At 35.2% G+C, this 72,089-nt stretch overlaps 10 protein-coding genes and 1 pseudogene across 11 annotated transcripts in view; 5 read left to right on the top strand and 6 right to left on the bottom strand.

Moving 5' to 3' along the window:
- Nucleotides 1-752: 752 nt before the first annotated feature.
- On the top strand, nt 753-1,559 carry LOC309401455 (olfactory receptor 5A2-like; the record flags this gene model as incomplete). Its single annotated transcript, XM_081970520.1, has 1 exon — nt 753-1,559. One exon carries the CDS (start codon nt 753-755, stop codon nt 1,557-1,559), a length of 807 nt encoding a protein of 268 aa, XP_081826646.1.
- A 6,693-nt stretch (nt 1,560-8,252) lies between these two features.
- Nucleotides 8,253-9,040, top strand: LOC309401454 (olfactory receptor 5AN1-like; annotated as a pseudogene). The gene has a single exon. The product of its transcript is annotated as an olfactory receptor 5AN1-like (transcript).
- A 7,373-nt stretch (nt 9,041-16,413) lies between these two features.
- On the top strand, nt 16,414-17,349 carry LOC309401453 (olfactory receptor 5V1-like; the record flags this gene model as incomplete). Its single annotated transcript, XM_081970519.1, has 1 exon — nt 16,414-17,349. One exon carries the CDS (start codon nt 16,414-16,416, stop codon nt 17,347-17,349), a length of 936 nt encoding a protein of 311 aa, XP_081826645.1.
- A 6,222-nt stretch (nt 17,350-23,571) lies between these two features.
- On the top strand, nt 23,572-24,510 carry LOC309401452 (olfactory receptor 5V1-like; the record flags this gene model as incomplete). The annotated part of the gene is made up of 1 exon (XM_081970518.1): nt 23,572-24,510. One exon carries the CDS (start codon nt 23,572-23,574, stop codon nt 24,508-24,510), a length of 939 nt encoding a protein of 312 aa, XP_081826644.1.
- A 6,827-nt stretch (nt 24,511-31,337) lies between these two features.
- Nucleotides 31,338-32,018, bottom strand: LOC309401450 (olfactory receptor 10A3-like; the record flags this gene model as incomplete). The annotated part of the gene is made up of 1 exon (XM_081970516.1): nt 31,338-32,018. One exon carries the CDS (start codon nt 32,016-32,018, stop codon nt 31,338-31,340), a length of 681 nt encoding a protein of 226 aa, XP_081826642.1.
- A 4,794-nt stretch (nt 32,019-36,812) lies between these two features.
- Nucleotides 36,813-37,736, bottom strand: LOC309401449 (olfactory receptor 5V1-like; the record flags this gene model as incomplete). The annotated part of the gene is made up of 1 exon (XM_081970515.1): nt 36,813-37,736. One exon carries the CDS (start codon nt 37,734-37,736, stop codon nt 36,813-36,815), a length of 924 nt encoding a protein of 307 aa, XP_081826641.1.
- Nucleotides 37,737-46,691: 8,955 nt separating this feature from the next.
- On the bottom strand, nt 46,692-47,372 carry LOC309401448 (olfactory receptor 10A3-like; the record flags this gene model as incomplete). The annotated part of the gene is made up of 1 exon (XM_081970514.1): nt 46,692-47,372. One exon carries the CDS (start codon nt 47,370-47,372, stop codon nt 46,692-46,694), a length of 681 nt encoding a protein of 226 aa, XP_081826640.1.
- Nucleotides 47,373-52,689: 5,317 nt separating this feature from the next.
- LOC309401447 (olfactory receptor 5V1-like) lies at nt 52,690-53,622 on the bottom strand (the record flags this gene model as incomplete). Its single annotated transcript, XM_081970513.1, has 1 exon — nt 52,690-53,622. One exon carries the CDS (start codon nt 53,620-53,622, stop codon nt 52,690-52,692), a length of 933 nt encoding a protein of 310 aa, XP_081826639.1.
- A 4,863-nt stretch (nt 53,623-58,485) lies between these two features.
- Nucleotides 58,486-59,412, bottom strand: LOC309401446 (olfactory receptor 5V1-like; the record flags this gene model as incomplete). The annotated part of the gene is made up of 1 exon (XM_081970512.1): nt 58,486-59,412. One exon carries the CDS (start codon nt 59,410-59,412, stop codon nt 58,486-58,488), a length of 927 nt encoding a protein of 308 aa, XP_081826638.1.
- Nucleotides 59,413-68,447: 9,035 nt separating this feature from the next.
- OR11L1 (olfactory receptor family 11 subfamily L member 1) lies at nt 68,448-69,386 on the top strand (the record flags this gene model as incomplete). Its single annotated transcript, XM_081970511.1, has 1 exon — nt 68,448-69,386. One exon carries the CDS (start codon nt 68,448-68,450, stop codon nt 69,384-69,386), a length of 939 nt encoding a protein of 312 aa, XP_081826637.1.
- Nucleotides 69,387-72,036: 2,650 nt separating this feature from the next.
- Nucleotides 72,037-72,089, bottom strand: part of LOC309401444 (olfactory receptor 6M1-like) — a gene marked incomplete at both ends in the record, with an annotated part of 765 nt that continues 712 nt past the window's right edge. Inside the window, one exon of the mRNA XM_081970510.1 lies at nt 72,037-72,089. This exon is cut by the window's right edge and continues 712 nt beyond it. Within this exon, the coding sequence (XP_081826636.1) occupies nt 72,037-72,089 (53 nt within the window).

Below are 72,089 nucleotides of genomic sequence, written 5' to 3'. Positions count from 1 at the left end.
AGAGAATTCTGTCCATGTGCAGTTTGTATTAGAGGCTATGTAATGTCAGGAGAAATTTTACAATGCATTAGAAAGTTTATTTTTCTTTCTCTAAAGTATTTGATTGATATGTGAAACATTCTCCAGAGTTTACAGGGTGGTTAGATAATTCTAGGTTTCAGATTCTAGAACAAAAATGTGCTAGAATACAACAAAATCATAGAGTCCTGCCTAGTACTAGTCCTGCCTAGTATATTTACATATTCCTGGGGAACATAATTATTTTCTGAATTTATTTATTTGTATTGAATCCTTACAGCTAACCTATCCATATGAAGAGAGATCAAATTAAGATTCACTAAAGGTCAACATGACTTGATGGTATATAATCCATCCATCTATCCATCAATACTGCACTCAAATCTGAATTCCTACATGTTTTGAAAACAATGTCAAACAAAGAAAACAATATTTTCAAAGATAAAATTCACTCATCAATTTCTTAATTTGAAAGTATAGAAGTTTTTTGCCATTTAATTCTCCATTCCATTTTTGTCTGTTCTATCCCTATTGTACATTGCATTGATGCAATTGACAGTTTATTCTCTCTCCTTTCATTGAAGTTTTCACATCATCTGAAAATGGAAACAGAAAATCGAAGTACCACAATAACTTCCTTTGTTCTTTGGGGATTCTCACATAATTTGCCAATTAATCTCTTCCTATTCTTTGTATTTCTATTTATTTATGTCCTAACTTTACTGGGAAATATAATGATTATCGTAGTTACAAGTCATCTCTCGAGCCCTGTGTACTTTTTCCTGACTCATTTGGCTTTTATGGATATTTGTTTGTCTTCTGTCACTGTGCCTAAGCTCTTAGGAATTTTGACTGAAAGGCAGACAATTTCATATCCTGCATGTTTGGCCCAAATGTTCTTTATTCTTCTAACTGGAAGCAATGAATGTTGCATTCTTGCAATAATGGCTTATGACCGATTTGCTGCCATTTGCAAACCCCTTCATTATGTACAAATTATGAAGAAAGCATGTTGTAGATGGCTGGTGGGTGGTTCCTGGACAATAACTTTTTCATATGCTTTTATAAATACATTTTCTGCTTTAAAGCTCAGTTTCTGCAAAGCAAATTTTATCAAGCATTTCAGTTGTGAATTGCCATCTCTATTTGCATTATCTTGCACAGACACACTTTCTAACTGGACACTCTTCTTCATAACTGGTAGTGTAATTGTCATATGTTCATTCAGTTTCATTTTATTTTCTTACATTCATATAATCTCCACTATACTGAAGTTGAACTCTGCAGAAGCAAAAAGGAAAACTTTCTCTACCTGTACCGCTCACCTTATTGTTTTGGTTTTGTATTATAGTACTGGATGTTTTAGGTATATGAGGCCCAGCTCAGCCTCCTCAATTATTGTGGATGAACTCATCAGTATACAATATAGCATTTCCACACCCCTACTGAATCCTCTCATCTACAGCCTGAAAAATAGGGAAGTGAAGGAAGCCATCAAAAAGCTATTGGGCTACAAACCCTTGATTTCTCATACTGTGTAAGGTGGCTTGATTTAAAACAACCTGATTAATATGCAGATGGGGAACTGAGAAATGAACATAATGTTTTGGAAAGTTATCCCTTAATTTGTTTCATATAGAAGAATAAAACAAATGGATTTCCCTGGTATAGAAATAGTTTAGTAGCCTACTTTATATGATGAATTGTCATTCAGATAATCTGTTGAAGCCAGATATTTTTTAGAACAATTGTCCAAATATCTTCTCTTGATGGATTTCAAATGATTGTTTTGTATAGTAAGGCCTCTCAAGTTTCTGGTTGTATGATATTCTAAATCAGTGACGTGCGGTGAGGTTTATGACTGGTGAGGCACTGATACAGTGCTGAGTTTCAAATATTTTTAGACTTGTGGACTTCAACTCCCAGAATTCCACAGCCAGGCATGCTCAGTTCCAATTTAAAGCGTCAGCATTTGTTTTTCTCCTTTGCTCCTTCTTTCTTTTTCTTCTCCTTCCCCTCCTTCCCCCCTCTCTCCCTTCCTCCCCCTCTCTCAAACACACACACACACACACACACACACACACACACACACACACAGAAGTTGGATTGGACTATCTCTTCCCTCTCTCACTCACTCTCAAACAACCCCCCCCCCACACACAAAAGTTGGATTGGATATCTTTTCCAGTGGCTTGAAAGCAGCTCCTCTGCCATCCCCCCCCCATTCCCCTGCTGCCTTTCCCAAACACCTCCACCATTGCAAATGCAGCCTGCTGTCTGGGTGGGAAATGCCTGGAACACAATAAAGCCCACCCACCACCTCCTGCTGGCAGGCTGGGGTGAGAGGAGAGGCAGAGAAGCCAGAGGGGAGCCAATCTGAGCCTTCCAAAAGAAAGAGGCTGGGGGGAAGTGTGTGTAGTACAGCATGGCTCTTTGCCTGGCTTCCTGCCTCCTCCTGTGGTCTCCTCAGTGCTCGCTTGTGCTCTCCCTCCCCAAGTGTAGTTTGATTGCAGGTGGAGCCATGGTGCCTTTTCAAACTTGTAATCAGTGAAGCTGGGCTAGATTTTTATATAGTTTTATCCAGCTGTGTGTGTGTGAGAGAGAAATGAATGGGGGCCTGGGGAGGAAGTCACTACACTTGGGGAGGGAGAGCACCAGTGAGGTTAAGCAGAGTCATCCACGGTGAGGCAGCAACTAGCTCAGCTTTTTCCTTTTACTTTTTTTTTTCATGATGAGAGTGGTGAGGCTGTGCCTCACTTGCCTCACCTGACTGCACATCACTGTTCTAAATAATAAATAAATTATGATATTGATGGTGATATTTATGATGACAGTCATAAGACTTGCTAGTAGAATGAAACCTTTCCCCCATTTTTAGAGCTTTGCATGTATTTTTAGAGAATTTTGTATGTATGTTCATAAAAATCAATATTTATTTATTAATATAATTTAATTATTATTATTTTAAATAAAACATAAATATAAAAATTAAGAAAAACAAATGATCAAAGATAGGAACATATTGAAAACAGACATAGAGATCATCAAATTCTTCTGTGAGGTCTTCTCAGTTTTGTATGGTTCTCTGCAAATATACTGAATTAATAAAAGTTATTTGTTTTGTGTCAGTGATTTTCAGGGGGAAATGAAAGATATGTTTCCTTGGACCAAGTAAACTTGTATATTACTATCAAAAATAATTTAATATGCACCCCTGCAAAATGGAAAAAAAATAGTCCCTAAGTTCCATCTTGTTTCTTTAGTTATATTATCATATGATGACTATTTCCATGGTCTACCCCCAAAATAGTAAGTGACAAATTGTGCAATAAATATATGAAAAGAAATGGTCACTTATACTGTAAATTGAGATGCTCACTTCTTTCGGTGTTAATTTGTTTGTTATATCAAAAAGTTTCTATACTCCCACTTTATGTTCTCTTTCTGCTAAGGTTGTAGAAAACTATTTCAGACTATTTAGAATCACCACTTCTAATTTGGTTCATCAAGACAACTTGATTAAGTTTTATTAAGAAAGTGTGAATGTAAAATTAAATGAAGTAGCTGAGTAGAAGACTCTGAAGAGGATTCTTTGTTGGTGTAAAATGTATTAGAGAAAACAATGCAATGCTAGGAAAAAATTGTAATACAACAGCAATGAAAAGCTCATTTTTCTTTTCTTCAGTATTTTATTGTTATGTGAATCATTCTGCAGTGTTTCTTTTTCTTAAGAATTATATAACGTTCAGATTCTAGTTCAAAAAGATACTTCAGAACAGACTCAGATGGTGCCCAACTGTTTTTTTTTTAAAAAAACAGCTATTTCCTGAATAGTGCAATTATATAACAGTAAGCTACATAAAGATGCCTCACCAAGATGGAAGCCATAGTGGTTAAATAATATTTTTTTCCAAAATATATTTATTTGAATTGAATGCTTACAGCTGAAGGATCAATTTGGAGACAGGCCATCGTGGAGAAAACCCATGATATCATTGAGATTCAACATAACCTGATGGCATATATCAATCCTTGATCCATCTGAACTCAAATCCAAAGTATTGCAGATACTTTTGAAAGCAGCCCCAAATTCAGAAAACAACAACATTCCTTCCCTGCATTCATTGAGTTGGAAGGACAGAATAAGCTGTTGCCTTGTAATTAGGAAAAAACAATATTCTCTATTCCAATATTTCTTCTACTATTCCACCCCAACCTTAATTATTCAATGTATTGAACTAACATAACATAACATATTTTGTCCCCACTACTATTAAGCTTTTTCTGGCCAAGTCGCTAGCACAGCTTCTATAGGACTTTGCTTGGAGTGTCAGGTTTGTGTTTTACACCATTAGAAATAGTTAAATCCAAATTCATCAGATCAATTCTCCTGATGTTGCTTTCAGTCTCAAATGCACTTCTGCACCTGGAGACAGGATTGACAAAAGTCAAAGCAAGAATCTGTATAGCATCCTTAAATCTCTGGCTAATGCTTAACTTCTTTCCACAAGTTCTTGCTATGTTAATCCTCCAAGACAAATTATCTTCATTATGGATCAAAGCTGTAAAGTCCAACCTTGCTAAACTAGGCTTCTCCCCAGCCTATTACTCCAGATGGACTATGATTGATTTGACAGGAAGTTCTCCAGCTGGACAGACGTGGGGTGTGTGGGCTCTTAAGAGTCCGACAAACCATCTCCGAGATCCTTTTGGATCAGAACCCCCACTGGAGGCGGGAGCGAAGAAGGGCAGCATCTCATGAGACCCAGAGGGAAGCAGCAAATCCCTCACAGGTCAGAGATTTGCCGACAGCCTTCAACATGGCTGCCAAGATGCTGGCTTTTTGTCAAAGCAAATGGAACAGGAGGGGAGTGGAAGAGATGAAAGACCAGGTAAGAAAATTTATCTAACCCAAAGTCATAAATTAAATCTGGAAAAGGCAAAGAAATCCTGAGAACATAAATAATATTGATGGTCAGATCAGGACTTTCTTTTTCGAAAAGAAAAGGAAGAAAGGAAGGTGGAGGATTGTAAGACACACACCCCGCCCCAGTAGCTCTTTGTTTGAAACGCTTTCAGATGGAAGGATAAAAAGCAGAGAAGTGACAAATCCACTCAATTATAAACTCTAAATTTGGTTTTGGATTTGAAATAGAAACCAATATTCCGAAGGGTTTACTTGTACTTTGTTTGAATTCTTTCCAGCTAATATAATTAAGAGAAAAGCATGTCTTTTCACTGAAAACGGATAACCTAACCTTGACTGTGTGGGAAGTTTTAACTAACCAACTGCCATAAATCGGAATTTGGAAAAGCAGGAGGCAAAGAGAAACATCTGGCGGATCACAAGCTTATTAAAAGTGATTTATCTTGAGCAGTTATTAAAGGAAATAATAAATATCGGACTCAAGACCTGGGAAATATGAAGGTTTTTTTTTCCTCCTATCTCTTCTTTTTTTTTTCTCTCTCTCTCTCTTCTGCAAAAGATTAAGATGGTGTCAGCTTCTCTTCTGGTATCAATGTAGTTGGATTAATTAAATTTAAGGTGGACCAGTATTTTGAAACAAGATTTGTATAACAAACTGCAATTTTGGAACTGGATATTAAGGAAGAACAAAAGACTAAGATGGTTCCCATTGCTTTTCCCCACAGCAATTGAAGTAGATAAATGTAAGATGGATTAGAACTCTGAAACCAAATTGTATAACTATAACTTTGGAATGGGACATCATGGAAAACTGGGAATTTGAAGAACTATGTGAAATTATATAAAAAATATGCGTAAATCATTAAAATCAAGCCTAAATAGAATTCTGAGCCCAGGGAAGCAGAGATCTAAAGAAGAATTCAAAGAAGAAGAAGGGGGGGCAAGACCACGAAGAGGATGAAATGGAGGGAAATAAAAAGCAGACAAAAAACTCTATCAGTCTTGGCAGTGGTATAGGAAAAACAGTAAAAAGAGGAGGTATCCCAACAAAAGGGAATAAAAAGCAGACAAAAGTGGTTTTGGAGGCTGTTAGTGGCATAAGGAAAATTGAAGTAGGAGACTATTCCCCAACAAAGAGAAATATAAAATACTCTAGTGAGGGTGATCTGGGGAAAATTAATGGGAGTGGAGGTGTTAAAATAAAGAAAAGGGAGAAGAGAGGAACAGAGAAGTGGGACAAAAGACTTACTAGGAAAAAAATTGGATATCTAGATATGGGAAAATATAAAGCAAGATAAGGTTTTATTCCTAAATATGACAATAAAATGGAGTTGTTAACTGGTTGAACACAATAATGAAAAAATAACTCAAAAAGCCCAAAATATATGAAATATGGATAAATATGAAGCTGATATGGGGAGGTTGTAAAGCAGAGGTTTGTGTGGCACTTTTATACATGATAATTAAACTAAGTTGCGAATTGATTGAAAATAACAACAGAAGGATAACTAAACATGGGTTAAAATATATGAAACGTGGATATATACAGAACTTTTAAGGTGATGAATAAAGTGAGGTGTTTACTGCTTGTTATTTTACATAATAGATTAAGGGAATTGTAATAAACATTGAACAGTGAGGTTTGTCATTTATAGACAATTTAAGGGTAATCTAATCTAAGATATGGAAAAATGGAGAGGGAACATGGAATATATCTACAATGGAAAACTATTGAGATTTAAAGACGCAATCACAAATTGGGGGCGCAAAAGGATGTATAATTATGTAAAAATAATGGTGAGAATAGCTCTGAATTGTAACCAGGTCTACATCTCGACCAAAATTAGGCTGGCGGTGGGTGGGTTTAAAAGAACAATGACTATATACTGTATGCATCCTTTTTGTTCTATTTTTTAAAAACAAAAGAGGAGAATATATGTTAAAATTAAAGATGTATATTGAAAAAGAACTATAAATATAAACATAAAAATGAGCTTGTTCAGAAGCTGGAATACACCAAGTAAATGAGATGAAGAGTGGGAAGAAAAGGAGAGAGGTAAGGGAAGAAGAGAGGAAGAGGAGAGAGGGTAAGGAAGGGAGAAGAGGATGAGAGAAATGAAGAATGGAAAGAGGAGAGGAGGAGAGAGGAAATTGAAGTAGAGTAGGAAAGGATGATAGAGGGAAGAAAGGAAGTAGAGAGGGGAGGAGAGAGAGGGAGAAGAAAGTGATGGATAAGGACAAATATGGTGTTTGGAGAGCAGAAGAGCTAATAATTGTGTTTTGGGAGTTGATTGTAAGATGAATTGATGTAAACATTTAATAATACAAAATGACACTGGCTATAGTATAAATCTGATTATATGTTATGAAAATGAAAAAAATAAAAAATAAATTACCAGAAAAAAAAAGATGGACTATGATCTAGCAGGACAAACCTTTCGAGAAAGGGTGGAGGACACTGAGAGGCAGGCAGACTTAGGGAAAGCTCCGCTGTTTCTGGCTTCAGGTGACATTAGATGTGTTGCAGCTCCTGCCAGCTATCTTAGTCAGTTGAAGTCAACAAACCAACAGAAAAGATTTTCACTCGCATGGTGCCATGCACTTCTATCGGCCATCCAGTATGGCAAGTATAAAAGGATACCATTCATGGAAGGACTCGGTTCCTACAGCTCAGGAGAGGTGGAGACTGTAGGTCACATGCTCCTTAGAGGTTCCTTTTACATGGAGATTAGGAAAAAAAATTCTGCCAATAATTGCTAGATATCCTGGCCGTTCTGACATTATCTATCTTCAGTGGCTGCTTAAGGATGAACAGTCCATAACTACAGTGCAGATCATTAGATTCTGCACAGCAGCACTGGAAATTCATTACAAACACGTGTCTTCTCCACCATAGTGAAGTTATATAACAAATGTGTCAAACCCTTTGCACTGCTTAGTCCTTTCCCTTTTAACATTGAACCTAGAACAGGCCACACAGTAGGTTTATTATAGATTGAAGTTGTTATTCCTTATTTTATACTATAATTTCTAATTGGATATATACAGTGTTTTTATTTGTTCTGGTCTAAGACTGTAATAAATTGAATTGAATTGCATAACAATGTATTGCCATACTAATGACAGTTCAATTTCCCTCCTTTTCTTGAAGTTTCTACATTAAACAAAAATGAAAACAGAAAATCTAAGTACCACAATCACTGCCTTTGTCCTTTGGGGATTCTCAAATAATTTCCCAGTGAATCTATTCCTTTTCTTTATATTCCTCTTTATTTATGTCCTAACTTTACTGGGAAATATATTGATAATGGTTGTTACAATTCATCTCTCAAGCCCTATGTACTTCTTCCTGGCTCAACTGGCTTTTCTTGATATCTGTTTTTCTTCTGTCACTGTGCCTAAAGTCTTAGAACTTTTGACTGAAAGGGAGACAATTTCATATTCTACATGTTTTGCTCAAATGTTCTTTATTCTTGTAACAGGAAGCAATGAACCTTGCATTCTTGCAGCAATGGCCTATGTCAGATATGCTGTCATTTGCAAACCACTCTATTATGTGCAGATTATGAATAAAGCATTTTGTAGATGGCTGGTGGGTTGTGCCTGGACAATGGCTTTATCATATGCCTTGATAAATACATTGCCTGCTTTGAATTTCTCTGTGGAGCAAATTTTATCAGGGATTTCAGTTGTGAATATCCATCTCTACTTGCCTTATCTTGCACAGATACATTCTCCTATTCAACATTATTGCTCATAACTAGTAGCACCATTGCCATATCTTTATTAACTGTGATTCTGTTTTCCTATATTTATATCATCTCAACTATCCTGAAGTCGAACTCCATTGAAGCAAAAAAGAAAACTTTCTCTACCTGTAGTGCTCATCTTATTGTTGTGGTTTTGTATTATAGCACTGGATGTTTTACGTATCTGAGACCCAACTCAGTCTCCTCAGTTATTGTAGATGGGATTTCCTCCATTCAGTATAGTATTTTTACACCCATGCTGAACTCTCTCATCTACAGCCTGAAAAACAAAAAAGTGAAGGAAGCCATCAAAAAACTACAAATTCTGATTTCTCCCATTATATAAAATGGTTTCATAATAAAGCAAACTGAATATTATGCAAAGAGTGAGCTATGAAATGAACACATTATCTTGGAAAGATAGTCCAAAGCCTTTTTTGTTTGTCTGTTTCATATAACGTATTTCCCCAAAAATAAGACATGGTCTTATTTTCTTTTGACTCCCAAAATAAGCACTTGGCCTTATTTTCGGGGAGGGCTTATTATTTTTGAGGTGCAGGAGGTGGTGAGCGTGGTCACCTCTTGGCTGCTGCTGTGTTGCAATATTTTCAGGGAGGGCTTATTTTCAGGCGGAGGGCTTATTTTAGCGGATGCGCTCAAAAGCCCAATTTGGCTTATTATCCAGGGAGGTCTAATTTTCAGGGAAACAGGGTACATTAACAGATAAAGTAGAATCAAAATAATTGGACTTCATTAGCTTGATCTAGTAGGCTTTTTTTTTTCAAAATGTCAATCAATTGTCTTTTAGTTACTCTCTTGAAGGCAGATATTTTTTAGAACTGTTGTCTAAAAGTCCTCTACTGATGAATCTCATTTGGATGGCTATTTTGTATAGCAAGGATTCATAGAATTTGTGGTTGTAGAGCATTCTAAAATAATAAATGAATCTGAGTGATCATCATCAAGAATCTTAATATTTATGGTATTATTGTTGTTGATGAGAATTACTAGCAGAATGGAACTTTTTTCATTTGTGTATGCAATTTGATAAAAAGTGAATGTTTATTTAATTAATTTTGAATGATTATTTTTTTATTGAGTTGATCAATCATACATTTAAATAATGCAACATTATTTTCTGTCTAAAATGGGGTTTCTTAAACTTTTGCGTGCTATGAGCTCCTTAGAGAGTCTTGTAAAATTTTAGGGTCGCAATTATGGTCAACTATAGTTATCCAAACATTATTTTTAAAAATTAATGAAACTTGAATAAATGTGAATATATGCTAGAGAGAAGTTGCTATTGTTTTTCTGATCCAAATTCATAGACTTCTGTTCTGACCACCGTCCACACTTGTGAATAAACCAGAACACAGGCTTGGCTCTTTGCCACTATTTAATTACTGAGATAACGAATCCTTTGGCTGAGGGCCCAGACAACTCAAATTCAATAGATTAACTCTGCAGCAACCCAGATAATTCAAATGAAGCAACGCAGATAGTCCAAACAAAAAGATACGGCTAGAATACACAGATAGATTTTCGCAACTACTAATTTAAATGGTTGTTTCCTGAAAATGCCCCCTCCCAATGCCTCACCTATAATCTCTCTTGGGAGGGGCCAATCCACAACCACCTGTGCTTAATCATCTTCTGTGGTTATGCCTAAGGAATTGCTGCTTCCGTTTCTCAGCCCTTCTCAATCTAGCATCAGGGACAAACTCCCTTTGATCCTCCCCACTACTCCATGCCTCAGGCGCCTCCTGGTGGCCAACCAGCCTCTCTGGACCCTGTTCTGAGTCTGAACCCTGCACAGGGTCCTCCACATCGTCTACACCAGACCCAGTTTCCAATTCTTCCTTATTATTCCTAGTAAAACATTGTGGGATAATTATGAATAATTCAGTAATAAAACATTTTAAGTTATATTAAATTAAACTAACCATACTTTGTATTCTTGGGGAACAAAATTAAAGAATTATTAGAAACTGTATGTTCTTAAATTTTAAGCTAAGTTAAATTTCCTTCCTTCATTCCTTCTTCCCTCCCTCCCTCCTTCCCTCACTCCCTCCTTCCCCCCTCCCTTTCCTGTGGAGGAGAATTGCTGTTTTTTCAAGCAAGGATTTGACACCGAACAATCCATATCACATTTTTAAATTTCGTTAATATATTTTTCTTGGTGTACCATTGTTTCCTGGGTCATTATTTTCAAAAATAACATTGGCATCTTTTGACACCAACCTTCATAGTTGAAAATATGTCAACTCTTATTTTGAAGGGAAGACAGTTGAAACTGAGAGAGATTGGAAAAAAATGAAATAAAAAAGCTCTCTGCAAATTTTCCATAGAAGTGAATTCAGCACAACTTCCCCTAATTTTTTTTAAACACCAAAATTCATTTTTTTCTATATTACTCTTGTTTAATATATATCTTTGTAGAACATGAGGGAAATGTGATTTCTTTTCTTTACATTTTTAACATATATCTTATAAATTATTCAACATAATGATTAAAGTTTGCATAATGTTTATCTGTGATACTTTCTGATTTTAATCCCAAACCAGTTCATTGGTAGAGTTTGGTTTTGGATAACATTTATCTGTGATAATTCTGCAGAATAAAATATTGATTTTTATTCCAAATGAGTTCAATGGTAGAATTTCGATTCATTTATGTATGACATGTACATTGTATTATCACTGGGAATCAAGGATACAAAGGTAAAATCTGGCTAAAAATACTGTTCAAAGTAAGGAAATTACAATATGCTAATATAATAGGTAGTATATGAGCATAATTTAATGTACATATAAAAATACACCTTGCATTTATGTTTTCTTAAAGAAAAAAATCAGCATTAGTATTAGTATTTTGTAGCCATTGCTTTTAACATTTAACAAACTGTCCCACTGCACATTGCAGCATAAAATGGATTAATTGTGGTGTTGAATTAAAAGAATGGCATTTAGTGTATGGCCAATAAGTTATTAGAATTTCCTACTTCATGTTGTAACAGTTCTTCCAGATCTCAATTAGGAATAAATGTTTGAGTTATGGACCTAATAAGATTCTTGGACCTGAAGACAATCAAGAACCCACCAAAGGACCCACAAATCCTTCTGCTGGTAGTCCTGACAATCTCAAAAGTGTATGGTTCCATTTGGCAAAAATACTGAATTGCTATATGTTTGTTTATTTTTCCCTTCACTAATTTTCAGTGGGAAATAAAAGTTATGTTTCCTCTGACCAGCTTAACATGTAAATCACTGACAAAAGCTATTCCTGCCCCTGTAAAATTGAAAAAAATGGTCCCAGGTTCCATCCTGTTTCTTCAGTGATATTATCATGTGATGACTATTTCTGTGGGGCTGTTGATTATCAAAAATAAGTACATTACAAAATGTAAATCCGTCAATGGAAAGTAAGAAAATAATTGCTCACTTATAATGAGATAGTGACTTCTTTTCTTTCACTTTCATTATATTTGTTATATTAAAATTCTGCTTTGCAACCAATACATGTTCTCTCTATACTAGTTGTATAAAACAATGTCAGTTGATTAGAATTGAATTCATCAGAAAGTTAAATTTGATTAAGAAGCTATGAATGTCAAATTAATTGAAGTAGCTGAATGGAAGCCTTCGAAGAGGATTCTGTGTAAGTACAGTTTGTATTAGAGGCTGTGTGATGCAAGGGGCTCAGTGGCTAAGATGCTTGTCAATCAGAAAGATCAGCAGTTTGGCAGTTTGAATCCCTAGCACCGTGTAATGGAGCGAGCTCCCATTACTTGTCCCAGCTTCTGCCAACCTAGCACTTTTATTTATTTATTTTATTTATTATTCATATTTATAGACCGCCCCCTCTCCCGAAAGGGACTCGGGGCGGTGTACAGTCACTAAAATACGTTGTAAAATACATGCAAAACAGTTAAATAATTAAATAAGTAGGTAGGTGGAGGAGGTTGCAGACTGTACATGGAATAATAAATATTAAATATAATATATAGTATAATAAAAACTTTTAAAACCCCAAACCCAATTAAAATGAATAAATCCCCGGGAGGTAAAACTAAGAAAGTGCCAGGCCAGCTGATTGAAATAGGTGAGTCTTTAACTTTTGCCGGAAGGAATGGAGGTCGGTGGTAGTTCGAATGTCAGGGGGGAGGTCATTCCAGAGGGTTGGGCCCATCACAGAGAAGGATCTACTCCTAGGTGTCGCCCGCTGGCATTGACCAGCAGACGGCACCAGGAGGAGCCCCTCTCTGTGTGAGCGGATAGGCCGCAGGGACGTGTGTGGTAGGATGCGATCCTGCAGGTAACTAGGCCCACTGCCATGGAGCGCTTTAAAGATGGTGATCAATACCTTGAAACGCACCCGAAAGGCCACAGGTAGCCAGTGCAGCTCGCGCAGGAGAGGTGTTACGTGGGAGTAACGTGTACTTCCCATAATAACCCGCGCGGCTGCGTTCTGAACTAGCTGCAGTCTCCGGATGCGTCCCAAGGGAAGCCCCATGTAGAGAGCATTGCAGTAGTCCAGGCGAGACGTTACCAGCGCATGAGTGACCGTGCGCAGGGCACTCCGGTCCAGTAGGGGGCGCAATTGGCGCACCAGGCGAACCTGGTGGAACGCCCCCCTCGCCACGGCTGCCACATGGTCCTCCATTGACAGCCGGGCATCAAGGAGGACGCCCAAATTGCGCGCCCGCTCCACAGGGGACAATTGTTCGCCCCCTATGGCCAGCGATGGAGTCAGCTGGCTGAACCGAGGCGCCGGTAACCACAGCCACTCGGTCTTGGAGGGGTTGAGTTTATTGCATGTAAAATGCAAGTAGAAAAATAGGAACCACCTTTGGTGGTAACATAACAGCATTTCATGTGCCTTTGGTGTTTAGTCATGCTGGCTCTTCAGCTTTGAAACAGAGATGAGCACTGCCCCTTAGAGTTGGGAATGACTAACATATATGTATGAGGGGAACTTTACATTTTTAATGCAAGGGGAGGTTTTACATCAATAAAAGAAAGCTTATTTTTCTTTATCTAAAACATTTCATTGTTATAGGGATCTTTCTGTAGCCTTTTCTTTCCTTAATGTCACTGGTAACTGTGCTTACTGACCTCTGAAAGTCAGTAAACCTTGAGCCAGTGAGGATTGAACTCCTGGCAGTCTGCAAAATTAGCCTGCAATACTGCATTCTAACCACTGTTCCACCACAGCTCTTATGGGAAATTCCAGAGGTTCATGAGAGCTATTAGGAAATTTGTGAGACTGAAAACTTCACTTCCATTATATTTGGAAGCATAATACAGAAAGGAACAAAACTCCAAGCTGACTCTTGCAGGTACAATATTTCTAATTACCACAAATGTCTGTATCCTGTCCCAACAATTCACTATGCTAAATGTCAAAGTCATGTGAATGTGTCAAACAAACATTTATAAAGTTTTAGCAGCCAATAACAGATGCATCACTGTGTGTGTGTGTGTGTGTGTGTGTGTGTGTTAGAAGCACACCACATATGAATTGAATTTTCACCTGAAATGTAACAGTGATAGAAAACAAAGATGTAAATATTACAGCAGCAGTTAAAAAAAGGCTATAAATGTGAATTTCTTTCACCGTGTGCCACTTTTAAGCATATGCATGAGATATTAAAACATACTTTTTTTAAAAAAAAAAGGTATGTCTAAATGTCAACTAAACTGCGTGCATGGTTACGCTCTACACTCTTCCTTAAGCCTTTCATGTTTAGGGAAACACATGGATAGGCCAATTAGAAAAGTATGCACAACTTTTTGAACTGTTTAAATATGTGTGCACATGCGCACACAAACACATATACATAGGAATGCTACTTAAGTTTGACACATCTTCCTAAAATCTTGTAAACAAGAGGCCACTTCATATAAGTTATGAACTATATGTTCAAAAGGAGTCTTGGTGCTATATAACAAGTTCATCCAGGAAAATATATTGACTAATAAAAACCCTCAACTAGATGAAATAATCCTGGTCCTTTTCTAAAGAAAAAAAATGTAACTCAACACAATATATTACACAGTTATTAAATACTAGCATAGAACTATGGCTAGAACTATGGCAAAATCTCCATCCATAGTTTCCCGTGAAAAGGAATAATAACAATAATAGAAATGCAGAATCTTCAAATCACAAAGTATTCAGAATGTATATCAGAAAGATCTGGATCCTAAGAGACCTGAGAAAAACATAAAGCCCACTCGGGAGAAGAAGGTCTTGGAGATGGTTGTGAAATTGAAACCTGTGGGAGAAACCTTTGTTTTAAATGCCATGGATTTCAACAGGTAATATATTATTTTACCAATGCTATCTTCTATTAGATCAAACACACCTTTTTCACACTGTTATTCTGTTATATTTCATTTTCAATATTTTGTGAGACAAGCAAGCATTTCATCTACTGGCAGGCTTGAGGGTAAGTGGTAAAAGTATTTCCTGCTACAAATTAATTCTACTTGTCACCTATAGATGTATTTTTCTTTCACTATATTGTTTTCAGTAATGCATTATTTTTTATCCCTGATTAATTTTACTGCTTATCAATTAGATCTCCTCAAGTATCCATTGGCATAGATGAAAATCTTTTGCTTTGCTTTACCACAGCATACTGCTTCAAAAGAAGCAAGGGTAATGTTTCTTGTGCAAAGTAAGCAGTTAGTGGAAGTGAAATGTGTTTATTATATCTATCTTTGATGTTTTAAACAATAATAATATTAGATGTCTAATTTATTTCACAAAGAAATGCAGTGCTTAGTTCTGAGAATTAGAGAAGAAAAATGACTCTAGGGGAAATCAAATGAATACTATTATATGAAATAACCAAATCAAATGACTGTTGGGACAAGTCTGTTTTAAGTTTGGTTACATTTTGTCAGGGATTTTATAATAATAATAATAATAATTTTAGTATTTTAAAGCAGTCTCTTCCCTTGTTGCTACCTCACTACAGAGTCTTCTGTCTTTTATACTCCATTCTGCCCACCAGTATTTCTTTCTCAGCATTTTAGTAATGGGAAGTTGTCTTAAGGTAAATTAAGTTAAAAAAACTGATGAAAAACACATAAATCACTAAATATGTGTTGATAAAGGAGATTGGATCTACATCAGGGACAAAGTCATTAATGATAAAAAAGTTAATCTTCTCATAGGAATTGTCCAAAAGTTTCCTTAACAGACTTCTTTTTAATTATATAGATCAAATGCTGCCTAGATTGTAACATAACTATATTTTTATAAAAAGCAATAGTCTCTTTTGCATTTCTTAACTAAAAAGGTGGGTTTCTTGGCAAAATTATATACATGATACAATTGATACTAAAGAATATTGTGAAACTGAATCTGATGATGACTAAGGTAAGATTTTAATTTGAAATATTAAAACTTTTTCAGGCAAAATTATCCTGTTATGAATGGGAAATGGGGAAATCATCTTAAACTTCTGGCCATGAAAATAGGATGGGAGAATCAATGAAACTTGAAGACAGTGTTGAAATGCAAAATATTAACAATTTAGTATTTAGTCTGAGAAACTGAGAATCTAAAATAATAGTATATAATGGGGAGAAGAGTTTCCACCATGAACATGTAATAATAAAAAAATTGGCTGGAGCCATGATTAAGAATATATGTGATAAGATAATAACTACTTTTTTCTCCCTCCATATCTAGTGTAAACATACATCATGTTCTCATCAGAAACTGGGAATCAAACATCTGTTACAGAATTCATATTACTAGGATTTTTAAATATTACATATGGACGGAACTTCTTCACCATCCTTTTCCTTACTATGTATATTATCTGCATTTCAGGGAATTCATTCATAATTACTGTAACTATGTTAAATCGATCTCTTCATACACCCATGTATTTTTTCCTTGGCAATCTTTCTTTCTTGGATATTTGTTATATCTCTGTGACTGTACCAAAAATGTTAGCAAGTCTTTGGCTGAAGTGTCCCATCATTTCTTTGGCAGATTGTATAACACAGGTTTATTTCCTTGTTGCGTTAATGGGCACTGAAGGATTCCTACTTGCCTTCATGGCTCTTGACCGCTATTTTGCTATATGCTGCCCTTTGGTCTATACTAGACTCATGACTAAATACACCTGTCTCCAGCTAGCTACCATATCTTGGGTTTGTGGTTTTCTAAATTCTTCTCTCCATACAACACTCACATTCCGTTTGTCATTCTGCCAGTCTAATAGGATTAGTCACTTTTTCTGTGACATTCCCCCATTGTTGAGTATCTCATGCTCTGATATATTATTTAATAAAGTTGCTATTTTCACAATTGGCATATTTATAGGTCTTAGCCCTTTCTTTTTTACATTGGTCTCTTATGCATTCATCCTTCATGCTATTATGAACAATGATCACAAAGGACGGCATCACAAAGCCATTTCTACTTGTGTATCTCACATTCTAGTTGTGATTCTGTTTTATGGCTCTGCTATCTTCACATATTTCAATCCCACATCTACTCATTCATTTGAAAAATATCAGCTTGTGGGGGTTTTATATAATATTTTGACCCCCACACTCAATCCCATAATCTACAGTTTACGGAACAAGGAAGTGAAAGTGGCTCTGAAGAAATTGATGTGTCTGAGATAACTGGTCCATGGTTGTTAGGATCCAATTAAATTATCTTAAATCAGCTTTATTCAACTTATACAGTACAGGGAAGAAGATGAACAAAAGAAATCTTGTATAAAATATGTTATCAGCCAATTATGAGATGAGTCATGCTGCAAGTCCTCTTTTTTTCTTTCTTTCTTTCTTTCTTTCCTTCCTTCCTTCCTTCCTTCCTTCCTTCCTTCCTTCCTTCCTTCCTTCCTTCTTTCCTTCCATTTCTTTTCTTTCTTTCTTTTCCTTCCTTCCTTCCTTTTCTTTCTTTCTTTTTTCTCTTTATTCATCCATTTTTCTGCCTTATGACATATTGCTGATAATTGCCAAAAGTAAGTTATATTTAATTAAATTTGTTCAATAGTTCCTAAATTATATGAATGCAGGAAAGCATTGTTGTGCTTGAAAAACATGATAAATCTTTCAATTGCTATTGATATTCATTCTCTTTGTTTATTCTGAATTGTAATTTAGGAAACAAATTGATGACATACATTTTTTTAAATGTCCACATTATATTGTTTGATATTGCTGTCATTAATTAATTTTAGGGTATGGGCTATTTCATTTTCTTTTGTTCTGTTTATTTTCTAATAAATAGAAATATTGAATACTTGCTATTTTAATATTGTTTGTGATATTCATATCTTGAAATTACATCATACAATCAATTAAAAGAAAATGTATGAAGAGATGTTAAGTTAAACACAATGCATTTAGGATAAAAGCTCATATTTGAAAATATAATATAGAAAGTGTCAAGTCATTTTACTTGGTTACATCATTTCCCATTGTTCATTCCTAGATGAGTTCCTAAATGAAATGTATTAATGTTACTGAATCTCATCCTATGTCAGTTGAACATTATTATAACTGACTCCATATTTTCAAGAAATTAAACAAAATTGCTGAACATGGTTACTGAAAACATAAAAATGGGACTTGTATCTATTCAACAGTTAATTGAAATAAATATCTCTACATAAATCTTTAAGATAGTTCAAATTTTAAGAAACAAAGCACTTTTATGGAAAGAAGGTAAAAAAAGAACTATATCTGAGGTATCTAAAATTTCCTATTGTAACAATGTAAGTTATAACAACTTCTATCTTAAATGTGCAGAAGGAACTCCTATGAACAATAGTTTATAAATCCAAATTAAAATTCCCAATCCAAACATCAAATTTGAGAAATAATCAATGTTGCTTATTCTTCTATATTATTCCTACCATTAAAAATATATATATTAAAAAAACAAGCTGGGGTGATTCTGTTTTCAGATCCACTGAGCAATTTATTTTGATAGATATACAAATAATTTTAGCAAGACAATATTATAGATGTTTGAGTTGTGCTATATGCTGAGCAACATACCCTTCCTTTTAGCAAGCCCTGTAATTTTTTTTAAAAAATATAGAACATCAAAATAATGTTTTTATCATGTTGAAATCCTCTATCAATAACGACCACAGACATTATACAAGGGAAAATAAGAATCAAATATTTTGATTACATATATTAAAATTTCCATCCGATCCCATCATTTGAATTTTTGTAACCAAAACATCTTGGTAGACTCAGATTGCAGAATATAGTTTTGCATCATGCATTTTACACAACTGAAGTCACATTTTGTGTTTTATTTTTATAGTTATAATGTTGGCAGTTAATTTGGTTGTACAAGGTACAATGACAATAAAATGAACTAAACTTGATTAACCAAATGGAAGAGGTTAAGAGATAATTATTAAAATAAGAAGAGTTAAATGTAGTGAATACATAATCCATATCATATTTAGGGACTGAATATTAGTTATATCTTCAAATCACAAATAGGATAGTTATTTTTTTTTGCCTCAAGATGGTCATGCTGAGGGCAGCCTTAGTGAAATGCTCTCTAATAATTTTGATGGGTTTTTAATTGTTTTCTATGATGCACTGTGGATTTCATACACAGAAGATGAGATTCTGAACATCAAGCAATAGACTGTGAACATCAGGCAACTTTCTAGAAATATTCCTCCTCCTGCCTTTACAAATGCAGAAGAAATGTTGACTGACAGATCAGGAACCATGGTTCTTGGCAGCATGAGAGATTGACAAAGAAAAAGGAAGTGGAGAAGGAGGAAGGACAGTGAGCAGGAATTCTCCTCTGTAGGAAATATAAGAGCTGTACATGCAAATGTAGAAGGAAAAGGTGTGAATGCAAATTTTGGCCCATTTGTCTTCACATGTGCCATCTGCCATTTTAAGCATGTTTAAAACATGCACAAGATATTGAAAACATGCTTAGAAATCTTTTTTGGGGGGAAGCCTACATGTGTTATGCTTTTGCTCTGCATACTTCCTTAGACTTTTCACATTAAGAGAAATATATGTATAGACCCATTAAGACAGCATACACAACTTTTCAAACTGTTTAAGCACACACACACACACACACCACTTGGGATGCTACTTAGGGTTTGACTTATGTTCCCAAAATATACTAGAGTAATATAAATCTTTAACTGGGTAAAAAGAATCCTAGTACTTTTAATGAAAAATATAATCCCAGCATGATCTGATACATTGCTACTAAATACATAGAATTATGCATAGACTTGTGGGAAGATACCCATATACCTTGTTCCTATTTCCATGATCAAGTAAGAGTTGCTAGGTAAGAGTTCAAGACTAAGTAAGAGTTCAAGACATTGAAATTGTGATTTGTAAGGAATAGTCTTTGGATGCTGAATGAGAAAACTTGAGCTTTACAAAATAACACACACACACACACACACACACACACACACAATTTTCAAGTGCCAAAGTATTCAGAACATATATATGTATTGGGGAGTTCTAGATTCGCAAGAGAACTAAGAAAAACACAAAGCCCATTGGGGAGTAGATCTTAGAGATAGTTGTGGGATTAAAACCTGTGGGAGAAACCCTTGTTTTAAATTCCATAGAGTCATTACAATAGGTGCTGGTAGTATATTATTTTACTAAGATTATATTCTATTAGATCAAACACAACTTTCTTATGCTCTTATTCTTTCTCATGCTATTATTCTTCCTTCTCAAGATTTTTGTGAGACGACCAAGCACCTCATCAATTGGCATCCTTGAGTCTAAATGGTAAAAGTATTTCCATCTAATTAACTCTGCTTGGCATGTATAGATGTATTTTTTTATTGTATTGCTTCAATAATCTAGTGTTCCTTTATCCCTGATTAATTTTACATCTAATTAATTAGATCTCCTCATTCATTGGCATAAATGAAATTCTTTTCTTTTGCTTTATCACAGCATACTGCTTCAAAAGAAGCAAGAGTAATGTATCTTGTGCAAAATAAGTCTTAGTGGAAGTGAAATGTGTTTATTATATCTATATCTGATGTTTTAAACAGAGAATAATATTAGATATCTAACTTATTTCACAATAAAATGAAATAAATACAGTACATAGTTCTTAGAATTAGGGAAGTAAAAATGACTTAAGAAATCAAATGAATACTATTATAAGCAATATCCAAACCTGTAAAAATATATCTAGCTCAAGCATTAGTTGCATAAATGAAAATGAAATGAAAATCATTTGTTAAATTTTATTTGTCCATAGTATACTGCTTCAAAATAAGCAAAAATAATGTTCCTTCTGCAAAGTAGAATTTAGTCTCAACAGAATAATATTAGATATCTAACCTATTTCACAATTAGAATGAAAGAAATGGCCTACATTAGAGAAGAAAAAATGGTTTATTGAGAAAACAAGTGAATACTATGATCAGCAATATCTAAACCAAATGAACGTTTGGACAAATCTATTTAATGTTTGGATTAAATTTCTGTCAGGGATTTGAACTTCTTTTATGTTTACACAGCCTACAACTTGATTATGGAGTCTTCTGGTCTTGCTTTCAATGTTTTCCAGCAGTAATGATAAAAAGTCAATGATAAAGCAAAATCTCCCACTTGTTTTTTGAAACACATTTTGTGTCCATCAAAAAATAGGAATTCACCTTGAACATCAGGAGAAATTTCTTGACTGTAGTGACTGTGTTAATGAGTAGACTAGACTGTCACGTGACAAAGTGATTTTCAGAAATTTGGTGAACTTGGAGGAGGGTTTTTGTCCAAGGCTGGTTGCATTGCTAATGTTTTCTTTTGCCCATCCTATTCAGGCAGATTTTTCAGGGAGGCTATAATCCTTCCTCCATTCTTCCTTGTTTGTTTTCAACATCTTTCTTCTTTTTTTCAGCAACTTAACAGTATTAAACCAGTACATATTGCCATTTAAAAATAAATAAAAATTGGAATCAGGAGCATATGAGACTTTCTGCTAACAGCTTACCATGTTGCTCCATTCCTTGTCCAGCTTTCTCATTTAAGGAAACCTTGTTGAGAAGGTAGATAGAATGCCACTTAAAAGGAGGCAGAAGCAGCAAATTATGAACAATAGTTTCAGAACCAGACATAGCGCAGAAACAGCATTAACTATATTTGATGACAATTTCTGATGTTGCACATATTCTAGTTTATTCTTGTTTTCTGGCAGCCATTTTACAGGACATTTCTCATTTCATAGTTCTTGCAAAGTTTATTCAAGTTTTATTTAAAAAGAGATTTTGTCATCTTCTATTGGGAAAAAGTAATTGTGGTCATCTGGTTCTTCACAGGTAATTATTCCATATGCAGAAAGTTGCCTTTAGGGAGAAATGCATTGCTAAAATAACAATCATCGGGGAATGAATCAATTCCTAAAAAAAGTTATCGTTCTTGTAAAGTATAAATGTAAAACATGGCTCATTAAATCATTTATTTAGAAGACATTGCCATTTCAGAGTTGATTGTAAATTATGAATATAACTTCCAATAATGGTTAGCTCTCTGCAGAAATTTAAAAAAAATGTTACTATTTAACAGCTAGGCATTTGGTATCTATGGGACATTTATTCCCATAGTTCATCAATAAGATCCCTATGATTCAATAGCCTTAGAGTCTCCATGATTAGCTATATTGTGCAAAACAAATCCAAGGCTCTACATTATAGAAGGTAAGCAGATCAAATGTTGGTTTCAGAATAGGAAGAGAGATATGAAACTAGTATGAAATGTTTTTTCCCCAAAAAAATTTAATAGGCAGAACAGCTTCCTTAATAAGAAATGAATTTCTTTCTAACTGCCATCACTGCAACTGACACAAATCTTAAAACAGATTTGGATGATTTAAAGAAGTAGCAGATATAAAAATACTACTCTTAATTTGTCTCAGGAATGAGCCATATTTCCTATGCCTTACATAACATAAATTATTATGAAACTTGAATCACTCCCATCTGATGAATCAAGTGTGTGGATTGAAAATTCGGGTATTGAATGAGACATGTGTCATGCTGTGTATTAATTAAATGCTTATTCTTATTTAATATACATGAAATAGTGACTTAATTGTTTGGGTTTTTTGTTGTTGTTTTTGCTTTTTTATAGATAAACACTCTTGTAAAAGTTATCAGGACTGCAACTTACAGGAACAAGATTATTCTTTTCTTTAATAACACAGTTGAGATGAGTTTCTCAAGTTACTATTACTTACAGGGGAAAAGCTGCTACTATACACATTAACAGTGCAAATACACCTTGCATGCCTAATCAATTATATTGTATATTGCCATAATAAAACACTACATGTAGCTTCCACTAGGGCAAAAATAAACCAATCATAAAATTAAGAGAAAAATGAAGATGTTATTTGCAATATTTCATTTAATTAATATACAGCTTTGCCATTAAATTATATTCTCCAAATCAGAATAAAAATAAGTAGCTTTCAAGGCATGATCACAAATCATAATGTGCAAAGGAAACCTGGATTAATCTTTCTGGGCCTGGAAAAAGAAGCTGGGAAAATTGGAACCTTCATAAAACAATTCATAATTTATTTAGGATTATTGTGTATTGTATGACTTTTTTCCCTTGATAATCTCTTAATTTAGGAGACCAAACAGGATTGAAACCCACAAAGGAATACTCAGAATGGTAATCAAGGCAGTGAAGTTTTGCCAAGTGAATATTAGATGCTGGAATCCTTTTGAATGACACAAACTCTTACTTTATGTGTATAGGAACAATCAGGACCAAAGGCAATTGTTGGACCAAGCCTAAAAACTGTAAAACATATAGTCTTTAATATTATTTGTATTCATGGTAGTCTATTTATAGATCATGATTTCAACATGTGCTGAAAATCAAACTTTTGTCATGGAGTTTATACTCTTGGGATATATGAATATTAAACAAGGGAAGATTTTCCTCTTCCTCTTGTTTCTTATTATGTATATTATTTGTTTAGTGGGAAACTCACTCATGGTCATTGCAGTTATACTAAATCAAACACTCCACAATCCTATGTATTTCTTTCTTGGCAATCTTTCATTGTTAGATATCTGCTATATCTCTGTGACTGTGCCCAAAATGTTAGCAGATCTCTGGGTGGAAACTCCTCACATTTCCTTGATGGGCTGTGCTGCACAATTATATTTTCTCATAGCACTGGTAGGCACTGAGGGATTCCTTTTAGCCTCCATGGCTCTGGACCGTTATTTTGCTATATGTTGTCCATTGGGATATACTAGATTCATGAATAAACATATCTGTCTTCAGCTAGCTGGGATTTCCTGGGTTTGTGGCTTTCTTAATGCTTGTCTTCATACTGTATTTACATTCCGTCTGTCCTTCTGCCGGTCAAATGGAATTAGTCACTTTTTCTGTGATATTCCTCCATTGCTAAGTATTTCATGCTCTGACACATCAGTTAATGAACTTGCATTGCTCACTTTGGGTGTTTTCATAGGGCTTAGCCCTTTCTTCTTTACATTAGTTTCTTATGCTTTCATCCTTCATGCCATTTTGAGCAACCAAAAGAAAAGACCCTTAACCAAAACCATTTCTACTTGTGCATCACACCTCACCATTGTAATTCTCTTCTATGGTTCCAGCATTTTTACATATATTCGTCCTATTTCCAGCTACTCATTGGACAAAGATCAACTTGTGGGAATTCTATATAGTATCTTAACACCAACTCTCAACCCAATCATCTATAGCTTACGGAACAAGGAAGTGAAAATGTCAGTGAGGAAATTGATATGTGAGAAATATTAACTTTAAATAAAATGTCAGATTTTAGGTAATGGGAGAAGTCCTGTAACCAGTTTCATATACATATATTGTTACAAACTGTCTGCAGAAATGAATTGATGGACATTGCATAACAATAAGATTATAGTAATAACAATATTATAAAAGCCTTTTGTATTTTGCCTTATTTTAAATAATTTGCTAATGAGAGTTTATTTGTAGGTGTTATCTAATTATTTGTGATTTTTGTATATCTCTCAGTTTTGTTTTTAAGTCTGATTTGGATCTTTATTTCTTTCTCCTCGTTTTGTTTTGTTTTTGTTTTGCAGAGAGGGGGGGGTTTCCATGACATGAAAAATATCACTTTAAAAGTTATTATATGCCCTTTCAGTATTTATTCCAAGGAGAGTTAAAATGATAATATTTGTATAAAATAGACATCTTGGTGGATTTTTAAAGATGTTTATTTCCTTTCTAATGTAATTTCATATTTTCCTGCTGAAATCTACCTTCCTCATTTCTTGGATGGAAGTCAGAATAATAAATAAATAAACACATATGAATTATATTATTTATCTTGACTTCCTCTCTCTATATATGTTTCCCTGAAGTCCAGGGCCTGCTCTAAGCCTCCCAAGATCTTCACCACACCTAAGGCATCATGAAATCCGCCTTTGTGATTGTTTAATAAGGAAGTTGAATTACTGATAAAATCACACACACAAACACACACTGTAGTAGGTTTCTTTTTGTTGTGTCTATTAGTGTTGACATTACAGTGGATTTTGATTATAATAAAGTCTTGCATTCTTGTTATATTAACATTCATCAAAATGCCTTATATCTTTGCTATCCAAAACTTTTTGAAAAAAGGACTCATTTAGAACACATATATTTTAAAAATATTTTAAAATGCAATAAAACAGATATGATGAAATTGTGGTAAGAAACAACAAGAAAAAATGCTAAATATATTTTAGTTTTGAAGTTTATACTATACATTACTCCAACAATTCTAGATTACAATGATTTTTAAGATGCATGATATGGGCTTAATTTTACATTAAGAACTTGCTTCTAGGACTGCCGAAGTATCACTGGTGTCCCTCAGAAATACTACCTTGCACCAGTCTCCCTGCATGTAATTCTTGGGGCACAGCTCAGTTGCTCCTGCTGCCACAGTGTTCCCAAGGATCTGAATTGTGCTGCTTTCTTTCCAAAATTGTGCAGATGTCTGAAAACCTCTGAAGCTACATGAGGCTTTCTGAAGTTTTCTGTCAGGCCCTAAACCAAGAATTGTATATGGCAACTCTTCCAAACTGAGTGAGAATTTTTTTTTTATACCTATGGAAACAAAAATCCAAACTGGAAGAAAGACAATGGAAATAAAATGAAGGTTGGCTGCAAGGAAAGAAGGTCTCTATTTATTTGGTTTCCAGAAACTTCAGGAACAGCAGCACTGGGGTGGCTGAAAAATTGCTGAATGAATGGCTGGATCTTTATAGGGTTCTGGGGTTTCGTGATTGAGATGCTCCAGAGAGATGTAGCAAGCCTTGTGTCCTTGGTTATTCTAATGGTGGTGGATAAATCCTATTATGCCCTAAAGGTCACATCCTGTCCTTAGAATTTGAGTAGGGGGATGGAAATTCTTAAACCCACCAGTTCCAGCCTTCTATGGGAACTGTGGTTGGAGGCATTTTGTTTATGAATAGATTGGCCCAGTCTTCCTGAATGGATACAAAATCTGCATTCAGCCTCTTCAACTTTCTTAGTTTGAAGCTGCTTTCCTATGGCAGGATGACTAGGGCTGCTTTCTGCCTTTGTTAAGATTTTTCTTCATTTCTCCTTTGGGAAAATATAATAAAATGCTTGAAGGTGAGTATCATCTGACAGTTCCTTGGGAGTGTTTCTCAGTGGGGGCAGTTGCACCATTCCCCAAGGTTCACATGGCTTGAAGAAAAATATGGTGCAGCTGATGTAGAACTGTGGGGAAATGGCAGCTAGTTCAGAATGCTGAAGGCCTTGGGCCTCTACTTTGGGCCCAGCCTCATTACTTCTACCAAGTACCACTGTATAGAGGAAACCTAGATAAAGGGAAGATAATAGGTGTGGGAAGCTGTACAATATCTCTTGGTTGTGGCAACAATGCTAAGGCTAACTTAGAAACCTGGGGCTAATTATTGAAGGCCCAAAGACCTAAACTTCAAGACCAAGCCTGGTGCTACTGCTGTCACACTGCAGGGCTGGGATCTCCTCCTTACTATACTCTGCTTTGCCCTTGCAGTCGTCCTTATCAGCTGAGCCAGGGAAGTAGGTATGTATTTGTGTTACAACCCCTGGTATGCCCAAAAATGGGAGGGAACTCACTACTCCCCCTTTCTGTCCTTCAGCTCATTACAGAAGACAATCCAGGCAGAAAATCATATATAATACATATATATTATTTTTAATGTTGCCTTTGCTATGTTTATGTTGTATTTGTGCTGATAAATAAATAAAGGGAGACTAGTATAGATCTGTTTCAAGCTATTTAGCTCTCATCAGCTAGCCATACCCTTACTGGGATTAGAACCTGGGCTGTATTACATATTAGGCAGAGGTATTAGCCGCTAAGCCACAGGCTCTCCTCCTTATCAGGTGAGCTAGGGAAATAGGTATGTTTTTGTGTTACAACCCTTGGTATGCCCAAATATGGGAGGGAGCTCACTACTCCCCCTTTCTGTCCTTCGGTTCATTACAGAAGACTATCAAGGCAGAAAACCATATTTTTTTTATCTTTAATGTTGCCTTTGCTATGTTTGTGTTGTATTTGTGCTGATAAATAAATAAAGGGAGACAAGTATAGATCTATTTCAAGCTATTTAGCTCTCATCAGCTAGCCATACCCTTACTGGGATTAGAACCTGGGCTGTATTACACATTAGGCAGATGTATTAGCCACTAAGCCACAGGCTCTCCTCCTTATCAGGTGAGCCAGGGAAATAGGTATGTATTTGTGTTACAATCCCTGGTATGCCAGGTTCTAATCCCAGTAAGGGTATGGCTATGCCCAAACAAGGAGGAGAGCCTGTGGTGTAGTGGCTAACAAATCTGCCTAATATGTAACACATCCCAGGTTCAAATCCCAGTAAGGGTATGGCAAGCTGATGAGAGCTAAATAGCTTGAAATGGATCCATACTAGTCTCCCTTTATTTATTTATCAGCACAAATACAACATGCATACATACATACATACATACATACATACATACATGCATACATACGTGTGTGTGTGTGTGTGTGTGTGTGTATGTGTGTGTGTGTAATATATATATATTTGTTTTCGTAGATTTTCACGGGTGTAGGTATGCTGGTTTTTTTGTATTCGGGTCTTTTCCCATGTAAGGTTGAGATTGTCTTTGCAACGTTTCAGCAGGATCTCACCTGCCATCTTCAAGCGTGGGCTTAAAATGGGAACGGAGCTGCCGTCTTTCTGTAAGTCTTGGTGGGAGGGGATGGGGTGCTGGCTTTGTTTCAGTAAGTGGAATGATTGGTTGTGTGGTTGTATCATGATTGGTAGATTGGTGCTGATTGGTGCAGGCTGTGTGTGCATTGTTGTTTTGTATTGTAACGGCTTGGGTGGTGGGTGGTGTTCGTTTGTTGGCTAGGGCTGGTTTCCAGATGTTTGGTAGGCAGGAGGTATCATCACGTATGTTCATGCTGTGGGGCTGTTTCTCTATTTCGATGGCTTCCATGATTATTCTCTTGTGGAGGTGTTCTGTTTTGGAGATTAACCTGGCTCCTTCAAAGTTGATTTCATGTCCTGTAGCTTTAAAGTGCTGGAAAAGGGAAGAAGTTTTTTCTTTTTTTCTTACTGTGTTCTTGTGTTCTGTGATGCGTGCAGTTATCCTCCTGTTTGTTTGTCCTATGTATATAGCTGGGCAGATTTTGCATGGTATTTTGTAGACTCCTTGGTTTTCTAGCTGGATTTTGTCTTTGGGGTTTCTTAAGATGTTGGCTATTTTTTGGTCAGTGGTGAAGGCTGTCCTGATATTATGCTTGTGGAGAATTTTGCTGATTTTATCTGTGGTGCCTTTGATGTAAGGGAGGAGGGCGATGCCATTGTCCTGTTCTGTGTCTTGGTTTTTTGGGGGAGTCTCCTTTTGGATTAGGTTGGTGATTGTTTTTCTTTGGAATCCATTGGAGATTAATACATTTGTGAGTTTGTGTAATTCAGTTTTCAGGTGGTCTTTGTCAGCTAGGCGTTTGGTTCTGGAGATGAGGGTCTTGGCTACAGAGTTGATCTGTGCAAGGTGGTGATGGGATTGTGCATTTAAGTAGCGGTTGGTGTGTGTTTTTTTCTGGTAGATGGTGTGTCCTAGGGAGCCATTGGGTTTTTTGTAGATTAGGACATCCAGAAAGGGAAGTTGGTTGTTTGCTTCTATTTCAATGGTGAATTGTATTTTGGGGTGTAGGCTATTGAGATGTGTGAGGAAGTTGTCCAGTTTTCCTTTTCCGTGTGGCCAAATCACGAAATCACACGGATCCTGCCGAAACGTTGCAAAGACAATCTCAACCTTACACGGGAAAAGACCTGAATACAACAAAACCAACAAAATATATATTATTTTTAATGTTGCCTTTGCTATGTTTATGTTGTATTTGTGCTGATAAATATATAAAGGGAGATTAGTATAGATCTATTTCAAGCTATTTAGCTCTCACCAGCTAGCCATACCCTTACTGGGATTAGAACCTGGGCTGTATTACACATTAGGCAGATGTATTAGCCACTAAGCCACAGGCTCTCCTCCTTATCAGGTGAGCCAGGGAAATAGGTATGTATTTGTGTTACAACCCTGGTATGCCAGGTTCTAATCCTAGTAAGAGCATGGCTAGCTGATGAGACCTAAATAGCTTGAAATTAGATCTATACTAGTCTCCCTTTATTTATTTATCAGCTCAAATACAACACAAACATAGCAAAGGCAACATTAAAAATTAAAAAAAATGGTTTTCTGCCTGGATGGTCTTCTTTACTGAGCCGAAGGACAGAAAGGGGGAGTAGTGAACTCCCTCCCATATTTGGGCATACCAGGGGTTTAACACAAATACATACATATTTCCATGACTCACCTGATAAGGAGGAGAGCCTGTGGCTTAGTGGCTAATACCTCTGCCTAATATGTAATACAGCCCAGTATTACATATTAGGTTCTAATCCCAGTAAGGGTATGGCTAGTTGATGAGAGCTAAATAGCTTGAAACAGATCTATATTAGTCTCCATTTATTTATTTATCAGCACAAATACAACATATATATGTGTGTGTGTGTGTGTGTGTGTGTGTGTGTTTGTGTGTGTGTGTGTACACACACACACACACACACACATGCATGCACGCATGCGCATACGTACGTACGTACGTGTGTATGTATGTATTTGTGTTACAACCCACGGTATGCCTAAATATGGGAGGAAGGTCACTACTCCCTCTTTCTGTCCTTCGGCTCATCACAGAAGACCATGCAGGCAGAAAACCATATTTTTATTTTTAATGTTTTCTTTTTATATTTGTGTTGTTTTTGTAGTGATAAATAGAGGGAGTAGTGACCTTCCTCCCTGCCTAAGATCTAATACAGCCCAGGTTCAAATCCCAGTAAGGGTATGGGTAGCTGATGAGAGCTAATTAGCTCGAAATAGATCTATACTAGTCTCCCTTTATTTATTTATCAATACAAATACAACACAAATATAAAAAGGCAACATTAAAAATAAAAATATGGTTTTCTGCCTTCATGGTCTTCTGTGATGAGCCGAAGGACAGAAAGAGGGAGTAGTGACCTTCCTCCCATATTTAGGCATACCAGGGGTTGTAACACAAATACATACCTATTTCCCTGGCTCAACTGATAAGGAGGCGAGCCTGTGGCTTAGTGCCTAAGACTCCTGCCTAAGATATAATACAGCCCAGGTTCAAATCCTAGTAAGGGTATGGCTAGCTGATGAAAGCTAAATAGCTTGAAATAGATCTATACTAGTCTCCCTTTATTTATTTATCAGCACAAACACAACACAAATGTAACAAAGGCAACATTAAAAATATGGTTTTGTGCTTGGATGGTCTCCTGGAGTGAGCCGAAAGGACAGAAATGGGAAGCAGAATGTTCCCTGCCATATTTGGGTATACTAGGGGTTGTGACACAATATATATAATATATATATAACGAAGCATAGATTATGAGGGTTCCCTTGGTAAACATTTGAACATGCAATAAGCGCCCCCTAGCATTTGTGAACAAGGCCTGAAACCAGAAATCTTGCAGCAGCACAGCAGTTGTTCACCCTTAGGGATGATCACAGAGGCTCTGCAATATTCCTTCTATACACTGCTGACCGAAATAGAGCTTCTGAGGGGCAGATTCATTCAACTGTCCAGAGGTCTCCCCTGACTGAAATAGATCCGTCCCTCAGAAGCTCTGTTTGGACATCCAGAGGCTTACCACAGCCTATTGCAGGCTAAAATGGAGTCTCTTTGGCGGGAATCTGGCTCCCAAGGCTGCATTTTGGCTGGCAACATACTTGGGGAGGCAAGTGGAGGGCTGAACGCAGAATTGGAAATCTGGATTCGCCATTCAGAAGTTCCATTTCAGCCAGCAACCAAGATCTAACTTGCTAGATCTTCACAAGATAAGTGACCTGGTATGGCATATATAATTCTAGAACGATGTACAGAACACTTTTTTCATAAAAGAATACTTGCACAATTTACTGGCACGAAAACAGAGTCAGAAAAGGATAAGTTTCACAAATATATAAATTGAGTGGATTCATACACAAAGTACTCATTTCCATAGTCCCAAAAGAAAGATTTAATTCACCTTGATTCCCATTACTTTAACTAAGGCCTCTTTAACATCTTTGTTCCTGAGACTGTAGATGACAGGGTTCAACATAGGAGAGACCAAAGAATAGAAGACAGCAGCTTTCTTTTCTTGATCTGCAGAGAGGTCAGACTGGGGCTGCAAGTATGTGAAGCTGATGGTGCTGTAGAACAACACAACAATGATGAGATGTGTGGCACAAGTAGAGAAAGCCCATTGCCGCCCTTCAGTTGAATTCATATTGAAGATCACTCTGGCAATCTGGAGGTAGGAGAGCACTATAAAGCCAAGAGGCAGCATGAGGACAATTACACTCAGAGCAAAGATGAAGACCTTTATCATATAGGTGTCCAGGCAAGCTAGTTGAAGCACAGCTGGTGCTTCACAAAAGAAATGGTTGATTTCATAAGGTCCACAGAAGGGAAAATTTACTGTGCATACTGTTAGCGCTGCAGCATTGAAAAAGCCTCCAAACCAGCATATCCCAGCCATCCGTATGCACGTTGGCATTTTCATGATGATGGGATATCGCAGGGGCCAGCTTATGGCTACATAACGATCATATGCCATAAGAGCTAAGATGAAACATTCTGTCATCCCACAGCAGAGGGTTAAGTTCATTTGGGCCATGCATCTGTTGTAAGAGATCATCTTAGTTTCAGAAGCCATGTGGGCTAGCATTTGAGGGGTAGTGATCAGGGTGAAGAATATATCCAGCAAAGATAAGTTACCAATGAAAAAATACATTACTGTGTGGAGACGGGAGTTGATCCAGACCAAGAAGATGATCAGGCTGTTTCCAACAACCGTGATAAGAGACATAGTGAAAAATATTATAAAAAGGAATGGCCAAAATATGGGATGACTGGTAAAGCCTAGAAGAATGAATCCATTCACTGCAGTCTCATTCTGAGTCCACATTTCACACACCAAATTTCACCTATATGATAATCACAACAAAAAATGATTTTTTTCTTCTTCAATATTTAAGCTGAGAAAGAAATATTACAGTATTTTCCATTTTTACTTTCATTGTTCTGTTAATTCTCTAGTTTTATTTTGATATGTAAATAGAGAATTAAAACTAATAAGAAACTTTAATACAAGCACTGAGCTTAATATTTATGAATCATATGGCAGAATAAATAATTTCATACAAATTTTGTATATTTTTCATGAAAATTCCAGTGTGTCAATGAGAACACTATTTACCAATCATGCTTGACAGAATTTAAATCTCATTCTTCACAGAGTTGACTTCTCAATAAAGAGAAGAGTTTATTTTTTTTTTTCATTTTTGTACCCTGGCAAATGTATTTCTGGCTTACTTTCTGTATAAATACATGCATTTTCCTATGATTTTATATCATTAAAGGAATGTTAAGTGTTATACAATAGGTAGCACCTTTTCATTGGCAATCAATAAAAAACAAAATATGGCTAAGCAATTTAAAGGTTTTATAGATCAACTATCTGATGGATGGTATGTGAAAGATATTTAATATGCATGCTTCCTTTCTCATTCAATTCAATTTATGATTAGTGATGGGTATTATAAAATATATGTCTTTTTATACAATTTAGATTCTCTGTTGAATACTTTTAAAATTTTGGAATAGGACCTTTCTTTATGATGATATATGAAGCTTTAGATTATCAATCTAATTTCTCAAGATAAGAAAAAGTTGTGTAGGTCATAGATCTATTGCTGTTGCTAGTCATTACTGTAGTTATAATTACAATATAAGTATGAGAATAAACATTCCAATAACTTAGATAACTCTGTAATTTAAACTTTATGTTTTTCCCCAGAATCTTGAAATTATAATGAAAGTATAATGAATAAACACACACACACACACACACACACACACACACACCGTACATACATACACACATACATATATGAATAATTTATTAGTGCTTACAACTTACAACTGAAAATAAAATGATTAATTTGAAAAATCCTTGTGATTTTTAAGTTGAATCATCATAAATCTGAAGAAAATGCTTGGAAGTATCAGGATTTTAAACATGTAGCTTAGTATTCTATATACTTAAGTGCTCTCAAAACTCAGCCACACTTGCAACATGATGCTTCATGAAAAAAATAAAACTTTATACCTTTTTTAAAGAAATCATTTAATTCAATGTTTGTGAACTGTCTTAGAAAAATAAAACATTCTTTGCTCCTCTTTAATATGGCACAATGCTTTAAAATGATTTAAGATGCATTTGGGCTTAATAATGTAAACTATATGTTATAGTTTTTCTTTGAAAATATTATCCCATATTTAAGGGTTTGATAAAAAGGCATAATTCAAAGGTCTCAATATGCTTTATGAAAGTAAAACTGCATGGCATAAATCAAACTTTTTCATTATTTCATTAGTTTATTTTTATTTCTTAGTAAATTTGTGACTATGATTGGCGCTTCATTCATACAACCACATGTAGTTCCAAGTACCACTTACCTTTTTTTCCTAACCATTTTGAATGCTGCACATCATCTAGCTGTCTGCTTACCTACCCATCTACCAACCAACCTACCTACCTACCTACCTACCTATCTCTCTATGAACAACAGCACTGAAATCATTGGACAACTCTGCATCTTCACCAGGTTCCGAAATGAAATATATTTCAGAGAAAGAACTAGATTAAAATGAAAGTCTAACAAGGAGAAACTATTACTTTCTCTGAAGTATTCAAACAATTTCCCTTGAGATTTTCCAACCCTATTAACTTTTTCATTCCTTAGGGATACCTAGCCTTAAAGAACAATTAATTTGAATCTCTAGGTTAAACAAGGTAGAAAGTTTTGTGCAACTATGTAAAAGAGGAATTTATTTCTACACATTTGGGTGGTTACAGTGGAGCGGTCAGTGAGAAAGCTACTTATAGTGAATAACATATGACTGCTTTAGCAACCATTTAGACACCACAGCAGTTTCTCCTGAGACTTCTAGAAACCTAGGTCAAGAGAAGATAACACATGTGGGAAGCTGTACAATATCTCTTGGTTGTGGCAACAATGCTAAGGCTAACTAAGAAACCTGGGGCTGATTATTGAAGGCCCCAAGGCCTGATGCTTCTGCCAAGTGCCATACTGTAGGACTGGGATTTCCTTCTTACTATATTGCATCACAGCTTCCAAGGAGTAGAGCTTGTTCATTTGGGGCTCCCCATAACCTCTTACACACTCTGAGGCATTCCAATGCTCCACTTAATGACCTGCATGATTGCTTAATCACTGCAACAGGGATAGCTAGGATTGTGGTCAATCAGTGAGGCAGTCATGTGGATGTGACTTATGCAATGAGTTATGTCCAAAATTACAAGATTACATTGTGGCTGTAAGTTGAGGACTATCTGTATGATATCATATTTTCCTATTCAATTTTCAGAGATGCATGGATAAATCCCTGCTGTTTCCTTTGCAAGGTATTTCAGAAATAGTTTGACATTGCCTAAGAACTGGGAGAAAGTTTGGGCCAAAGTTACTCGGATGGCAATGTACCATAAAGAAAAATGTTTCATAATGTTCATGAAATAAGATCAGTCAAGTTTTCTAACAGTAAAAATGAAATGATCTATTTAGCCACAAATTATTTAATTCAATTGTTTGTCAATTGTCACTAAATTAAAATATAATAGCAACAATAAGAATGTTTGGTTACATGTTTAATATTCTACAATGCAATGAAATTAATGAATACTCTGGTTCCCAGAGATAAAACTAATTTTGTTTTTGATGCTTTTTTTGAAAACCTTTTCCCATAAAATTAGAGTTAGTAAGGATTTACTAATCAGTTAAAGCTATAGACACTTTATTAAAATTAAGATTATATGCCATAAACACACAAATACAATTTGAAGTTATCTATTTTTATTCTTTATTCTATCAGCTACAGTAAGTCAAATTTTTAAATCAGAATTATCCTCTATAAATTTTGAAGCATTTTTCATTTATTACATTGATTATCTTTCCTACTACACTTTGAATCCTTGAGGCATTCTCTAAAACATAACCATACAAGATAGAATACATGTTTAAAATACTGAAAATAAAACAAATTTAAAAATTTAATAGTTCAGATTCCCTAAAATCAAATGCATATGTAGCATCACCTCACACACATATGCATGATGATTTCAACTATTTTTTATTGATTTGTGAATAGAACTCCATGTTCATATAAGAAAACATCTGTTTCATATTGTATAGAAAGCTAGTAGTCTTATACTTGGATAAATATTTAGGATGTGTCTATCATCTACTTATCTCTTATCTATCTTTGAATAAAAGTAGATGATCACAGTCTCTTGTATTATTATAATACATATTAATGTAGAATTGAAATATAGGAATAACTTTTATTGAAGGTCCTTAATGCTCTATGAGCTTGGTTATTTTCTTGTAGATGTTTCATCATCCAAATTACATAACATCATCAGTTCTAGGGCTACTAATCATCTTATCTAGTTTGGTAATGAAATGTATGCAAGAAAACAACTAAGCTCAGCTAGCACCAAGGATCCCTTACTTCAACATTGAGCTACATATAATGCCTCTTATTGATTGCTTTTATTAAACTGCAACTATCTTTTAATAAAGAAACTATATTGTTTAAATGCTGACAGATCCCTTGAGATTCTTCCAACCTTATTAACTTTTCTCATTCCTTAGAGATAGATGCCATTAAATAATAGTTATTTGGATTTTCCAGGTTAAGCTTATTATGCCAAATAGAATTTGTGATAATACTTGGGGTTTTGTAACAATAGGAATAATGAAGCCACATGTATGGGGAACATCTCACAGGTTTAGCAACTACAGATGACTTATTTTTCAGAGATTTGACATAGTTACAAAAAGTATCCACAAAATAGTAGGTAGAACATAGGAGTGGGAAGAATGATTGTTAAGTTCAGATGCTGTAAAGTTGAATATTAAATGTGAAAATGTGTTTATCATAATGCTTCATATACTATTACCACTAGCATTATTCTAAATACCAGGCACTAAATAGAAGCGCCAAAGTCAATATTCCTCTAAATTCTGTCGGTGCGAGCCTAGTCAAAGAATTTCAACCAGTTAAAATATTTTAGTCTTATTTCTCCAGAGTACTCTTCTGTTCTCACAGACATGATCAAGTGATGGCATAAAAAATATGTTCCAAATACATGTGAGAAAAAATATTTGAATAGCGAACACTGCAAGAATTGTCTGTAGGCATTTTTATGAACTAAATTATCATTCTTTAAGATGAACAATCAAGTTTCACATTGGAATAATTATAATAAATAAACACATTACAGTAAATGTTGGGAAAACCAGTGCACATTGAAATACATATGTAGATCAGAATCTGCATGTTTCACAATATATTAATTAATATTCATTTTAATTGGAAAGAGCATCTTGGAAACAATTAGCTTTTAACAAAAAAAAAACTTTAATCATTTTTTAATTGCATTTCTCCAGGCATTCATTACATCTTTATTGCGTAAGGTATATATGATAGGGTTTAAAAGTGGGGTTAAAATACTATATATTACTGGAATAAGTTTAACTTGATTTGAAGAATTATTGTTATTTGATCTTGAGTAAGTGAAAAGGGCACTTCCATAGTATAAAAGGACTACTGTGATATGGGAGGAACACGTGGAAAATACTTTTTGCCTGCCTTCTGAAGAGTGCATACTTAAGATGGTTGAAATGATATAGCCATATGACAGAAGGATGCATGCCAAAGGAGTCCAAGCTATGAAAAAGCCAATGGAGAGCAAAAGAATTTGATTGAGAGAAGTGTCTCCACATGATAATGTCAGCAATGGAGCAATATCACAATAGAAAGCATCCAGGTGGTTGTTGCCACAAAATGGTAACTGGAAGGCAAAAGTGGTATGTACCACTGAGTTGAGTAGGCCACCAGTCCAGCAAGCTGTAGCCAGTTGGAGACAAATTTCTTTGCTAATAATCAATGTGTAGCGTAGAGGATTGCAAATGGCAACATAGCGGTCAAAGGCCATCACGGCAAGTAGGAGGCACTCAATGCCCACAAAAGAAAAAAAGAAATATGCCTGAAGTGCACAACCCATATAGGAAATGCTATTTTTTTCTGAGAGTACATGAGCCAGCATCTGGGGGATAGTGGTGCTTGTATAGCAAATGTCCAGAAAGGAAAGATTTCCAAGGAAGAAATACATGGGGTTTTGGAGTTTCTGGTCCATCAACGTCATTAGGATAATGAAGGTATTCCATACCACAGTGAAGAGATAAATGATGAAGAACCCAGTGAAGAGCAAAAGATGGATTTCCTGTAGATTTCTAAAGCCAAGTATGATAAACTCAGTCAATTCGGTTTCATTGTGTACCATCATGTCTCAATCAAAATATGATCTATTCCTATAGAGAATAAAAAAATCCATTTTGGTAAGATTAAATATTATACATTGTACATGAAATTAAAAACAATATAAAAGATGAAATATAACATAGTTGTACTTTCAATGTAATATGTACAAGGGAAATAAACATTATGGCATCAAACACTCAAAATAGTTTGGGAGTTATCTATTTTTATTTCTTATGTCATTAATTCAAGCAAGTAAGTATGTTGCTAAAACTGGATTATCCTCTGCACAAAATTTGAAAGTTTTCATTTTTTATATTGATTTGTATCTCGTTAGCTTAGGTCTTTGAGACATTTTCAACAATATAGTAATAAGGAATAGAGTGCAGAATTTTTAAAGCAGTAAAAATAAAACAAAATATTCAACTGTTCCAAATCTTCTAAAATCAATAATTTGCATTCCTCTCTCCAGTATATGCACAGTAATTTCTACAATTTCTTAGTTCATTTGTGAACAGAAATCCCTCTTTATGTAAGAAAAAAAAATGTTTTGTATTGGATAAGAAGCTAGGGTACTTACATTTGTTCGAAATATTTCAAAAGTACATGTCACCTATCTATTCATCATCTTCTATTTATCACCAGCTCTCTCTGAGTAAAAACAGACAATTGCAGTCTCTTGTAGATTTAAATATGGATGCAACTTTTATTAAGATGAAAATCTCTTTTAAATAAGATAAATTCTTATTTTCTCTAAAGTACAGAAACAAACCAAATCCCTTGAGGTTCTTCCAACCTTATTAACTTTCCTCACTCCTTAGAGATACTTATCATTAAATAACAAGTAAGTGGAACTTCTAGTTTAAACAAATTATGCCAAACAGAATTTATGCTAATTCTTGAGTCTTGTAGCAATGATAGCAATGAAGAAGCCACATACTAAAGAGAACATTTGTGTCAGACTCCAAATGTCAAGAAAGACATGCTACATTACTTCAAAGCAGTTCCCTTTATTGTTCCTCATTTATAGGCAGAAATATCACCAAATATCACCAACTGTTGTTATCACCAAAGATACACTCTGAAAACTCCTCGGTAGGATTTGTCTTGACCATTTTCCTCTTGAAGAAACTATTTAATCTTCACCTTCTCTTCCACCTGTGGAGTGCAACCCCTCCCTCCTGGAAATCCAGACTACGTTCCATCTGGCAGTTTTAAAAACTACTTAAAAATCAGAGTATTTTTTTTCTGAGATTTTTCTTTATTCACAAAAAGTATCAGCAAAGTGATAGATAGCAGATAGGACATATGATGAATGGGAAGAATCAATTATATTCAGACAATATAAATTTGAAAATTAAGGCTTTAAAAGGATGCTTATCGTGATGCTCTACATACTTACCACGTTTTCCTCAAAATATTATCCTGTCTTATGTTTTTTTGCCACCAAAAAAGGCACCAGGTCTTATTTCAGTGCAGTGGTGAATTGCACTTACTGTCACTACTGGTTTGCAGATCGTGCATGAGCATGTTCCTTCACGCGCACCTGACTTGCACTGTATGCGCCTGAGCAATTCACCACCCCTGCAACAACCAACTGATTGTGGGGTTAGTACAGGCACTGCACATTGTGCACACATGTGCACAATTTGCCTTTTGCCATAAAAACAGGTATAGAGTGCAGGTGGGTGTGTGGGCCAAAAGAGTCATGATAAGTGTTCTTTTTCAGCTGCTCTGGGCTACTACCAGTCCAGCCGAACTGGGCCAAACCACCAGCAACCCATATCTGGGGTGGTAATCATCCACTGACTCACTTCATTTGCATGTGTGCCCCCCCCCCCGGCCTCCTTTTTGCTATAAGAGGCCTTCAGAAACTTTTTCTGAGGCTAGCAAGGCTTTCCTGAAGGCCTCTGAAACTGATGACAGAGCTCTGGATCAATTGGCTGCAGAGGCCTTTAGGAAAGCTTTGCAGGCCTTGCCAGCTACAGAAGAAAATGGGCTGGCAAGGCAGGTGTCAGGGTGTGTGAGGCCTGGCTGCAAATGTCTGAAGGTAAGTAGTAGAGCAACTCCATTCCCCCCCTCCCCACCCTAGCTTAATTTTTACCCATGCACCTGGAATGGGCGGGGTCTTAGCTTATTTTGTGGGTAGGATTTATATTGGGCACACATGTAAAAATTAAGCTATATATCACATAAGTTATGAATAGGAATAAAATAGGAATAGGGTAGGAATAAAAAAAGGGGTGAAATACTGTATATTACTTGAATAAGCTTAGCTTCATTTGAGGCAAGACTGTTATTTGAGCTCAAATAGGTGAAAATATCACTTCCATAGTATAAAAGGACCACTGTGAGATGGGGGGAACAGGTAGAAAAGGCTTTTTGCTTACCTTCAGACGGTTGGAATGACAGAAAGAGTCCAAGCTATGAAAAAGCCAATGGAGAGGAGAGTAAAATAACTTGATTGAAAGAAGTATCTTCACATGATAATCTCAGCAATGGCTCAATATCACAATAGAAAGCATCCTGGTGGTTGCCACAAAATGGTAACTGGAAGGCAAAGGTGGTATATACTACTGAATTGAGTAGTATATACCACCAGTAGAGACGCCCGTGGCGAGTCTTGAGGGACCGCTTTGGGAGGAGTTTGACTCGGTTGCCATCGAGGATTTGGACAGGTTGCGTGGACGTCTGCGACCCACCACATGTTTATTGGACCCGTGTCCCTCCTGGCTTGTACTGGCATCCTGGGAGTTTACGCGTGACTGGCTCCTGGGCCTAGTGAACGCCTCGCTGGGTGAGGGATCTTTACTGACTGCCTTGAAAGAGGCGGTGGTGAGGCCCCTGCTCAAGAAGCCTTCCCTGGACCCAACGGACCTAGCCAATTATCGTCCTGTCTCCAACCTTCCTTTCTTAGCGAAGGTTGTAGAGAATGTGATGGTACAGCAGTTCCCACGTCACCTGGAGGAAAATGATTATCTAGACCTGCGCCAGTCCGGCTTCCGACCCGGGCACAGCACGGAGACGGCCTTGGTCGCATTGGTTGATGATCTCTGGAGGGCCAGAGATAGGGGTTGCTCCTCTATCCTGGTCCTATTAGATTTCTCGGCGGCGTTCGATACCATCGACCATGGTATCCTGTTGCACCGGCTAGAGGGGCTGGGAGTCAGGGGCACCGTTTTACGGTGGTTTGGCTCCTACCTCTCTGACCGGACGCAACGTGTGTTGGCAGGGGAGCAGAGTTCGACCCGGAGGTCACTCACATGTGGAGTGCCACAGGGATCGGTGCTCTCGCCTCTCCTGTTCAACACATACATGAAACCGCTGGGCGAGATCATCCGTGGCTTTGGGGTGGGATATCATCTGTATGCTGATGATACTCAGCTATACATTTCCACCCCGAACCACCCCAATGAGGCCGTCGAAATGATGTCCCGGTGTTTGGAGGCCGTACGGGTCTGGATGGATGGCAAACGACTAAAACTCAACCCTTCCAAGACGGAGTGGCTGTGGCTTCCGGCCTCCCGGTTCAACCAGGTGCTTCCATCTCTGGCCATTGGGGGCGTGCAACTAGCCCCCATGGAACAGGTGCGCAATTTGGGCGTCCTCCTAGATGCCCGGCTGTCCATGGATGACCATGTAACAGCCGTGGCTAGGGGGGCGTTCCATCAGGTCCGCCTGATGCGCCAATTGCGCCCCTTATTGGACCGGGATGCCCTACGCACAGTCACCCATGCGCTAGTGACGTCTCGCCTGGACTACTGCAATGCTCTCTACATGGGGCTTCCCTTGAGATACACTCGGAGACTACAGTTGGTCCAGAACGCGGCCGCGCGGGTGATTATGGGGAGGTCTAGATACTCCCCTGTAACACCTCTCCTGCGCGAGCTGCACTGGCTTCCTGTGGTCTACCGAGTGCGTTTCAAGGTTTTGATTATGATCTTTAAAGCGCTTCATGGCAGAGGACCTAGTTACATGCAGGATCGCATCCTGCCCCACACATCCCTATGACCAATTCGCTCACACAGAGAGGGACTTCTCCGGGTGTCGTCCGCCAAACAGTGTCGGGGGGCGACATCCAGGAGCAGAGCCTTCTCTGTGATGGGCCCAGCCCTGTGGAATGACCTCCCCCGTGACATCAGGATTATTTCCGATCTCCGCTCCTTCCGTGTACAGTTGAAGACCCACCTCTTTCAATCATCCGGCCTGGCTCAACCGTAATCTTCTCATATTCCTCCTGACTGTCTTTTTTAAATTTTAAATTTTTATTGTATATTGGATTTTTTATTTGTTAATGGTTTTAATTTGTCTTAATGTTTTAATCTATTACCTCCTCCGTGCATGTATGTCTTTTGTATATATGTATGTTTATATATGTCTTGGTGTACGCCGCCCCGAGTCCTGCCCGGAAAGGGAGCGGCTAATAAATCCAAATTTATTATTATTATTATTAAGCCACTGGCCCAGCACGCTGTAGCCAGTTGGAGACAAATTTCTTTGCTAATAATCAGTTTATAGTGTAATGGATTGCGAATGGCAACATAGCTGTCAAAGGCTCAATACCCACAAAAGAAAAGGAAAAGAGATATTTCGAAGGAAGAAATACATAGAACTTCAAAGTTTCTGCTTCACCAATGTCATTCACCAATGTCATTAAGATAATGAAAGTATTCCACAGTGAAGGTATACCACAGCGAAAAGATAAATGATGAAGAATCCAGTGAAGAGAAAAAGATAGATTTCCTTCAGATTTCTAAAGCCAAGTATGGTAAACTCAGTGAGTTTAGTTTCATATTTCCAAGTCTCAATGAAATTAAGACCTATTGCTGTAGAGAATAAGAAAATCCATTTAATGTTTAAATATTAAATATTTAAATATTAGGCACAGAGAATAAAAGGCAGCATAAAGCACGTCATAAGACAGAGTTGTGGTTTCAATGTAATCTTTTATTTTAAAGAAAATGAGCAGAACCAGTGTGATCTAAGGCATTAACTTTTTATGGTATGATCTCCTGCATCTATGGACAAAGCTCTTATATGCGTAATGTATGTCTTTTAAAACTGACATGAGGAATATGGTAATAAAAAGTGAGAAGACAATATTGTAATATGAATAAAGCACAGTAATCACATAAAAAAAAGCATTTGACTCTTTTAGTTCAAATGATTGTCTCAATAATTGATAGATTATTTTTAAACTAAAAAAATAAAAAAATATGAATAATTTAATTATTTTGGTTTTTTTTATAGACTCTGGATATTAGCAGAATTTATAAAAACTGTCTGGAAAGAAAAATTAATGTGATTTGAATTTATCCTATATAGTATAAACTCTCTAGTATAAACTCTCTCCAGATGGATTTTTAGTATAAACCTGCAAATATAATGTTGGGAAAAATATCCATCTGGTTCAGTTCCAATCTGGGAGAAAGGCACTGGAAACAAAATGTAGGCTGGAGGCTGATTGGAAAAATGGTTTAATTATGAAGCAGACCTACATGGGTAATTCTGGGCAGCTGCCAAATGAAGATGTGAGTGGGCAGAGTGTTATACCTTCTCTGAGCTTTTTATTTGAGATTCCTGTTCCTGTGCAAGAACATGTATTCTTTTGACATTTGTAGGAGTTTTGTTGGGTCATAGCTGGCGCTATAGGTTGTCTGAGCTCTCAGGTTTGGTTGAAGTTTGGACTGCTGAGATGATGCAATGAAGAGGCTTGTGTTCTGAAAGGGTGTTGGGCAATTCCTATTATGGCTTAATGGCTTTGTCCTGGTTTGGATCTTTAGATCTTGAGTTGAGGGCTAATCCTATCACTCTGCCTTTCAAAGTTTGATGCAGGGAGTAATGGATTATCATATCTGCATTTTTAAAAGATGCCCCAGCTTAGTATCTGCTTGGGGGTAGGTAGCTGAGTCTCTGTTTCTTCTCTGCCTTAAGATTTTTTATTTCTCTTTTAGGAAAAATAGTTTAGCCTTTTTAAAAATATTATTTCCACAATAAAATTTATAGTATCTGTTAGAATTTATCATTGCCAATAGAAAACAGATATTTTTTTCCAAAACATTTAGAGTAGATTATTCTAAAGGGATAAAGACTCATATCTTGAATGAAGATTTAAAAACAATATTGTAGGAAGTATAATATAATGTCATCTGCCTTTCAACATCATAGAATATTCTGTATGGGTGAAAAATGTTTCAGCTGTTTTTCTCAACACAGTGTTGTAGTGTAGGAGAAGTCCAAAATATTTTGCTTCTTAGAATGGATTAGCAAATATATCCCCTTTCTTGTTTCTAAGCAAATTTGTAAGGAGATATGTTCGTCAAATTAAAGCATGACTTCTTCCTTCATTTCTTGAATAATAAAGATTAAAGGGTTAAGACATTTTTAGCAATTGATTTTTCAATTTTTTTTCCTCAAATGTTTTGGCCAAAAACAGAAGATGGATGGATTAATGATGCATATAAAATAACCCTTATTACATTTTCAAGAGTAAATGAATTTCATCCAATTTAAAATAGGATGATTCCTAATAAAGCGTTTACAACAAGTATAATTACTAATCAGTTTTATAAATATCAGTCTATATTATTTCAAAATATACATCTTCTTTAGTTGATTATGTGCTACCAACTTATGGCCTTACAAAACTTGCAAGGTATTAATGATAACTTATACAGTAATACTCCTAGAAAGGTTGTTTAGGGATTTTCTTACCCTAATCCTAGCACTTTGTTTTCCAAAGAGTCACATATACTATAATCAGTTGTGAAAATGGAGGCATATTTTAAACTAACAATTTTTTCTTTAACATTTCCAGAGAGATCTGCTGCTGATGTCTTCCCTATGCAATACTTCCATAAAGCCCAGATTACTAACAAGGAAGTGTTTGTACTAGTTGAAAGTGTGTGTGTGCAATTGTGTGATACACTATACAAACACACACACACACACACACACACACAAGAAACCCTACAGATTTTGTGTAGTGTTAAAGTCCTATTAGATTTGCAGATATTTGAATAGTGCCCTTTTGGCAGATTTTTAACTTATGATCACTTAATAACTATGTTACTAAATTAAAATTACAATGATTCATTTCACAATTATGGCAAGAAAGGTCATAAAATGGGGCTAAACTCACTTAACAAAATGTCTTTCTTATCAACATAAATTTTGGTTCAATTGTGGTTGTCCCCAAGTTGGGGTTGGAACAGAAGACCTCCTAGATCCTTTCCAACTCTATTATGATTCTATGAATACTAAGTCAATATGAAAAGCCACATTCATTTACTGACTACATGATTTACTTAACTGCAGTGATTTACTTAACAACTGTGGCAAAAAAAGTCATAAAATTGTAGGCTACTCATTTAAACATGTCTTTACTGGTTCCAACTGTGGTCATAAGTCAAGGACTACCTGTACAAATCTTCCACCTTTATAGTCCAATAACATAGGTAGGGTCCTTTCTGAGCCTCTTTTACACCCACTAAACAGCTATGTGGTATTCTTTGTCTTATCTTATCTGGTCATTCCCTAGGAAGCATCTTCTCTCTGTAACTCAAGGCTATTCTCATCATTATAATAAGGGAAATAATATTTGATTCCCTTTAATTGATATTAAAGATGCAATTGTACCCTTATTATACTCTTTCCATTGATATTATTGGGTTAATTATCTGCCTATAGTTACTATGATATGCTCTAAATCTAGAGTTTCAAGGAAATTTGTAGAATAATATGTCTATTAGTAGTATATTTTGCCAATAATAGGGATCATGATACGAAATTGAATGTCCTGAAATCTACTAAAATCACAGTTTTTATAGCCACTATAAGTATACTTATTGGTTAAATAAGTAAATGTTTAAATGCTAATGAAAGAGGCATTAGACCTAAAGGCGATCTTCTTGCATTAAACCTGTGTATTTAGATTATTTTCTGCCTCTAAGCAATTGTCCAACTTCTCTGACAGATGTATCACATGAAATTTATGGATTTTATATTTAGACTCATTGGTTGGGCAATGACCTGTGATGCTTTTTGAATATAGTTGCAATTATGATTTTACCCCAGTGGTTTGAAAGACAACCAGAAGCATCTATGAAGGTGGAAACCAATGTAAGGACTGAAGACTACCATTCCATGTTGGACTTGACTAGTTCTACTGGCACAAAATAATTTCCTATTTCCATTTTATATTTGTTAGAAAATAGTGCTGGATTGCTTCCAGTTGAGTTTGTCATTAATGCAATCCTAATCAATCCCTATATCAAGATCAGACCAAGTACATACACAACTAAATTCTGCTAGCAAAAAAAGCTTAAAATTTATTTATGAAACATCAGAAAACTACAAAACAGTTAACTTATAGATTGCCTTCAGTATGTGGTATTGATTATCAGTTTGCATTTTCCCTTTTTACACTGCAGAAATAAGTTAGGAATTTCTGGACAGATAAAAGAGTATATTTTAATTGATGAAGTCTAAAACAATAAATCCATTTGTCGATGCCCAATTCTGGAACTATATTTTATCCATCAGAGTCCACTTACAGTGATAAGCAAAGAAAATTAAGCCACTCTTTATAGTTAAAAACTATGATATTGGCATTAAAAACTGGAAATATTATTAAAAATATTTTTATTTTTAACATAATGTAATTATTGATATCAAAAATATTAAACAGTAGATTTCTTTAATGTGTTATTTTAATACATAGACGTACTATAATAATTTAGAAGGCAACCACTTGTGTACCAAGTACGTTAGTTACATAGTCATAAAGAGCTTTAGGAAATAAACAATATATATCTCTCCAGATTTTGCACATTTCTTATATATTTCTAGAATGATGTACTGAACAGTCTTTTTAAAAAATTCTTGCACAATTTATAGGCAAGAGCATAGAGTCAGAAAATGATAAGTTTCACAAATATATAAATTGAGTGGATTCATACACAAAGTATGCATAAAGCAAGATTTAATTCACTTTAATTCCCATTACTTTAACTAAGGCCTCTTTAACATCTTTGTTCCTGAGGCTGTAGATGATAGGGTTCAACATAGGAGACACCAAAGAATAGAAGACAGCAGCTTTCTTTTCTTGATCTGCAGAGAGGTCAGATTGGGGCTGCAAGTATGTGAAGCTGATGGTGCTGTAGAACAATACAACAATGATGAGATGTGTGGCACAAGTAGAGAAAGCCCGTTGCCGCCCCTCAGTTGAATTCATATTGAAGATCACTTTGGCAATCTGGAGGTAGGAGAGCACTATAAAGCCAAGAGGCAGCATGAGGACAATTACACTCAGAGCAAAGATGAAGACCTTTATCATATAGGTGTCCAGGCAAGCTAGTTGAAGCACAGCTGGTGCTTCACAAAAGAAATGGTTGATTTCATAAGGTCCACAGAAGGGAAAATTTACTGTGCATACTGTTAGTGCTGCAGCATTGAAAAAGCCTCCAAACCAGCATATCCCAGCCATCTGTATGCACATTGGCATTCTCATGATGATGGGATATCGCAGTGGCCAGCTTATGGCTACATAACGATCATATGCCATAAGAGCTAAGATGAAACATTCCGTTATCCCACAGGAGAGGGTTAAGTTCATTTGGGCCATGCATCTGTTGTAAGAAATCATCTGAGTTTCAGAAGCCATGTGGGCTAGCATTTGAGGGGTAGTGATCAGTGTGAAGAATATATCCAGCAAAGATAAGTTACCAATGAAAAAATACATTGCTGTGTGGAGACGGGAGTTGATCCAGACCAAGAAGATGATCAGGCTGTTACCAACCACAGTAATAAGAGACATAGTGAAAAATATCATAAAAAGAAATAGCTGCAATATGGGATGATTGGTAAAGCCTAGAAGAATGAATCCATTCACTGCAGTCTCATTCTGAGTCCACATTTCACCCACCAAACTTCACCTATATGATAATCAAAACAACAATTGATTTTTCTTCAATACTTCAGCTGAAAAAGAAATATTATTTTCCATTTATATTTTGATTGTTATTTGGATTCTGTAGTTTTGTTCTGGTATGTAAACAGAAACCTAAAACTAATAAGAAACTTTAATACAAGCATTGAGCTTAATATTTATGAATCATATTGCAGAATAATTCATCTCATACAGATTTTGTGCATTTTTCATGAAAATTTCACCATGTTAAAAAGAATATTATTTACCAAGCAGGATAAATAGTATTCTTATCCAAGCATGATGGCATGCCTTCCTATGGTATGAAAAAGGATCTGCATATAAGTATTTTTATAAACACTACATCAGACAGTCCCTGTTATTAGTATGGAATAAAATTAAAAACGACCAGTATACTGAAATACCCATTTGGCTATCCACGATGGAAGCATACATACACCCAAATTTAATTGACTTGGAAAAATTGGCACATACAAATAGTTATTGAACAAACAGGGGGAGATAAAAACTAGACTAGAATTGGCATCGAAAGGGTGGTCTTATCTACAGATACAATCAAGGTTTGCACAAGATAGGAAAAAGGAAGGTATTGCCAAAGATTACACAAATATTAGATAAATTTCTGATAGAGACAGAAGATAGGCTGATCAGAGCACTGTACAGATTTCTGCTGGAATATTAACTTGAGGATGAAGATATCAAAGAAACTATGGTTGCCTGGGTGAAAATTTTTGGTTATAATCTGGAATTGGCTAAATGGGAAAAACTTTGGACACTTAAGTGGAAACTAACAATGCCCATGGTTTATAAAGAAAATCTGTATAAGATGTTCTACAGATGGCATCTTCCCCCAGCATGGCTCAATAAAATGTATAAATTTGTTGGAAATGTAAAAAAATGCCAGGCACTTCCTATCATATGTGGTGGACATGCAATGAGGCAAAAAAGATACTAGAAAACGATACAATCATGATTGGAACAAATGGTGGGTGATCAAATTTTGTTCAAACCAGAAATTTTTCTCCTAAGCATAATACCAGAGGGGTATAAGAAAGATGTGCTTTACCTAATTATACATGTATTAACTGAGGCATGTAAAATTTACACACAGTATTGGAAAAAAGAAAACACATCATCAGAGTTAGACATAATTAGGAAAATTTTGGCCTGTGTGGAAGCAGACAGGCTCACCCTAGAACTAAAAAATAAAGGGGAATTGGAATATTATGAAGTTTGGAACAGATTTTATGATTGGTATAAGACAAGGTGACAAGACTGGAGGAAACTGTAAAAATGTGATAGGATAAAAGGATAGATAATGTATTAAGTAGGCTAATAATTATTGGATGAGATTATCTGTATATAATGTGATTGTATGGTCACTACAATTTCGCAGTGCTGCACTGTTTTAAATTATATATATAATAATATGTGTGTGTGTTTGTGTTACAGTCTCCCTTTATTTTATCAGCACAAATACAACATATATATGACAACCTGACAGTGAGAACAATTAATCAGTGGAATAGCTTGCCTCCAGAAGTTGTGAATGCCCCAACACTGGAAGTCTTTAAGAAGATGTTGGATAGCTCTTTGTCTGAAACGGTATAGGGTTTCCTGCCTAGGCAGGGGGTTGGACTAGAAGACCTCCAAGGTCCCTTCCAACTCTACTATTGTATTATTATTGTATATATACATACATATATATACATACATACATACATACACACACACATATGTGTGTGTGTGTGTGTGTGTGTGTGTGGTATTTGTGCTGATAATCTAGATAATCTAGATCTATTTCAAGCTATTTAGCTCTCATCAGCTAGCCATGCCCTTGTTGGGATTCGAACCTGGACTTTTTACATATTACGCAGATATTTGGGCATACCAGGGGTTGTAACACAAATACATACATACATACATACATGCATGCATGCATGCATACATGCATACATACATACATATAGTTTCAGTGAGGTTTCAAATGCCATCTTCAGGCAATTAGACATACATACATACATACATACATACATACATACATACATACATACGCAGATATATATGTATTGCTTGACAGAATTTAAATCTCATTCTTCACAGATTTGACTTCTCAATAAAGAGAAGAGTTTCTTTTTTCATTTTTGTACCAAGGCAAATGTATTTCTGGCTTATTTTTTGTACAAATGCATGCATTTTTCTATAATTTTTAATTTATTTTTTTATAATTTTTAAGCATTATACAATAGGTTGCACCTTCCCATTCACAATAATAAAAAACAAAATATGGCTAAGTAATTTAAAGGTTTTATAGATCAACTACTTGATGGATTATATGTGAAAGATATTTAATATGCATTTTTCCTTTCTCATTCAATTAATGGTTAGTGATAAGTATTATATAATATATGTCAAGAAGATCCTTATTTACAATTTAGATTCTCAGTTGAATTAATTTAAAACTTTGGTATAGGACCTTTTTTATTGTGATATATAAGGCTTTAGATTATCAATCTCATTTCTCAATATAAGAAAAAGTAGTGTGGGTCATAGAGCTATTGCTATTGTTAGTCATTACTGTAGTTACAATTTCAAAATAAGTATGGGAATAAACATGCCTTCTAATAACTTATTTTGTTATTTAAACTTCATGTTTTTCCCCAGAATCTTGAAATTATAATGAAAGTATAATGATAGATAGGAGAGAGGGGGGGAGGGGGAAATTATATTTTAGTGCTTACAATTTACAAGTGAGAATGAAATTATCAATTTGAAAAATAACTTATTCTGTTATTTAAACTTCATGTTTTCCTCAGAATGAAAAATTCTTGTAATCTTTAAATTGAACCATCATAAATCTGAAGAAAACACTTGAAAATATCAGGGGATTTTAAACTTGTAATTTAGTATTTTATATACTTAACTGCACTTAAAACTCAGACACACTTGCAACACGATGCTTCATAAAAAAAATAAAACTTTAAAGAAATCATTTAATTCAATGTTTGTGAGCAGTCTTAGAAAAAAAAATTGGCTCCTCTTTAATATTGCACAATGATTCAATATGCATTTCTAGTAAGACTTAGTAATGTAAACTATAAGCTAGTTTTTTCTTTGAAAATGTTATCCCATATTTAAGGACTTGATAAAAATGCATAATTCAAAGGTCTCAATATTCTTTATGAAAGTAAAATTGCATGGCATAAATCAAACTTTTTCATTATTTCATTAGTTTATTTTTATTTCTTTGTTAATTTCGGGCTGTGATTGGCCCTTCGTTCATATAACCACATGTAATTCCAAATCCCACTTACCTTTTGTTCTAACCATTTAGAATGCTAACTGCAGCCGTACATCATCTATCTGTCTACCTACCCATCTACCTATCTCTCTATGAACAACAGTACTGAAATCATTGAATAACTCTGCATCTTCACCAGGTTCTGAAATGAAATATTTTTCAGAGAAAGAACTAGATTAAAATGAAAATCTAACAAGGAGAAACTATTACTTTCTCTGAAGTATTCAAAATATTTCTCTTGAGATTTTCCAAGCCTATTACCTTTTTTCATTCCCCAGGGTTAGTTAGCCTTAAAGAACAATTAATTTGAATCTCTAGGTTAAATAAAGTAGAAAGTTTTGTGTAACTATGAAAAAAAGGATTTTTTTCCTACACATTTGGGTGGCGACAGTGGTAGTGGTCAATGAGAAAGCTACTTATAGTAAGGGATATCTGATTGCTTTAACAACCATTTAGAGGTCATAGCAGTTTCTCCTGAGACTTGCTTTAGCCTAAGAATCTGCAGCTAATATGTGCTTAGAAACCTTCTTTATGGGAGAAAATTATTGATTCAGAACTTTACTGTAGATGTAAAAACTCCATCCAGTGAAAATATTTTGAGTATCTCCTTTACTGCATTTTAAACATATTGTACATCATCTTCCTGAAAATTGATTAGCATGTCATGAATTATTAATAAATTTAAAATAAATACTCTTTTAACCTAGCAAATAAAAGACCTCTCCATCATCATAAATTGAAGAGATCCTTCCAAAATTAATTATGAAACAAAAAACATTTTCAGAGATTGTGATTTGAAAGTTTTATTTCTTGATTAAATGATCTCATAACATTCCTTATGTTATTGTTGATTTCACCATTATTAACCCATACAAATGGAATTTGTATTTGAAAACAGTAGTTATTAAATATAAAGCAGTTTAAGACATTTAGTTGATTCTTAAAGTTATTTAAGAAATTAGTGGAAGATATGAAGCCAATTCATGTTAACCAAAGAACACATCCTGTTTTAGAAGTGATTTGTATATACTTAATTTGGTGAGGGATGACTGAGTGTGAATTTTTGACTAGAAACACAGGGTATGGTATCACCTGATGATGCATTGATAAACATTTAAATCTGAAGATATTCAAGGAAATTCCATATTTCCATTTTTCTCAGAGTTTATTCTGAGATTCAACACAATATTTCCAGTTACTTGAGGAGTTGCAGGGAACCATGGAGATGACTTTCGAAAAAGCAGCCAGAAACTGTTAAAGAAGAAGCATGAGTTAAATTCAGGTGGAGAGAAGAATATGTAAAACAGAATCATACTAGTTCTCTCCCTTACTCCTCCTGATATGAGAGTGTAGGAATGGAAAACAGGCAGTCTCAAAGGATACCATTTTATACTATCTTTATTATCAGAAACAGTATGTTTAAAACCAGATGTTTAATCTCATCTAGCATTCAATCTTCTGTTCCCATAAGTCATTAAATATAAAAACTGTTCTAAATTTACATGATGAAGAAAGAATTGAATAACCGACATCTGCAAAAATTCTTTGTACTGTTTACTGAACAACATCCTTTTAGATGTACATCTTTTACAATGAATAAATTGTGTATTAGAATAAAATAATAAGCAAATTATCATAAATTTTAGGAAAAAGAAATACTGAACATTGTAACACATACTTTTTTTTTGAAATTTATTTATATCTATCTATTATCAAATTATGTATCTAATCTTATACCTTAACTTTTTTAATTGTACTTCTCCAGGCATCTTTTATATCTTTATTGCGTAACGTATATATGATTGGATTTAAAAGTGGAGTTAAGATACTATATATTACTGAAATAAAATTAGCCTGATTTGAAGAATAACTAGAATCTGAACTCAAATAAGTGAGAAAAGCACTTCCATAGTATAGAAGGACCACTGTGAGATGGGAGGAACAGGTGGAGAAGGCTTTTTGTCTTCCTTCTGAGGAATGTATCCTTAAGATAGCTGAAATGATATAACTATATGACAGAAAGATGCATGCTAAAGGGGTCCAAGCAATAAAAATTCCAATGGAGAACAAGAGAACATGGTTAAGAGATGTATCTCCACAAGATAATCTTAGCAGTGGAGCAATATCACAATAGAAAGCATCCAGGTGGTTGTTGCCACAAAATGGTAACTGGAAGGCAAAGGTGGTATGTACCACTGAGTTGATTAAGCCACCAGCCCAGCAGGCTGGAGCCAGTTGGAGACAAATTTCTTTGCTAATAATCAAAGTGTAGCGTAGAGGATTACAAATAGCAACATAGCGGTCAAAGGCCATCACTGCAAGCAGAAGGCATTCAATGCCCACAAAAGAAAAAAAGAAATATGTCTGAACTACACAGCCCATATAGGAAATGGTGTTTTTCTCTGAGAGTAAATGAGCCAACATCTGGGGGATAGTGGTGCTTGTATAGCAAATGTCCAGAAAGGAAAGATTTCCAAGGAAGAAATACATTGGGTTTTGGAGTTTCTGGTTCATCAATGTCACTAGGATAATAAAGCTATTCCATACCACAGTGAAGAGATAAATGATGAAAAACCCAATAAAGAGCAATAGATGGATCTCCTGCAGATTTCTAAAGCCAAGTATGATGAACTCAGTCAAATCAGTTTGATTTTGTATTTCCATATCTCAATGAAAACAAGGAAACAACATTCTATAAGGAATAAGAAAATCAATTTTGGTACGTTTAAATAGTATATACATAGAATTAAAAGCAGCACAAAACAAGAAATAGGACATAGTTGTGGTTTCAGTGTAATCTTCTTTTCAAAGAAGGTAAACATTTAGTATTGCAAATGTAAGACAACAAACCATTTAGGCACATCATCTTCTTTTTAACGGACATATACGCTTTTATAAATTAGTTACAAAACTAATGGGAGAAGTTCTGAAAATAAAAAGAAAGCAAAGTATGGACTAAAGCATGGAAATCAGATAAAGAAAAACCTCTTTCCCTCTCCTTCTTCATATAATTAACTCAATAATCAGCTGTGTTTTTATTAACTTTAGCTAATGATCAGTCTCTAAGATATTTACAATAAAGTGTGGTAAATTTGGAGTTTCTTATTACATAAATATTCTAGAATTTAGAGGGATATAAATTCAGCAGAAGTCCTTGAAAATACAAATTCTTTATTATCTTAACAAAGACACAGACACAATGTTACTGTGAGTACAGCTGTCAATTTCATTTGCCATTCATCATCCAGTGTTCTTGGCTGAAGACAACATTCTTCAACAAATTCATTCAGCATAATGTTTCGGAGCTGAAGAGGCATCAATAATAATGATCTAAGACATAGAATAGTTGGAGTTTCCCTTTCCCCCCCTGAAAATGACATATAATGATAAGTGCTGCACATACAATAACCCTCTTTACATTTTCAACAGTACATACTTTTCACCTAATTTAATAATAGGATCATTAATACCAAAACTTTTGATATCAAACATAATAATTAATTGGTATTACCAAAGTAAGCTATGTCTATTTCAGGGTATAACATGTCATACTGTCTGCATCCTTTCCATGTTTGCTTTACAAAATAATATTTATTATTTATACAGATATGCATAGCACAAAGATCTCTAGGGATTTTCTACCCAAGATAATATCCCCTTATTTTCCAAAGAACAACATATACTCCATTGATTGGTGAAAAATAAAGTATATTTTAAAGGTTTATTTCATTTCATGTTTTATTATGTGCCACCATATGTCCAGTAAGACGCAGTAGAGGAAGTTGGCTTTAGCTGAGTTTTACAATAAACATCTGAATTTTAACTACCAACATAAGAGGAATATAAAGTTTGTCTGAAAAAAGTAACTCTGTGCTGAAATATAGCTACTGTGTGTAGAGAGGATTTTTTTAAAAGTTGGTATTTAGGATAGTATAATGTTCATTGTCATGCAAAACATATACAGTACATTGTGCCTTCGAGTCAGGGTTGAGTCTTGGTGCCTGAAAAGTCCTTATTATTTTCTTGCCAAAATTTCAGAAGTTGTTTGTCCTTGACTCCTCTTGAGGGTTGAAAGAGAATGACTGGTCAGAGATTAGCCAGCTGGCTTTGTACTTAAGGTGGAACTAGAACTCATAGTTACCTCATTTCTATCTTGATGCCTTAATGTTACATTAAACTGATTCTCGCACAGGAATATACCCTCTTTCCCTAAAAATATGACCTGCCCAGATAATAAGCTCAATTGGCTTTTGAGCACATGTGCTAAAATAAGCCCTCCCCCAAAATAAGCCCTACCCCAAAATATTGCAACACAGCAGCGGCCATTAGGTGACCACGCTCGCCGCCTCCTGCACCTCAAAAATAATAAGATCTCCCCTAAAAGAAGGCCAAGTGTTTATTTTGGGTCAAAAGAAAATAAGACCCTGTCTTATTTTCGGGAAAACACTGTACCATAGTACTATCTGTTTCATTCTATTATTTTAAAGCTTTTATAAGAACTGCAGTTATTGAACATAGTTTGTGTTTTCAGCAGACTTTCAGCTTTAATTGCAAAATTCATATGTGGAACTAGGAAGATGTGCAGTAATGGAAAGAAAGTGGTTTTTTAATAAATCTCTCCCCCCCCCATTACAAATTTTCTCCGTGGGAGAGATCTGTACAGTATTTATGAAATATTTACCTCAGTAATATACTAAATTTTATTTTACCTTCTTTCTTTCTTTCTTTTCCCAAAAACATTTCTAGCACTTTTCATTTCTCTAGAAAAAGAAGACTACTATGAAGAAATTTCTTATGAAAGATTTCCACCATTTATTTATACTCCAAATGTTACTTTGTATCTAATATTTATTAAACAAGTTTATATAGTAATCAAACACACATATGTGACTCTAGGCAGCTTACAATATTTTTTTAAAAATCCACCATATAACAACCCACCCTCCACAAAAAAAATCCTTCACATTCACTACGGCAGTAACAACACAATCAAATTAGCCACTTAATTGGTTCACTCTCCATTCATAGTCATCTCGTTCACTGACAAAATCACATTTTAAGATCTTCAAAAGGTTTTTTTTTTTTTTGCAAAACTGTTCAGGCCACTATATTCTGAAACTTCAAAGACAGCCCTATTCAAACTGATGACAACAGTCTAAGTAGGAGGTACTGTAATCAGGGTATGAGAAGGGCAAGTTGGTCAGGAATGCATGTAACTGGCATACAATCAACCAACCAACTAATCAATCAATCTTTATTATAGTCACAGAACAGCAAGCTGGCATACAATATGAAGTTGTGCAACTGGTACTTATTTCTCAAGCCTAGGAGAATTTCATATAGTATGCAATGGGTAAGACTGGGGCAATGCAACCCTATCCATGACCAATGATGAAAATTTTCCAAGAACCAAGTGCCAGAGCCTTTCTGTCTTACCAAGGTTTAGTTTTAGCTCATTCTTCATGATCCAGACCATAATAGCCTTTAGACAACAAGAGAAGATGGTGACAATATCATTTACTTCACCACGGGCAGAGATTTATAGCCTAATATCATGAGCATATTGATGATATCTCATCCCATGTTGACAGATGATCCCTCCAATTGTTTTATGTAGATATTAAATGGGAGCAGAGAAAGTACTGACCCCACAAAACAGGGGCAGGGATCAGACTTCTTAGAGTTCCATCCAGTTCTTAAATAAAAATCATATTGATTTTTGGAGATTACCTACATAAGCCCATGTAGTTTTCTGGTTTTTCTGTTTTACTATTTCCTCTTTTTTAAGTCTGAAAGAAATTGACTATCCCAAGGTGATGCAGTTGGTTTTGTGTCCAAGCCTAGACTACAAATCAGAACTTCCCATTTCAAGTCTGATGCCTTAACCGCTACACCAAACTTTAAGTCATTAATCATCTATTAATCTTGAATTCCTATTCAAGTGATTAAATAGATACATGAATCTCCAATTTGTAATTAGATAGTTATCAAATATCAAGAATAGATAGGATGCTAAAGATGAAGTAAAGCTTTTGAACTTTTGATCAAGCAAGACTTTAATAATGGTAAAAATATTCCATAGCTATGAAAAGATATATGATTAAGCACTTTCCAAAAACTAATTCAGGATATGGATCTCTTCCACACCTGAAAAGCATAGAAGAATGAATTCAGTCAACACAATCTATTTTTACAATTCTATGTCTAAACCGTATGATAGAATTACAATATAATAAATGATTCATGCTTAAATGTTACAGATTTTCTTCCCTTTTTGTGAGTAAAAATTGTAAAATTTGCAGAATTCTTTTTTCTTCCTCAGGCAAAATCATATATATTTTTCTCTAAGCAGCTTTTTTAAAACATATTTTGGACCTTTATATGCTGTTCACATATTTTGGGAGTTAATATTAAGGTAATGGCATTAATTCATAAAAAAAGAGTACATGGATAAAGCATGTAATTTCTACGTTAACGACTAGTTCTCCCAATAATGTCCAGTTCCAGGTAAATCATACAACTGTACAGTTTGACCACAAACACAAAATATAAGATTCCCAACAGACACTGCTCTCTTTATGGCTGAATACATTAAACAAGAGAAGATCCAAGGGAAACATTTTTGTTCTCTACACTTTCTAAATATCCGTCTCTCAGTGCTATAATTCACTTTACTGCTGGTTGTCCTCTTTTTCCTTTTCCTTCCTCATTTCCATCATTATTGCCTTCTTTAAAAAGTTAGGTATTCACTCACAAGGGGACCCAATTTATAGAATTTTCTTTTTAATGCATTTTGCCAGCATTAATGACATATAATAGCAGTCATTGATTTACTTTTCTTTCAGAGGAGTGATAACTATCTGAGATTAATGGTAACTTTTTATTAGGTATACATCAACCTTACCTTGAAAGTTAGATACCTAATATATAGTAAAGTGTTAGATAGCAAATCTATCTGACTTTGCCTGAGTCTGAAAAACTAATCAGGGGCTGTTAGCACTTTGGTAGAAGAACAATATAATGGAAGCTTGCCAAATGCTAGAAAAAAGAAAATGACATGTTAATATTGTATGTGCAGGCCATTATCACAAAACAAGGTTCACTCATGGGAGTGAATATATTTTATCTCCTTGTACTCCATTTTCTCTTCCACCTTGTTTTTAATAGAAGAAATAGGTGTAAACTCTGCCTCAGCTGATTAAAAGATTAAAATCTACCAGGCTTAATTTCAAAATAACAACAACAGAGGCCAGTCTATTTAAAGCATTCTTGATTTATCTATTTCATTTTTACCTAGTATCAGAGTACTCTGGGCTATTTATTAATTTCATTAAAGATACATAAGTAAAATATATGAGAAATTCCATGCAATTCGAATCATATCATTATAATATGATGAGCTTGCGGTATATTATCACTTTTAAAATATGTATAAAGCCCTTCCTAGCTTAAGACCATAGTCGGGGGGGGGGGGGGAAGGGGAAAAACCTTTTTACCCTATATGCTTCTATCTAAATGTTACAATATTTAAATCTTTCCCATTATACTTCTCCAAGCATTCTTTACATCTTTGTTACGCAAAGTATATATAAGAGGGTTTAGTAATGGAGTCAAGATACTATACATTAGTGGGATCAACTTGGTATTAGCAGAAGACTGGGAAGGAACAGGTCTCAAGTAAGTGAAAATGCAACTGCCATAATAAAGTAGAACCACTGTAAGATGAGAGGAGCAGGTGGAAAAAGCTTTTTGTTTTCCTTCTGCAGAATGCATCTTCAGGATTGTGGAGATGATGTATGCATATGAGAGAAGGATGCAAAAAAGAGGTGTCCATGCAATGAGTAATCCAATAGATAGCAAGAGCTTTTGGTTGAGAGCAATGTCTCCACATGACAACTTTAGCAGTGGAGGAATATCACAGTAGAATGCATCTAGGCGATTGTCTCCACAAAAAGGTAACTTAAAGGCAAAATAAGTATGTATTGCAGAGTTAAGAAAACCTCCAACCCAGCAAGCTATAGCTAATTGGAAGCAGACCCATCTTCTCATAAATAATGAGTAGTGCAAAGGATTGCAAATAGAAACATAGCGATCCAAAGCCATCACTGCCAGAAGAAGACATTCCGTCCCTACAAAGGAGAAGAAAAAGTACAATTGGAGAACACAGGCTGTATAAGAAATGCTGCTTCTGTCTTTGAGAATAAGATCCAGTATCTGTGGAATTGTGGTGCTAGTGTAGCAGATGTCAAGAAAAGACAGGTTACCCAGAAAAAAATACATGGGGGTTCTGAGCTTCTGATCCAAAATTGCAATAGCGATAATGGAAATATTCCACAGCATTGTGAAAAAATAGATAGTCAGGAATACACTGAAGAGGAAGTACTGTAGTTCCTGCAGGTTTTGAAAGCCAAGGATGATGAACTCTGAAAGCATAGTTTGGTTTTGTATTTTCATGCTTTATCCCAAATAAGTTACTCCTTGTTATCAAATCAAATCAATCTTTTATTTATAAACCGCGCCCTTTCCTAAACAGGACTCGGGGCGGTGTACAGTCATTATTAAAAATCATATACATATCAAAATAGAATACATATACATAAACATAGACATAGACGGAGGAGGTAGAAAATATACTGTACCATATTTAATTAAAAATACAAATAAGATTAAAATTCCCTTAAAAATTCCACGATAAGATGTTTGCCAGGAGGTGAAAGATGGGCTATAAATCGGCTAAGCCAGCTAATTGGAACAGGTGGGTCTTAAGCTTCTGTCGGAAGGAGCGGAGGTAGTTATGGTAGTTTATAGTAGTTGTAAAGCAGCTTAAAGGGAGAAAAAAATCAAAGTAAATTATATGCAAATTGTGAATATTTGAATGAAGCCAAAAGGTAAAGAAATCCATTCTGTATAAGATCCAGCACCTATGCCTTTCAGCACCTAGATTCTTTTCCAGCCATTAATGTCCAAATATATTTATGTGGAATTCAAACAAATCAAAACAAAAATATTTCTTAAACATTTATGTAACTTCTTTGTGTTCTCTAAATTGCATAGTTTGGAATTTTGTTTTTATGGATTTGGAGTTAATGTCTATTGTTGTTTAAAGAGAGTGACATATCACCTATGCTTTAAATGTTGAATTCTGAAACTATTCATTTGATTTCAAGATGAGCTTGAATTCTTTAACTTCTCAGTCATAGCCATAACATTTCCTTGAAAGCATCATGGAGATGGTTTACCAGTGTTTTCCTTCCTTCCTTCCTTCCTTCCTTCCTTCCTTCCTTCCTTCCTTCCTTCCTTCCTTCCTTCCTTCCTCTCTCCCTCCCTCCCTCCGTCCCTCCCTGACCTCTCTAGTTCATAAGGCAATCCACTTTGGTTTTGAAAACATAAATTTGAATCCTAGGTTTAATGTTATTTAACTCTGTTTTAATATACTTAGCCAAAGCTGGTTTCCATGAGAACAATAGTGTTTAGACCTCAACTTGGAATACTTAAAGATTTTAAAATTTTCACTTGTACTTGCAATTGTTATTGTAGAACTAAATTGGAACTATAAATAACATGTCGGATGCAAAAATTTTTGCATTAAAATGGATTGCTGTGGGGATAAACATCCTTCCTTTGAATAAAAATATTAAAGTAAGATTACATAGATTTGCTTTTGATTTCAGAACTATCACCTTGTAATGCTATTGCCAGAACAGAACATGCATAAGTAAAATACCAGATAACTAAAATTCTTGATCCTGAATTTTTCAACTATATTTTTTAAAAACACTTTTTCTCAAAAATGTAAATTTTAGTTTATTTCTAATTGAGTTTTAAGCCTAGTATAGTGTGTGAGAGCAAAATTTTCTACATATACCAAAGCACAAATTCTCTTTTTGGTTAATAATGAACAGTAATCATCAACCTGAAACAATATACTTTCCAATCATTGATGCAGATACAATTTTTAAAGTTATAAAAGTCTAATTTGAAATCCAAAAGTGTTATTTCATTTAATTTTTTGATTTGATAAAATATGTGGTTATAAACTGTAAAAGGGAAATATCAAAATAATTGTAACTTCATTTTCCCCATTCCCAACTTTTGAAAGAAGGGGGCAAAAATGCAGACCTAACAGACCCTTTAGAGGGCATTTACCTGTAAAGAATCATAGCAATAAATGTTTAATCTACTAAATATTTTAACTCTTTGAACTATTGCCCAAAGCCAGTTTTAAAGCAAATCAAGAAGAGATGAGGAAAGAATAGAATAGAAAAATCCCCATTGTCTAGAAAGGACACTCTAGAAACTATACTTAATGTTGAATGCATATTAATGTTAGATGAATGTTAATCTTAACTAAAAAAATTAAACACACTAAAGCTTAAAAACTGAGAATTTTATCATTCTCTGACTACTTCCATTTTGGGGGTAGAAGTCTTGTTGGCATGGGTGATTTCTTTTTCAAAGCAGGACACATAGGTGATGTTTGAGATTCTTGTTTTTTTATTTATTTGCAAACTAAAAGTATGCTTTGAGTGGTCCCAAATGTAGGAGGGGATACAAGGTAGAGTATCAAATCATTTTTTAACCTCTTTGAAATGATTCAAATGTATTTGGTTTTATTTAATAGCTGCCCTGAATTTAAATCAGCCTTGAGGAATCGCAATCATATTTTATGTACAACAAACTCAATTATATTACATTACAAATTCATTTAAGTTTTAAATAATTCCTGGTTTATTTACATTACATTGAAGGGAGTTTTATTATGTGAACTAAACAATTCCTTCAATATAAGCTTCAAATGTGGGTTATAGAAATATGCTTATCTAGCCCTAAAATGATATCTTTGTTACCTGCAAAAGAACCATTGTTGTTTCATTCCTTTCCTCCCAACTGCTCCATGCTCTTTTGCATTTAATTTTCAAACCTGACAGAAAGTAGCTTCAAATTTCTATCCTAAGAGTCTTTAAACCAGAAGTATGGAGTTATTCCCTGATGTAAAGTAACATTTTAGCTAATCAACAGCACCATAATAAATTGCATAGAAAGTCCCTATGTGTTTGAGTAAATTAAGACATGAATAATCTCATTTAGCAACTGTATTTTTAGAAATATGCATTATTTGATTACATCTATATCTGTCTGCCTGCCTGCCTGCCTATCTATTTATCCATCCATCCATCATCTTCAAGCTAGCTAGCAAATTTATATAGCTTTAAAAAATAAAATCCATTATACTAAATTAAATTAAGCTTTGCAGGAATTTACCAAATTAATTCAGGAAGCCCATCATCAGATAATTTATTCAAAGAAAATTTCCCCAAATTATGTTACTTACTGTGTCTTGCTGTACTGTTCTGGAAACATACCATGAATTGAAAATACCACAGTAGTAATGGGAAACTTTAAATACCCTAATATCAACAGGGAGACAACTCTGCAGCAAGTGGGAGATCAAATAGATTCTTAATCAACCTAGCTAACAACTTTGTCATCCAAAAGGTAGAGGAGGGAACTAGGGGAAAAGCTATACTGGACTTAATTTTTACAATTAATTATTCTTCTTAATTCTTACTACTTCTTCTAATAGAGAAGAAGTGAGAGAGGGAGTTAAAGTTCTTGGAACTTTGGGCAACAAGATCTTATTGGAATTCAATATAATGCAAATACAAGCAATAGAACATAATCCAGCCAGTGTTTTAAATGTTAATGAACTGATTTTAACAATTCAGGCAGACCCTAAGAAAAAATCCATGGATGAAAATTCTAAAGTGGAAAACAAATCAAGAAGCATGGGAAACTTTGACAAATGATCATAAAATCACAATACCACTGGGGGAAAACACCCCCAAAAATTGAAGAAGAAACCAGCATGATTGCACAAATAAACTGATAAATTGATAAACTGAAAGACAAAAGGAGCAAGTACTAAGAATGGAAAGAGGGACACATAACTAAGGCAGAATATCAGCAGATAGTCTGAATCTGCAAAAATTAAGTCAAGAAAGTAAAATATCATAATGAACAAAGACTTGCAATGAAAGAGAAAGGAAGTAATAGGCAGCAGAGAGAAAGCAGAAGTGCTTAACCATTCTTTCACACAAAAAGAAACTATAGCCCAAACTGCCAAAAATCTAACTGTAAAAGACAGACTAGAAATAAAAATTAAAATAAGCAAGAAAATGGTTATAGAACACTTGTCTGATCTTGATGAATATAAATCATGGTAACCTGATAGATTATATCCCAGAGTTCTGAAGGAACACAAGTGTTATCACAAAGCCATTGTACCATATCTTTCAAAAATCCTGGAACAACGGAAAATTACCTTAGGATTGGAAGAAAGCTGATGTGATTCCCATCTTCAAAAAAGAAAAAAAGAAAACAGGACCAGGAAACTACAGACCAATCAGCCTAACATCAATAACTGGGAAGATACTGGAAAAGATATTTTTTAAAAAATAAGTCTGTGAACATTTAGAAACAAATAAAGTTGTATCTAGTAGCCAGCATAGGTTTATTAAAAACAGATAATGCAAACAAATCTTATTTCATTTTTTGACAAAGGGACTAAATTAACAGATGAGCAAAATGCTGTGATCATAATATATTTAGACTTCAGCAAGACATTCAACAAAGTCGAGCACAACCTACTTCTTCAGTAAATGAGAAAAATGTGAGATAGACGACATCACCACCAGATGGATTTGTAACTGGCTGAAAAAAGCATATTCAACAAGTAATCCTTAATGGGAAGTAAGCAGTGGGTACCTCAAGTTCCCATTTAGGCCCACTATTCTTCAGTATCTTCATAAACAACTTAGATGAGTAAACTCATCAAATTTGTAGATGACACTAAGCTGGCAGGAATAGCCAACACTCCAGAAGACAAGCTCAGAATCCTCAAAAATATTGACAGAGTTGAATTTATGTGCATTGAAGTTAGCTAAAAAAGAATATGTGGAACTTAGTTCACCCTTCATGGCTACCATCTTAACCTGCTTAATCTAAGATCCCTGAAGTATGTGCCAACCATCTCTCAACAAATTCACCCCAAAAGACTGGATGAAATTTGTCTAATATGAGTGGCCCAAGGATGGCTTCTTGAAAAGAAGGTACACTGCCACTTTTTAAAGGCAGGCAATATCATGTTTCCTTGGCAGCAGTTAACCACAGCTTGGATTCAACCACATGCCTCCTCCCAGGTGGCCTTAACAAATCAGGAAGGACATGAGCCCATCCAAAAGACAGATGGGCAAGCTAACAGACACAAGGATACTGCCCACTTTTTCAATTACATTTATAATATATATAATATGCTGGTCTTGTTGTATTCGGGTCTTTTCCATTGTAAGATTGAGATTGTCTTGGCAACATTTCGGTGAATACACACTTCCCATCTTCAGGCTTGTGTTTTCGGCTTAAAGCGTGGTTGGAGTTGCCATCTTTCTATAAATCTTGATGGGGGTGCGTGGAGTGCTGGCTTTGTTTCAGTAAGTGGATTGATTGGCTGTGTGGTTGTATTATGATTGGTAGATTGGTGCTGATTGGTGCTGGCTGTGTGTCCGTTGTTGTTTTGTGTTGTAACAGCCTGTGATGGGTAGGGCTCATTTGTTGACTAGGGCTGGTTTCCAGATGTCTGGTAGACAGGAGGTATCATCATGTTTATTCATGTTGTGGGGGTGTTTCTCTATTTCAATAGCTTCCATTATTATTCTCTTGTTTAATTGTTCAGTTTTTGAGCTTAATTTGGTTCCTTCAAAACTAATTTCATGTCCTGTAGCTTGGTGCTGGAAAAGGGAGGAAGTTTTTTTTTTCTTACTGCATTATTGTGTTCTGTGATGCATTCATTTATTCTCCTATGTATGTTGCATGGCAGATTTTGCATGGTATTTCGTAGACTTAAGATGTTGGCTATTTTTTGGTCAGTGTTGAAGTCTGCCTTGATATTGTGTTTGTGGAGAATTTTGCTGATTTTATCTGTGGTGCCTTTGATGTAATGGAGGAGGGCGATGCCATTGTCCTTTTCTGTGTCTCAGTTCTTGGGGGGAGTCTCCCTTTGGATTGGGTTGATAATTGTTTTTCTTGGGAATCCATTGGAGATTAATACGTTTGTGAGAGTGTGTAATTCAGTTTTCAGGTGGTCTTTGTTGGCTAGGCATTTGGTTCTGTAGATGAGGCTACAGAGTTGATCTGTGCAGGGTGGTGATGGGATTGTGCATTTAAGTAGCAGTTGGTGTTTTGTTTTTTTTCTGGTAGATGGTGTGTCCTAGGGAGCCATTGGGTTTTTTGTAGATTAGGACATCCAGAAAGGGAAGTTGTTTGTTTGTTTCTATTTCCATGGCGAATTGTATTTTGGGGTGTAGGCTATTGAGATATGTGAGGGAGTTGTCCAGTTTTTCTTTCCCGTGTGGCCAAATCATGAAAGTGTCATCAACATAGTTTGGGGCATCTGGAAGATTTCTCTCTGGGGATGATTCTTTGCTGAATCTCTTCAGTGATGGGAGAGGCTTTTATTTTGGATTTGGTGTTTTTTTCCAGGTAGGTGGTGGAGTCTGTGTTAAGAAGTTTGTAAGCGGGGTCTTGGAGTAGGTTGGATAGTTTGGCTTGGTAGTTAGATGTGTTCATTACCACATGATGTTATGTTGTCGTCTTTCCTCAGGTTGGTGAGTGCTTTTTCTTCTTCTTGCTGTAAGTTGCTTCTGGGTGGATTACTGGAGCAAACGACATTGGTGACTGCAAGACTGATTTTATTGGCTTCATCTAGGTTGATTTTGGTGAGTGTAGCTTCAACTTCATATGCTTATGATGAGCATATGATGTCTTCAGGTGGGATGCATTTAGAGGCGACTGCAAAGTTGAATCCTCTGGAAAGGACATTGGTTTCAGCTGTGGTGAAGGTTCTGTCTGATATGTTGTGTACTGTTTGTTTCATGAGTTGCTGTGGAGGGGGGTTGGACTTCTGTTGTTTTTCTATTCTGTGGAATTTGTTGGTGTGTGTGTCTGTCTTGTAGGAGGTTTCTATTTCGGCTCTCCAGAGGGCTAGTTGTTTGGATTTGTCCCAGATTGCTGGGTGGATTTTGTTGCTGAGGTGAAGCAACAAAACATATAGGTGAACATCTCTTACATACATAATACATAATAAATGCATAATAATACATACATACACACACACACACACATATGTATGTATGTATGTATGTATGTTTGTTTGTTTGTTTGTTTGTTTGTTTGTTTGTTTTCGTGGATTTTCACTGGTATAGGTATGCTGGTCTTATTGTAGTCAGGTCTTTTCCCGTGTAAGATTGAGATTGTCTTGGCAAAGGTTCAGCAAGGTCTCACTCGCCATCTTCAGGCTGGGTTTTGGGCTCACTTTAAGAGTTTTAGTTTTTAGTCTAGAAAACATTCAGATTGCCTGAAATAAGTTTCTGCCCATATTCTTAATTTGTAATATGGAAAACTATAATTAAGTTGAAAGGATTCATTCAGGCCTTCCCAAATCCTCAGAGTCTCTGCCAAAGATCTCTCTCTCTCTCTCTCTCTCTCTCTCTCTCTCTCTCTCTCTCTCTCTCTCTGTGTACTTCAAGGTATATAGAGACATACCAATTGTATTTAATTTTCTTTCATGAAGTAAATGGTGATGAAATTGCTTTGAGCCTAATATTCTCTATTCCCAAAAGAGTAATAACAGCTCTAATTTCTGCTATCTCTAATGTCAATATTTTTCTTCAAAGCTTTTTCTTTCTTGCATTTTTGGGATAAAGGCTCTTCTTTATTAACACCCAAAAGATGAGTCTTGATTTTTTTTTTTTTTGTGGGTCCTTAAAAAATTTTCTCCCTGAGGTGATGTCCAAGGCTTGATAATCATGGTCCCTGTGTTTCTTTAACCAGAAACATAGGATCCTGAGGAAGCCCTACCTCATTTTCTTTATAGTTCTGGATGCTTAAATGAAAGGTACTGTTTCAAATAAATTGTAATTTCTTATTGGCCTTTGAAAGGAAATGAAACAAGGTTTATCTTAGGTTTATTGTTTTCTCTGGCCTTTTAGATGAGCCCTACATGTTTAATTTATCAGTTCTTAAATAATATAGAAATCTATAGACTAAATGTTCAGTTTAATTTGTTGCTGATTAACTGTTGCTACTTATTTTACTTTGGATATTTATATAGCTTTTATCCTGATCACAGCACATGATGAAGGGACGTTTACTCTAAGATTTCTCAGATATAATCATGAGCTATTCATATAAAACTGATAGCATAATTATTTTAATTGTACATTGAGGTCCATGATTTTTTTAAAATAATCACATCATAGATGGAAATGGAGAGAATAAAATAGCCTATCACCAAAATAACTAGTACCTCAATTGCAATTTATCAGAAATATAATTTCATATAATGTATTAAACATAATGTGAAATTTGCTCATAGATGGATAATTCTGTGAATAACTAATATAATTTCTAATTCTTGTATTCTATTTAAATATAAAGTTTATATTTATTTGTATTAAATATCAATCTGGTTTCATCAATGCTTAGATCTGTCTACTTTTTATTCTAATTTAGTCAGATTATTCTCCCATTTATAGAGTGGATAAGCATTGATGTTCTCATCCCAGTTGAATTCTACAGTTGAATTCTACAGGACATGGTACAGAAGTAATATTCAGTAATATATCTCAGAATAGGCAATGGTTGTTAAATTAGATCATTTCAAGAAAGGTTAAAATGAATTCACAAACTATTATGTATGAGACCTAAATGGACCATCCTCATTTAAAGATACACCAAAACTGAAAATCAGGAAAATAAAAACCTAGAGAACAATTATAGTTCAGCTGATAATTTCACTTTAAAAATAAGCACAACCAAAGAACTTATGATAGTTGCTTTGGTACAAGTACATGTAAAATAACTTTATTTTTAAAACCTATAATTTTATTTACAGTTGCTATCATTATTATTTTTTTCTCTCTCTCTCTTTCAGCATATTCACGCTAGATTTCTACACTAGACTTTTGCAAACAACTTGGAATGTTTGAATTTGAGCATTGTCAGCACTTTTTAATCACAATTAAGGTCCAGCTGTGCCATAGCTAAATTAACAGAAAAGCTATGGTTTGATTTGTGATGCTATTGCTCCATCCTCCTATTTAAGCAAGCATTTTTTTCTTGTTCCTGAGTTCAGGCATTTTAAAGGAAACACTTACAATTTCTATAGCCTAGATTAAGAAATAAGGGTGAAATTAACAAGAGCATTGTGTATTTCCCCATCATCTCTTCTGCAGACTCGCCAGGGATATTTGCTCCTTGGTTTTAGTATTTTAGGTCGTGATAAACATGGATCATCTTCATTATGCTTCTTAGAATTTGAGAAATAAAGAATGTAGCATGAATATGTTATTAGACATCAGTCTCCTCACACCTCATAGCAGCAATATATTACAATTGAGTTACATTTGTAGGAGAACTTAAGAACATTGAACCAGATGGAGAACCACAGTACCATATCTGAATTCCAGCTTCTAGGGTTCCAGATCCATCCAAAGTGGGAGATCATCCTTTTTGCTCTATTCTTATTTATTTATATATTAACTGTCATGGGAAATGTGATTATCATTGCAGTGGTCAAGTTGGAGTCATTTCTTCACTCTCCTATGTATGCTTTTCTCCAAAACCTTTCTTTCCTAGAAATTTGGTATACAAGCACAATTGTGCCTAAAATGCTCCGCAGTCTTCTCTGGGAAACCAACACCATCTCTTACAAAGGTTGCCTGACACAGCTTTACTTTTTTGTCTTCCTGGGGGCAACAGAATGCTTTCTTTTATCTGTGATGGCATATGACAGATTTCTGGCCATATGTGATCCATTGCATTACACAGTAACCATGAACAGTCAGTCCTGTACTCGACTAGCAATTGGGTCTTGGGTGATTGGGCTCATCACAGGACTGTTGCCATCTTTGCTGATCTCCAAATTATCTTTCTGCAGATCCAACCAAATCAATCATTTCTTTTGTGATATCCCACCTTTGCTGAAGCTCTCTTGTTCTGATACTTCAATCACTGAGATTACTATATTTGTGCTCTCTTTGTTGGTCCTTTTTACATGTTTCTTGCTTACATTGGTGTCTTATGCCTTCATCATCATTACTATTCTAAAAATTCCTTCTGATTCTGGAAGGAAAAGGGCCTATTCCACCTGTGGCTCCCACTTAGCTGTGGTGATAATATATTTTGGCACAATGATCTCAATGTACGTTCGCCCCAATATTAACTTTTCCTCAGAGCTGAATAAGGTGATGTCTATTTTCTACACAGTCATAACACCTCTTCTGAACCCTGTAATTTACAGTCTGAAGAACAATGATTTCAGAGGAGCCATTCAGAAATTAATTCAGAAGAGGTATGCCCAACATAGCTTGTAAAGCAATGAAATGTGGTTATAGATTTTCATTTACTGTTATTTCTACATTGCACATGTTTCTAAAACATCAGTAAACTGAAATATCATAACCTTACTATATATATAATTTCTAATGTTTTGGCATAAGTAGTTCCTGTCACAGCATTTTAAAATCTCAATTCCAAAGTCAAATCCAAAATGTTCAAATACACAATTGTAACCTGAGTCTAATGCAATTATCTTTATTATGTTCCTAACTATACATAAAATATCACTGTCTTCTCCTTCTCATGTAGATAATGGAGAATTATCTTTGATGTAATGTGGACATGTAGTCCTCATCTTACAACAATAACACTGGAAAAAGTGAATTACAGCCTTTTTTCACACTTATGACTGTTGCAAAGTCATGTAATCAAAATTCAGAGCCTTGACAACTGATTCATATTCAAGTTGGTTGCAGGGTCCAAGGGCCATGTGATTACCTTTTGTGATCTCCTTAGAGGCAAAGTCAAGGGGGAAGCCAGATTCCCTTAACAACCATGTTACTAATTTAACAACTGCAATGATTCACTTAACAACTATGACAAGAAATGTCATAAAATGTGGCAAAATTCACCTAACAACTGTTTCATGGAGCAATAGAAATTTTGGGCTCAATTGTGGTTGTAAGTTAAGGCCTATCTTTAATCTGCTTTTCAAACCATGAATTCCATATTATAAGCTTTGATGAACCTTTCTTATTATGAGGTATAAAATAATCTTCAGGATTATATTTACATGAAGTAAGTATGTTGTACAGACTTTGAATTGTCTTTATTTACATTAAACTTCTTAGAAAGCTCCAGTCACAAACTTTCAAAATAAGACTAATATGGACACTTAAATTATATGATTATGTAATAATATTTATATGGAGATATGCTGGGAACTAAACATTTTCAGTGTTCAAATAGTGCTTATGTCAGCCTACACTATCTTAGCATCAGGAAAAATATTTTAAAAATGGAAAAGAAATGCCATAATTGAACTCCAAGGGAGGGAGGGGGAGTGGATAGAGAACCCCTTCTGTGATATCGACCAGCTCTTTGTCTCCCTACCCACTTTGGAACAAAGGGTCATGGTTGGAGGTAATGGGCATAAAATGCAGCAGCTCCAGATCCCTTTAGTTTCTTTTCAGAATCCCAAATCTTTTTTTTAAAAAAAATCTTACTTTGGGTTGAAATAGTAAGATCAACTTTCAAGGAAAGAGATGGGGAAGGGGTATATTTTTGTGATGGAATGGCCTCGACAGAGAAGACAGGATAATTTTTCAGGGAAGGAAAGTGAAATCAGGAGATGGGAAGGAAGGAAGGAAAAATCAGAGGAGTGGAGAAGGAAGGAAGAAGGAAAGAAGGAGGGGAGGAAGGAAGGACAAATCAGAAGAAAGGGGAAGGAAGGAAGGACAAATCAAAAGAAAGGGAATGGAAGGAAGAAAAAAATCAGAGGAGTGGGGAAGGAAGGAAGGTGAAATCAGGAGGGGGAAAGGAAGAGAAAATCAGGAAGGAGGGAGAGAGGAAGGAAGAAAGGAAGGAAGGAAAAAAGGTTCGCCATCACTGTTCTAGATAATAGTTTTCTCTTTTTCATTCACAAGTTGGAAATGGATGAGAATAAAGGAGCTAGTTTCTCCCAGATGTGATCTGAGCTATCCCTTCATTTTCATTAATATTTTCCCCCTACTTTTCAACAAGTTAACTATGGAATAAACATATATTGGCAACAGTTTTTCCCTTACTGTGTCTCCATGAACAGAAGCAAGGATTTCAGAACTTGAACTTGAATAGGTGAAGAAGAAATGGAAATTTCATTCAAGTTTGTTTTTTGCTATCTAAGGATGACTGAATAGTATTGTGAATAAAATTCAATGGTGAAGGAAAGCAACTGAAGTCAGCAACTTTATTATGTTTACTAGAGCAGCAGCAACAACAAAATAATTTCAGAATATTTTCTCTATTTTAATAATTGTCCAAACATTTTCATAACTTCATCCAAAAATGAAATTAAATAAAATAAGAACATGAAGTAAATTTTCAAGAGATACATTTGTTTTAGTTTTCAGAAACAATGTCATTTTTTATCAGTGTTCCTCCTGAAACCTATTAAATGTCTAGTACAGTAGAGACACTTAGTTCAATGTCTCATATCAGAAATTTATATGTAGAGTGGAATGCAGTGGCACACAATTGTAAAAACAACAATATTTGCATTTATTTTTAAATGGTCCAAACTAAATATTTCTCCATAGCTACCTTCTTAATATTAAAATAACAATCTTATTAATAATTGATTCTTTTAAATTTAAAATGATAGGATTCCATTAATTTTCTTGTCTAGCAGAAGAAATAATTGGTCAATTATATTGCAGAAAAACCAACTCTGCCAGCATTTTTTTCTTGATATTCATATATAGTTTTCTTTTAAGGTGCAGTTCTGAGGTACATATTATACTGTAGCCAGGAAGATCAACCATTTCTTAAACTGCTAGTATGACATGCAGAAAAAAGGGGTTGTTTATTTTTTTATCCATGTCTACACAAATATTTAACTTGAACTTTATCAGTGTTATACAAAAATACACAGCAAGGAAGAGATTTCTTTTAATTCCTAGAGGTTCTTCATAGGGAGAATGTGAATTATTTTGAGTAGATTGCATGCTTTATGAAAATTGTTTTTACAGCATCCTTAA

The sequence above is a fragment of the Natrix helvetica genome (assembly GCF_964273705.1).
Source record: "Natrix helvetica genome assembly, chromosome: Z".
Taxonomy (NCBI): Eukaryota; Metazoa; Chordata; class Lepidosauria; order Squamata; family Natricidae; genus Natrix; species Natrix helvetica.
This window is presented reverse-complemented; position numbering and strand designations above follow the sequence as displayed.